At 44.2% G+C, this 64142-nt stretch overlaps 2 protein-coding genes across 3 annotated transcripts; one reads left to right on the forward strand and one right to left on the reverse strand.

The window, feature by feature from the left end:
- Positions 1 to 3592: 3592 nt before the first annotated feature.
- Positions 3593 to 33437, forward strand: casq1b (calsequestrin 1b). 2 transcript variants are annotated; one of them, XM_029666502.2, is made up of 12 exons: positions 3593 to 4065; positions 25574 to 25606; positions 27447 to 27540; positions 28806 to 28906; positions 29279 to 29390; positions 29692 to 29765; positions 30074 to 30204; positions 30475 to 30520; positions 30790 to 30844; positions 31065 to 31165; positions 32198 to 32272; positions 32490 to 33437. In XM_029666502.2, exons 1-12 carry the CDS (start codon positions 3829 to 3831, stop codon positions 32775 to 32777), a joined length of 1347 nt encoding a protein of 448 aa, XP_029522362.1. In that variant the 5' UTR covers positions 3593 to 3828; the 3' UTR covers positions 32778 to 33437. The 2 variants fall into 2 exon arrangements, with proteins under 2 accessions (XP_029522362.1, XP_029522363.1); XM_029666503.2 differs by lacking the exon at positions 25574 to 25606 and having other exon boundaries at positions 3596 to 4065.
- An 11573-nt stretch (positions 33438 to 45010) lies between these two features.
- Positions 45011 to 47281, reverse strand: wu:fd46g04 (endonuclease domain-containing 1 protein). Its single transcript, XM_029666508.2, has 2 exons — positions 46904 to 47281; positions 45011 to 45657 (listed from the first exon to the last, which is right to left on the reverse strand). Exons 1-2 carry the CDS (start codon positions 47204 to 47206, stop codon positions 45145 to 45147), a joined length of 816 nt encoding a protein of 271 aa, XP_029522368.1. The 5' UTR covers positions 47207 to 47281; the 3' UTR covers positions 45011 to 45144.
- Between the last annotated feature and the right edge of the window lie 16861 nt (positions 47282 to 64142).

Raw genomic sequence — 64142 nt, forward strand, 5'->3', positions numbered from 1 at the left:
GGAGAGTAGTATGGCATTGAAGCTCATCTGGAGGTTAGATAACACAGTGTCCAAAGAAGGGTCAGAGGTATACAGAATGGTGTCGTCTGCGTAGAGGTGGATCAGAGAATCACCAGCAGCGAGAGCGACATCATTGATGTATACAGAGAAGAGAGTCAGTCCGAGAATTGAACCCTGTGGCACCCCCATAGAGACTGCCAGAAGTCCGGACAACAGGCCCTCCGATTTCACATACTGAACTCTATCGGAGAAGTAATTGGTGAACCAAGCGAGGCAATCATTTGAGAAACCAAGGCTGTTCAGTCTGCCATTAAGAATGTTGTGATTGACAGAGTCGCAAGCCTTATCCAGGTCCATGATTACAGCTGCACAATAATGTCTCTTATCGATGGCGGTTATGATATCGTTTAGGACCTTGACCTTGGTTGAGGTGCACCCATGACCAGCTCTGAAGCAAATTGCATAGCGGAGAAGGTACGGTGATATTCGAAATGGTCGGTAATCTGTTTGTTAAATTGGCTTTCAAAGAATTTAGGAAGGCAGGGTAGAATAGATATAGGTTTGTAGCAGTTTGGGTCTAGAGTGTCTCCCCCTTTGAAGAGGGGGATGACCGCGGCAGCGTTCTAATATATGGGAATCTCAGACGATACAAAAGAGAGGTTGAACAGGCTAGTAATAGGGGTTGCAACAATTTCGGCAGATAATTTTAGAAAGAGAGGGTCCAGATTGTCTAACCCGGCTGATTTGTAGGGGTCCAGATTTTTCAGCTCTTTCAGAACATCAGCTATCTTGATTTGGGTGAAGGAGAAGTGGGGGAGGTTTGGGTGAGTTGCTGTGGGGAGTGCAGGGCTGTTGACCGGGGTAGGGGTAGCCAGGTGGAAAGCATGGCCAGCCGTAGAAAAAGGCTTATTGAAATTCTCAATTATTGTGGATTTATCGGTAGTGACAGTGTTTACCTCAGCCTCAGTGCAGTGGGCAGCTGGGAGGAGGTGCTTTTATTCTCCATGGACTTTACAGTGTCCCAGAACTTTTTTGAGTTTGAAATACAGGATGCAAATTTGTGTTTGAAAAAGCTTTCCTATCTGCCTGTGTATATTGGTTCGTAACTTCCCTGAAAGTTGCATATCACGTGGGCTATTCGATGTTAATGCAGAACGCCACAGGATGTTTTTGTGCTGGTCAAGGGCAAATAGGTCTGGAGTGAACCGAGGGCTACATCTATTCCTGGTTCTACATTTTTTGAATTTAGCATGCTTATTTAAGATGGTGAGGAAGGCACTTTTAAAGAATAACCAGGCATCCTCTACTGACGGGATGAGGTCAATGTCATTCCAGGATACCCCAGTCAGGTCGATTAGAAAGGCTTGTTCGCTGAAGTGTTTTAGGGAGCATTTGACAGTGATGAGGGGTGGTCGTTTGACCGCAGACCCATTCCCGATGCAGGCAATGAGGCAGTGCTCGCTGAGATCTTGGTTGAAAACAGCAGAGGTGTATTTGGAGGGTGAGTTAGTTAGGATGATATCTATGAGGGTGCCCGTGTTTACGGATTTGTGGTTGTACCTGTTAGGTTCCTTGATCATTTGTGTTAGATTGAGGGCATCAAGCTTAGATTGTAGGAGGGCCGGGGTGTTAAGCATGTCCCAGTTTAGGTCACATAGCAGCACGAGCTCAGAATATAGATGGGGGGAAATCAATTCACATATGTTGTCCAGAGCACAGCTGGGGGCAGAGGGTGGTCTATAGCAAGAGGCAACAGTGAGAGACTTGTCTCTGGAAAGGTGCATTTTTAGAAGTAGAAGCTTGAATTGTTTTGGTACAGGCCCGGATAGTAAGACAGAACTCTGCAGGCTATCTCTGCAGTAGATTGCAATACTGCCCCCTTTGGAAGTTCTATCTTGGCGGAATATGTTATAGTTAGGGATGGAAATCTCAGTGTTTTTTGTGGTTTTCCTAAGCCAGGATTCAGACAGGGCTAAGACATCCGGGTTGGCAGAATGTGCTAAAGCAGTGAATAAAGCAAACTTAGGGAGTAGGCTTCTAATGTTAACATGCATGAAACCAAGGCTTTTACGGTTACAGAAGTCAACAAATGAGAGCACCTGGGGAGTAGGAGTGGAGCTAGGCACTGCAGGTCTTGGATTAACCTCTACATCACCAGAGGAACAGAGGAGAAGTAGGATAAGGGTACGGCTAAAGACTATAAGAACTGGCCGTCTAGCACGTTCGGAACAGAGAGTGAAAGGAGCAGGTTTCTGGGCACGATAGCATAGCATTGGAAGACTATCCATATAGACGGAGGCTTTTGCCTTTCTAGTTTTGTGTTTTACTTGCGTTTCTTAATTTTCTATAGGAAATGTAATAACAGTCACAAAATGCCCAGTAAAGCATTGAAGATTGCTGTTCTTCTTGTCCATCATGGGAACCTACACTCTTAGAAAAAAGGGTTCTGAAAGGGTTCTTCATCTGTCCCCATAGGATAACCCTTTTTGGTTCCAGGTAGAACCCTTTTTGGGGTTCTTTAAGATGTTAAAATGCTCATAGATGACCAGCAGGGTCAAACAATAATCAAAGAGTTATAGAGTCAGCACCCCAGGAGTAAATGTCAGTTGGCTTTTCACAGCCAAGCATTCAAAGGTCGAGAGAGAGAGACGAAACAGCGAGTCCGGGGAAAAGGTAGCACGTCCGGTGAACAAGTCAGGGTTCAATAGGCAGAATTGAAGAAACTGGATCAGCAGCACAACCAGGTGGACTGGGAACAGGGGAAGCCAGGAGTCATCACCATAACTCTGAATGTACAGTATTTCAAGGCCTTTACGCTGTGCCAAAGAATCTGTGCCATCCTGTCTGTTTGTCTGTCTAGGCACTCAGCTATGCACCGCACTGGCAGACTACAGTCGGGCCGACCTAGTTCGACATCTATGTGTCTCATGCCGTTTATACTCTGTGCCACCCTGAATATGCCTTTCTCTGTCTGTTTCTCTCTGTCTGCCACCCAGCTAGGCACTGGTAGACAACTACCAAGTTCAACATAATCACCAATGTGCGTCATGCCCTATACTCTGTGCCTATGACATTATGCCCCATTCTCAATATGCCCCATTCTCTCTCCCTCTGTCTCTCTTTGTCTCTCTCTCTCTTTGAACTTGCAGGCTACAGTACACCTCCATCAAACCAAGCTCATCGACCCACAGGATTCCATGGTGGCCATCTTGCTCACACCGTTTGTGTCAGTATTTTTAGCCGTGGTCAGGGTCCCCTACAAAACTTAATATGGGAATGGAATCCTCTCTCTCTCTCTCTCTCTCTCTCTCTCTCTCTCTCTCTCTCTCTCTCTCTCTCTCCCTCTCTCTCTCCTCGCCCTCCCTTTGTAGCCATGGTATCCAACAGGTGGCCATGCGATCCAAAGATAGTCCCTCCCACGTTTCCATCCATTTGCTATTTACTAACCCCCCTCAAATCCATTGTCACCAAGCCCCCCCCATCCCCCTCTCACTTTCTCTCCCTACTTTTTGGTTGCCCACTCTCCCCGGGTTGCAGCCTGCTTCTCTCTCCCTCCAACTCGCCCTCGTCGTTGGAACCCCACCCCTCACTCACCCCCTTGGACGGTAGTGTCTGAGCCCGCATGTAAAAGGGGGGGTTTAACACTCCGACCTGCTCTTCTCTGGCCGGCGTCGAAACGAAGTGGACCTTGTTCCTAAGTGGCGTTTTTTATTTTTTATTTTAGGAACAACGCAAAAAATATATTCTTCCGCAACATTAAACAATTCAGCAATTGACGTCCAAGTCGTGGGAGACCTGAGTGGGGGGAACCAACAATAACCTGGAACAATGAAGTGGGGTTGGGTGTTTCTGGGGGCCCTGCTCTCTTTGGGGAACATGTCCTGGGGAGAGAAGGGTCTGGAGATCCCTGAGTATGATGGGAAAGACCGCGTCCATGATCTCAATGCTAAGAACTACAAGTCTGTGATGAAGAAGTACGATGTCATGGTGATCTACTACCATGCACATGTGGAGAGCAACAAAAACGCCCAGAAAGCATTCGAGATGGAGGAGCTCGCCCTGGAGGTGGGTCCTATGGAGGGAATGGATGGAGGAATGGAGGGGAAGAGGGAGTAAGGATGAGTGAGATGGAGGAGTTGACCCTGGACGTGGGTGTTGGGACAGCATGACGAAACTGAGGGATAAGGGGAAAAGGGGTTGGAGGGATGAAGGGTTGAGGGAGGACTTATGAGGGAGATGGAGGAGAAGGTACGTGAGGCTAGATAACATGACCTCTGATGTGGGACAAAAGGATGATGAGAAAGGGGGCGAGTGGATAGAAGGAAACTGAGGGATGAGAGAATGGAGGGAGGGGCAACAATGAGGGAGAGAGACATAGCATAATTTGCGCTGCAGCTCCATTCCAGGAAGCCAGCAGCATCATCAACCCAGGGGGAAATGGAGGGAAGAGGGGATGAGGGAGAGAGAGAAAGAGACAATGTGGCCGGGGAGAACACTACACACTGAGAGATGCTAAAAAAAGCACCTTAATAGAAAATATAGTCTGTCTTTCCTAAGAATATTAAGAGCCTGGTTAGTTAGACTGAACCAGGATGTGGAGCACTCCAAATGGTTGGGCCTTGGACACGTCACGTTATTGGTTGTTGGAAAGAGTTGAAGCTGGTCTGGTCTGGTCTGCAAAGCTCAGTCCTAGTCCTTGCTTCGGGGGTTCTCTGGGCTATTTAGTTCTGCTTGAGGGTGTCCAAGCGGCTTGTGGGTGTATGAGACTGTGTGCGTGCGTACAGGTACAGTATGTGGGTGTAGTGGATGAACTATCAAACTGCTGAATTCAAAGAGGATCAAAATTAAACTATGACATCATAGCAACAACCGATATCTACCCCCTGCAGTTCTTCTGCACCCTGCAGTTCTTCTGCACCCTGCACTGCACGCCCACAGCAGATCAGGGTAAGTCCGGCTCTGTATGTATCAAGCGTCTCAAAGAAGGAGTGCTGATCTAGTATCAGTTTTTTGATCATAGTCTAAGATTACATGGACCGGAGGGGCCTGGGGCTATTTGTATCAAGAGTATCGATGTAAGAGTACTGATCTAGGATCAGGTCCCCCCTATCCATGTCATCTTATTCATTGTGATCAAAAAGGGAAAATGTATCCTATATCAGCACTCATACTTTGAGATGCTTGATACATACAGTGTCTTCTTACAGGTCTAGAGTAGCGCAAGCTGTCATAACTGTAAATAGCCCTAGACAGGGATGGCGTAGTTACCAAGAAGGCGAAGAGCCTTCCGGGGAGAGACAGAGAGACATATATCACAGCTCTAACTTCTATCAGTGCTTTCAATGCTCTCCCTGCACCATAATACACAACGTTAGGCCGCAGGTGACCATCTTAACCTTTTACTGCAGTGGGCTAAATCAGGGTCACACAGGGTGTTTCTTGGTAGTCTTAAACAAATCTACTTTGAGACAAAAGTACACAGCTCACACACATGGTTATGGGCTTAAAAAATATATACCTGTACCATGTCAGATATAGAGTTGAATTGTGTTACATTTTTAGTTTGCATCTCAATATTACACTTGATATAAATCACAGAATACTGAAATATAACAAAACCGTTTGACATAGAAACAACGGATTTTCAGCGTTTAAAAAATATATATGTTTATTAATTATGAAATTATGAAAAATATGAATAACATTCCAACCATGAGGCCACTAGGTCATTTGACTGCAGGAACGGGCTACAACATTGTTTATGTACCTACCACACTTTGAATACGATAGATTGACTACAAGCACGTGTGTGCCCATGTGCAGCCATGTAGCTGAGTTGAGTAGTGTGTGTGTGTGTGTGTGTGTGTGTGGGTGTGTGTGTGTGCGCGTGCGTGTGTGTGTGTGAGTATCTAGACTGCTGAGTTGCTGAGTAGCTTGACCCCTCACTGTCTTACTGCTGACTCCTGGTCAATGTGGAGCGTTAGTTAGCCAATCAGAAACAAGCTAAAATACATACTGAAAATAGCATTTCCACCAAACAGGATATATGAATTATTAAATGATGCACCCTGACAAAATCAGATGTAATTGGATTTTTAAGAGTACAAAACTTAATATCCCCCAGTATATAAAAATATGTGAATGGTTTTATTGCAGGAAAGACCCCAATATCTCAAGATACTGATCAGAGGACTGGTCCAGCACGACGGTTTGTGTTGTGCGACTTGCCCTGATGCATTCCACAGATGGAAAATATCGTACGATTTCACTTCAACCCTGTAATGTCCAGCAACGCTATTGGACAGATGAGTAGGACAAGGTGTGTAATCCAATGTCCTCTATCCGTAGTAATGCGGCTCCTGAGCTGCCATCTTCTCATGGATGTGTCAAACCATAGACAGTGTGGATGACAACGATTCAGCCACATACAAATGACAGCAGTCCCACAATTTCTAGATGTATCTTGCTTCTTTAGACTGAGCGTCGTTGAGGTTGTGGTGGTGTCTGCATTCAAAAGCAGCGCTTATGTGAACAACTGGATGAAACGGTAATCTAGAGGTTTTGGGTGACATACAGTAATTGTTACGAGTGTTGAGGGAGAGAGATAGTAAGTTCAAATCCAGATGCACCAGAAACACTGACGGTTAAAGAGATTGAACGGGATCGTAAACGCGTAGAAATTCATAACGTATTATACAAATTGGAATTTGTAACATATCAAACGAATTGCAGAATTAAAAAATGAGTTCCTGATTTAAAAAATAATAATAATAATTAAAAGCTTGTGAGTGCTACTTTCAAAACGAGTGCTACTTTCAAAACTACTGGCTGAAATTATACAAAAACTCTGCTGCGTCACTTTAAGACAGATAGCCTGAGCAAGATCACAAAAAAAAACTCTGGTTACCATCTTCTTGCCTGTGACTTCCCTAGTCCACCTAGCATGGCGAGAAAGTAATCCTCCTCGGCATCTTCTTCTCTGAGAGGTCAAAGGTCAGAACGCTAGCCTGTGTCTCCCCGGCCAGTCACACCTGAAATGTCACCCCTCTAAGAGTCAGATTACTGGAGTCAGATTATCTTTCTCTCGGTCAAAGACAAGATAATGGAGATGAAGATGCTATATCTACATGATTTTGGAGATGTATTCATTTTTGGGTTTGCTTGGGGCGGCAGGTAGCCTAGTGGTTAGAGTGTTAGACTAGTATCCAAAAAGTTGCAAGATTGAATCCCTGAGCTGACAAGGTACAAATCTGTTGTTCTGCCTCTGAATAAGGCAGTTAACCCACTGTTCCTAGGCCATAATTGAAAATAAGAATTGTTCTGAACTGACTTGACTAGTTAAATAAAGGTAAAATACAAAAATGTGTATGAGGTGACTTGGGTGTGAGAGAGTATTCATGCTTGTGTTTCTTCACTCTCTCTTACTATATGGGGTTATGACCTGATATTGGACCTGTGTTGGTTTTTGGGTTTATGTGACGTTAAGGAGTACATGAGGCTACTTGAGGATGATTTGGGTGTGGGAGAGTATCAGTGTGCATGCGGGTGCAGTTTGTGTTTATGAGGTGTAATAATAACAAGTCTGATTGAATGATTTGTGTATATGCAAGGAGGAGATGAGAGATGCAGAGAGAGAGAGAGACAGAGAGACAGACAGAGGAGGCGAGAGGGGGAGAGAGAAATAGAGAGAGTTCTTTGTTCTCAAGGAAAGTCCCATGTCATGTAGCCTACTGTAGTTTGGTCCAAATCGCAGCTGTTTGGTCACTATGGAGATTTGTATTAATCTGAGTCAGTCAGTGACTCATGCTAGCTAAGATAGCATCGCTGCATTAGGCCTAATTTTTTTATTTTTTTTATTTGACCTTTATTTAACTAGGCAAGTCAGATAAGAACAAATTCTTATTTTCAATGACGGCCTAGGAACAGTGGGTTAACTGCCTGTTCAGGGGCAGAACGACAGATTTGTACCTTGTCAGTTCGGGGTTTGAACTTGCAACCTTCAAAATGTATTACATTTAGATTTTGTGTCACTGGGCTACACACAATGACCATAATGTCAAAGTGAAATTATGTTTTTAGAATTTTTTACAAATTAATAAGAAATTAAAAGCTGAAATGTTTTGAGCCAATAAGTATTCAACCGCTATGTGATGGCAAGTAAATATTTGCTTAGCAAGTCACATAACAAGTTGCATGAACTCACTCTGTGTGCAATAATAGTGCTTAACATGATTTCTGAATGACTACCTCATCACTGTACCCCACACATACTGTACAATTTATATGTAAGGTCCCTCAATCAAGCAGTGAATTTATTGGTAGATGGGTAAAAAAAAAAAAGCAGACATTGAATTTCCCTTTGAGCATTGGTGAAGTTATTAATGACACTTTAGATGGTAATTAATAACTGCAGCAGACAGTTAAGCTTTTATGGCTCACTGGCTTTAAACAGAGGAATAGTGAAAAATAGATGCATCTATCAGTAGTGCAAGTCCAAATGATATGTTTTCACAGGTCAAACGTGGGGTGTAGTTTTGTACTCTTCTTTGGGATAGGTATGGAGCTAGCCTGACATGAAATGTGATATGGGGCAGCGGGCTTAAATCATATTTGGACCAACAGGTAAAATACTATGTTAATTGTATAGATAATCCTCCAAGAAAACCAATGGTTCAACCCTCATGTCTCTATTGCAATCTGTTCACAGGTTATTGGTTTTCTACCCTTGTTGGATGGCCAGAGTTAGGGTGACTAAATCAATGGGGGCCAGAGAAAAACAGGGGTACAAAAATCATAAAGCATCGTGTCGTCTAGGCTGGACGCTATGACGGAGAGTAATGGCTACCTGGCAGCCTCACTTTCCCGTTGAACTCATCATCTTTCTTTTCGCAGGTACAGGACATATAAAAACAATATAGAGGTAGGATAGATATTGATTTTGAGTCATGACATATTTTAGTATAAGCTTTTCATAATAATACAAGATTCCTGTTTTGTTTTTTTAGAAGATTTCTCTCAAAAACAAATGTATCTCTGTGAAATGTCACTGGAGCACTGAGTGAGCATACTGCAATCTTTATTTATTTTTTTCAAAGCCTTTCGCATTTATTTCAGTTCAAAAACCGTTACACACTGTGTCCCTCAACGGCTGAGATTGATTGGCCACCCCTGAAGCTACCTGTGGATAATACTACATTAGCCAGTTCCTCTACATCTTTATTGCATGACTAGCTGCATCTTCTACAGTACCATGTGGGATAGACATTCTCTGTAGTATTGAGCTGAACGTTCAGACCATCGTCATGGCAACCGTGTCACTCTTCTGGCACCATGCTGTTGATGCGAAATAACATCATCACTGCTCATTAGGCAGCAACACCAACAACAATACTTGTATTACTGCCAGTTCTCATGAGAGTAGTGATGTAATGCAAGCCCAAAGCTACTAACTAACAAATTAAAAAGGTTTTAGAAGTGGTTGAGTACAACATTTGGGGATGATTACAATGTTACAAAGGATAAAGTATCCTATGGTTAAGTTTGGATAGTGTGAAGGTCAAACTGTGCGTCTTGGGCTTCATAGTTTGCGATTTATTTATTCTATTCAATCCATTACTCTTAATTGTGCTCATTTAATTTTAACACAGTTTCATGGTCCTGCTCTTCCTTATAGCCCTCTACGTCCTGACTGTATGCTCCATACTTTTGAGTAAGATGGCGCCGACAGATATGGCAGCTCTGCTTCTAGCGCCTAAGCAACTTTGCAGTATTTTGTTTTTGTGTGTGTTATTTCTTACATTATTAGCCCAGAATTTTTTTTGTGTTATTACATACAGCCAGATTTTTGGGGGGGATATCAGAGTGGCGGTAACTTACCAGCATTAAACCCAGGAATACGACTTTCCCGAATTGGATCCTTTGTTCGTACCCCCCAGGGCAATTTAACTTATTCCAGAGGCTGCACCAAAATACCGCCGGCGGAGAAGAGGTTTTCGGAGTGGACTTCTAGTCCAACTCAGGAGGCGTGCACACCATCCACCGCTTCCGAGTTTGTTACTCGCTAATATTCAGTCTCTGGATGATGAAGTAGATGAGCTCAGCGCGAGGATCTCCTTCCAGAGAGACATCGGGGATTGTAACATACTCTGTTTCACGGAAACATCGCTCTCTCGGGATATACTGTCCCTGTCCATTCAGCCATCTGAGTTCTCAGTACATCGCACAGTCAGGAATTAAAGAACTCTCCGGGAAGAAGAAAGGCGGGGGTGTATGTTTCATGATTAACCACTCATGATGTGATTGTGATAACATACAGAAACTCAAGTCCTTTTGTTCACCCCTGACCTAGAATACCTCACAATCAAATGCAGACCATATTACCGCCCAAGACAATTCTCTTTGGTTATAGTCACAGCCGTGTATATTCCCCCTCAAGCCGATACCACGACAGCCCTCAAAGAACTACACTGGACTTTATGCAAACTGGAAGCCACATATCCTGAGGCTGTATTTATTGTAGATGGGGATTTTGAGGAAAACACTACCGAAGTTCTACCAAAACATTGACTGTAGTACTTGTGCTGGTAAAACATTGGACCACTGCGACTCAACTTTTCTAAATGCCTACAGGGCCCTCTTCCGCCCTCCCTTCGGCAAATCTGATCACGACTCCATTTTGCTCCTCCCTTCCAATAGGCAGAGAGTAAAGCAGGAAGTACCCGTGCTAAGGTCTATTCAACGCTGGTCTGACCAAACGGAATCCATGCTTCAAGATTGTTTTGATCACGCTGACTGGGATAAGTTTTCCCTCCTTAAGGCAATCAAACAAGCAAAACGTCACTACAGAGACAAAGTGGAGTCACAATTCAACGGCTCAGACACGAGACAATCATGGACTACAAAGGGAAAACCAGCCATGTCGCGGATACTGACGTCTTGCTTCCGGACAAGCTAAACACCTTCTTCGCCTACTTTGAGGATAACACAGTGCCACCGACGTGGCCCGCTACCAAGGACTGTGGGCTCTCCTTCTCCGTGGCCGATGTGAGGAAGACATTAACCCTCGCAAGGCTGCCGGCCCAGACGACATCCCTAACCGCGTCCTCAGAGCATGCGCAGACCAGCTGGCTGGAGTGTTTACGGACATATTCAATCTCTCCCTATCCCAGTCTGCTGTCCCCACTTGCTTCAATATGTCCACCATTGATCCTGTACCCAAGAAAGCAAAGGTAACTGAACTAAATAAATATAGCCCCGTAGCACTCACTTCTGTAATCATGCTTTGAGAGACTCGTTAAGGATCATATCACCTCTACCTTAACTGACACTCTAGACCCACTTCAGTTTGATTACCGCCCAAATAGAACCACAGACGATGCAATCGCCATCGCACTGCACACTACCCTATCCCATCTGGACAAGAAGAATACCTATGTAAGAATGCTGTTCATTGACTATAGCTCAGCATTCAACACAATAGTACCCTCCAAGCTCATCATTTAGTTCTTGCCCTGGGTCTGAACCCCAGCCTGTGCAACTGGGTCCTGGCCTTCCTGACGGGCCGCCCCCAGATGGTGAAGGTATGAAACAACACCTCCACTTCCCTGATCCTCAACACAAGGGTGCATGCTCAGCCCCCTCCTGTACTCCCTTTTCACCCATGACTGCGTGGCCATGCACGCATCCAACTCAATCATCAATTTGCAGATGACACAACAGTTGTAGGCCTGATTACCAACAATGACAAGACAGCCTACAGGGAGGAGGTGAGGGCCCTGGGAGAGTGGTGCCAGGAAAATAACCTCTCACTCAACGTCAACAAAATACAGGAGATGATCGTAGACTTCAGGAAACAGCAGAGGGAGCGCACCCCTATCGACATAGACGGGACCACAGTGGAGAAGGTGGAAATCTTCAAATTCCTCGGCGTACACATCACTGACGATCAGAAATGGTCCATCCACACAGACAGAGTGGTGATTAAGGCGCAATAGCGCCTCTTCAATCTTAGGAGGCTGAAGCCATTTGGCTTGGCCCCTAAAACCCTCACAAACTTTTACAGATGCACAATTGAGAGCATCCTGTCGGGCTGTATCACCGCCTGGTACGGCAACTGCACCGCCAGCAGCCGCAGGGTTCTCCATAGGGTGGTGCGGTCTGCCCAAAGCATCACCTGGGGGCAAACTACCCGATGTCACAGGGAGGCCAAAAAGATTCTCAAGGACATCTACCACCCGAGCCCTGCCTGTTCACACCGCTATCATCCAGAAGGCGAAGTTAGTACAGGTGCATCAAAGCTGAGACCGAGAGACTGAAAAACAGCTTCTATCTTAAAGGCCATCTGACAGTTAAATAGCCATCACTAGCCGGTATCCACCCTGTTACGCAACCCTGCACCTTAGAGGCTGCTGCCCACATACATAGACTTGGAATCACTGGCCACTTTAAAAATGAACACTAGTTACTGTTAATGTTTAACTAATGTTCACATATGGCTTTACTGTATACTGTATTATATTCTACTGTATTTTAGTCAATGCCACTCCGACATTGCTTAATCGAATATTTATATATTTCTTAATTCAATTATTTTACTTTTAGATGTGTGCATTGTTCGGAATCGGGCGCAAGGAGAGGAAGATAGTTTAAGTTATTGAGACACACCCCAAGTAAGGAGGGCACATTCATTCATCACAGCCACAGCGGCAATGGTGGGGCTATGATACCTCGGGGACACACACTCACACAGGTAATTACAGCACATACGAAAAGTATTTAGACCCATTGACATTTTCCATATTTTGTTACGTTACAGCCTTATTCTAAAATTGATACAAAATGATATAATTTTCATCAATCTACACACAAGACCTCATAATGACAAGCGAAAAACAGGATTTTAGAAATTTTAGCAAATGTACAGTACCAGTCAAAAGTTTGGACACACCTACTCATTCAAGGGGTTTTCTTTATTTAGACTATTTTCTACATTGTGAATACTTCAAAACTATGAAATAACACATACGGAATCATGTAGTAACAAAAAAAGTGTTAAACAAATCAAAATATATTTAGTAGTAGCCACCCTTTGCCTTGATGACAGCTTTGCACACTCTTGTCATTCTCTCAACCAGCTTTACCTGGAATGCTTTTCAAACAGTCTTGAAGGAGTTCCCACATATGCTGAGTACTTGTTTGCTGCTTTTCCTTCAATCTGCAGACCAACTCATCCCAAAGTATTTCAATTAGGTTGAGGTCGGGTGATTGGGGAGGCCATGTCATCTGATGCAGCACTCCATCACACTCCTTCTTGGTCAAATAGCCCTTGCACAGCCTGGAGGTGTGTTGGGTCATTGTCTTTTTGAAAAACAAATGATAGTCCCACTAGAGCGTTGGACTAGTAACCGGAAGGTTGCAAGTTCAAACCCCCGAGCTGACAAGGTACAAATCTGTCGTTCTGCCCCTGAACAGGCAGTTAACCCACTGTTCCTAGGCCGTCATTGAAAATAAGAATTTGTTCGTAACTGACTTGCCTGGTTAAATAAAGGTAAAATTAAAAATAAATTAAAAATAAGCGCAAACCAGATGGGATGACGTATAGCTGCAGGATGCTGTGGTAGCAATGCTGGTTAAGTGTGCCTTGAATTCCAAATAGATCACTGACAGTGTCACCAGTAAAACACCATCACACCATCAGACCTCCTACTCCATGCTTCACAGTGGAAACCACACATGCGGAGATCATCCGTTCACCTACTCTCCTTCTAACAAAGACAAGGTGGTTAGAAGCAAAATTCTCAAATTTGGACTCATTTGGACTCAGACCAAAGTACAGATTTCCACCGGTCTAATTTCCATTGCTTGTGTGTCTTAGCCCAAGCATATCTCTTCTTATTTATGTCCTTTAGTAGTGGTTTCTTTGCAGCAATTCGACCATGAAGGCCAGATTCACGCAGTCTCCTCTGAACAGTAAATGCTGAGATATGTCTGTTACTTGAATTCTGTGAAGCTCTGCAATTTCTGAGCCTGGTAACTCTAATGAACTTGTCCTCTGCAGCAAAGGTAACTCTGGGTCTTCCTTTCCTGTGGTGGTGCTCATGAGAGCCAGTTTCATCAGAGCACTCAAAGTTTTTTGCAACTGCACTTGAAGAAACTTTCAAAGTTCTTAACATTTTCCGCATTGACTGACCTACATGTCTTAAAGTAATGATTGGCTGTCATTTCTCTTTGCTTATTTGAGCTGTCTTTGCCATAACATGGACTTGGTCTTTTACCAAATAGGACTATCTTCTGTATACCACACCTACGTTGTCACAATGCAACTCATTGGCTCAAATGCATTAAGAAGGGAAGAAATACCACAAATGAACTTTTAACAAGGCGCACCTGTTAATTGAAATGCATTCCAGGTGACTACCTCATGAAGCTGGTTGAGAGAATGCCAAGAGTGTGCAAAGCTGTCATCAAGGCAAAGCGTGACTACTTTGAAGAATCTAAAATCTAAAATATATTTTGATTTGTTTTTGGGTTACTACATGATTCCATATGTGTTATTTGATAGTTTTGATGTCTTCACTATTATTATACAATGTAGAAAATACTAAACATAAAGAAAAACCCTTGAATGAGTAGGTGTGTCCAAACTTTTGACTGGTAATGTATTAAAAATGTAAAACAGAAATACCTTATTTACATAAGTATTCAGACCCTTTACTATGAGACTCAAAATTGATTTATGGTCAATTCAATTGATTGGATATGATTTGGAAAGGCACACACCTGTATATATAAGGTCCCACAGTTGACAGTGCCTGGCAGAACAAACACCAAGCCATGAGGTTGAAGGAACTGTCGGTAGAGCGCGGAGACAGGATTGTGTTGAGGCACAGATTTGAGGAAGAGTACCAAAAAATGTCTGTAGTATTGAAAGTCCCCAAGAACACAGTGGCCTCCATCATTCTTAAATGAAAGAAGTTTGGAACCACCAAGACACTTCATAGAGCTGGCCGCCTGGCCAAACCGAGCAATCGGGGAGAAGGGCCTTGGTCAGGGAGGTGATCAAGAACCAAATGTTCACTCTGACAGAGCTCCAGCGTTCTTCTGTGGAGATGGGAGAACCTTCCAGAAGGTCAACCATCTCTGCGGCACTCCACCGATCAGGCCTTTATGGTAGAGTGGCCAGACGGAAGCCACTCCTCAGTAAGTGTCACATGACAGCCCGCTTGGAGTTTGCCAAAAGGCACCTAAAGGACTCTCAGACCTTGAGAAACAAGATTCTCTGATCTTATGACACCAAGTTTGAACTGTTTGGCCTGAATGTCAAGCTTTATGTCAGGAGGAATCCTGGCACCACCCTTATGTGAAGCATAGTGGTGGCAGCATCATGCTGTGGGGATGTTTTTCAGTGGCAGGGACTGGGAGACTAGTCAGGATCGAGGGAAAGATGAACGGAGCAAAGTACAGAGGACCTCAGACTTGGGTGAAGGTTCACCTTCCATCAGGACAATGACCCTAAGCACACAGCCAAGACAACGCAGGAGTGGCTTTAGGACAAGTCTCTGAATGTCCTTGAGTGGCCTAGCTAGAACCCGGACTTGAACCCAATTTAGCATCTCTGGAGAGACTTGAAAATAGCTGTACAGCGACGCTCCCCATCCAACCTGACAGAGGTTGAGAGGATCTGCAGAGAAGAGTGCGAGAAACGCCCCAAATACAGGTGTGCCAAGCTTGTAGCATCATTCCCAAGACAACTCGAGGCTGAAGGTCGCTGCCAAAGATTCGTCAACCAAGTACTGAGTAAAGGGTCTGGAAACTTATGTCAATGTGATATTTGCAAACATTTCTATAAACGTGTTTTTGCTTTGTCATTATGGGGTATTGTGTGTAGATTGATGGTAGGGGGAGGACAATTGAATCTATTTTCGAATAAAGCTGTAATGTAACAAAATGTGGAAAAAGTCTAAATACTTTCCGAATGCACTGTATTTATTCATGTGTGTGTATGTATATATATGTGTGGTTGTTTTTGATTCATCCCATGTGACAACATGTGAGCGGACAACAACAACTTTATTAATATCTTGTTATTTAGTTTGATCATTTTAGAACTTCTAGAACTATAGTTCCTCCCTGTGTTTTTGTACGCGAGCAGGTGTAACGTGTACGCTGGGAGTCGTGAAGCAAGTACAGGGAGTGAAAATGTAATAATAAATAAAACATGGAAAGAAACACGAATAGCGTACAGACATGAAACAGAATCAGAATCAATCACGCCTGAGGAAAGTACCAAGGGGAGTGACAGATATAGGGGGAGGTAATCAGGAAGGTGATGGAGTCTAGGTGAGTGTCAGGAGGCGCAGGTGCGTGTAACGATGGTGGCAGGTGTGCGTAATGATAAGACAACTGGCGACATCGTGCGCCGGAGAGGGTGTAAAAGTAACTCTACCGCCTCCCCTGATGGGCGGCTCCAGCCACCGGATGACACCAACCAGAGGTACAGTCCCGAGGAACAGGAGCGGGCCGGTCGCTTCTGCTGAGGCACAGGAACATGTAGAGCCGGCTGAGGCGCGGGAGCCTGACAAGCCGACTGAGCCGCGGGAGCCTGACGAGCCGGCTGAGGCAACCCTGTTTGCTTCGGCAGTGGCATTTGGACCCGACGTCACCAGTAAAATCAAAAAAAGATCCCTGTTACTTCGCCTTGGTGAGGCGTTATTCTGTAATGTGTACGCTGGGACTCGGGAAGCACGTACAGGGAGTGAATTTCATATGTTACTATCAGTCATAGAAAGTGTACTGTGTTTACTCTAACACTAAAACGAACTCTAAATGTAACCCTTCTAAGCGGTTACATATAAACAGATATGCAGTTTGTCTTCATAGTTTGGACATGTAGACCTCATTCCCATGGAGGGCCGAGTGTCTGCAGGTTTTTGGTTTCTCCTTTCAATTAAGCCCTAGACAACAAGGTGTGGGGAGTTCCTTACTAATTATCTAACTTAATTAATTAATCAAGTACAACGGAGGTGCGAAAACCCGCAGACACCCGGCCCTCCGTGGAATAAGTTTGACACCTGTGATCTATAGGGTACTACAAGAACCCTTTGAATAACCCTTTTTTAAAAATCCAGGTAGAACCCTTTTGGTTCCAGGTAGAAACCTTTTGGGTTCCATGTAGAACCCTTTCCACAGAGGGTTCTATATGGAACCCAAAAGGGTTCTACCTGAAACGAAAATGGATTATCCTATGGGGACAGCTGAAGAACCCTTTTAGGAACCCTTTTTTCTGAGAGTGTACTATTAGTCATAGAAAATGTGGGTGTTCATGCAATATCGTCTTTCTTTATTGGGGTCCCCATTACCTGACAACATGATGACAGCAAGTCTACCTGGAGTTACTATCAGTCATAGTCAGTCAGTCATAGTCATCATTACTGTGTTTACGTAATGCCAAGTGACCCTTGAAGAATTTGTGTGTTAACGATGCTTCGCGGGGGACTGTTGTCGATGTGTTCAGAGGGTCCCTGGTCCGAGGCCAGATTTGGGCGAGGAGAGGGGCGGAAGCAATACTGTTAAACTCACACCATCCAATGATCACACAGCACTGTGTAAACATGGTAAAACTGAGTAATCACGTCTTTCTATGTCTGATGGTAACCTATCCCATTTAAGCATGTTGGATGAAAGTGACACTTTCCTGTCAAATGACAGAACACCTCATGGTGATAGAAACAAATACTTGTTTGCAAATGTTGACTTCAACAACATGTGTCTGAACTCTGATCCTGGCTTGATGAAATACTAGGATGGAAGAAAACAAACATACTCTTCCTACCTCTACACAGTTTCTACCCTCTATTGAGCTTTCCCTGCACTAAACCTCAGTCCTAGCGATTTGTACAATGTCTGGTCAATTCTAAAAAAGAAAGAGCAGGATATTGGTCTCAGGCCCTTATGAAGTCTTTATCCGCATCCATCAGTCAGTTTTCCCACTGCACTACAGCACACCCCAGTAAAAAAAGAAGATGTATCCCCTTTTTCTTTATATCCTATTGTGATCTTGTCTCATTGCTGCAACTCCCCAACAAGCGCAGGAGAGGTGAAGGTCGAGTCATGCGTCCTCCAAAAAAGACCCGCCAAACCGTGCTCCTTAATGCCGGCCTGCAAGCCGCACCAATGTTTTTGGAGGAAACACCTTTCAACTGACGACTGAGGTCAGCCTGCAGACGCCCAGCCCGCCACAAGGAGTCGCTAGAGCGTGATGAGCCAAGTGAAGCCCGCCTCGCCAAGCCCTCCCGGCCAAGCCCTCCCCTAACCTGGATGACGCTGGGCCAATTGTGCGCCGCCCTACGGGACTCACGGACATGGCCGGTTTTGACACAGTCCGGGTTTGAACCCTAGCCTGTAGTGATGCATCGAGCTCTGTGAAGCAGTGACTTAGACTGGTGCGCCACTCGGGAAGCCCCCCCCCCACACACACTTTTGTAACCTAGCAGATAATCAGACTCCTATCCCCAGGTTCTGGACACACATACACACAAATTCTGCAGCGTTGGCTGTAGCAGACAGCTATGGGGGTTCTGTACTATACTTGTCAGCAAGTCTCCAAAGCCTTTCCAAGAAAGTCCCTGATGAAGCCAGAGAACCGGTCGTCCGGCTGCTCTCTCTCTGTTTGTGTGGAGCTACATTTAACCTACCTACCATGCCATCTCCACTAACACATGGTGCAGTTGATGGCGGCGACTAGGTTGCTGAGCTTTAGTTGATTTCTACTGTCTTTGTCATTCAGAGCCTACGATGTCTTTAATGTCTCAAAGGGAAGACATTTTCATTGTTGTGCTTCCATGAGGTGAATTTGACCTCAGTGCAGGTTCCTTGAGGTTGTGGTTCCCAGATTTAGTCACAAGTGACAGGCAACGTGACACACTGTTGCGCCATTGTGTTTGTACTGTAAGGACTAGACTCTAGAGGACACACACACACACACATGCACAGACACACACACACACACCACGTTGCTGTTGTGTTATAATAGCCTGTGCTTCATGTTGTGCCTAATGATTAATAGATGACCCTCTGCTCTCTCCGTAGGCCTCCTGAATGTTGGAATGTATTTTCATATCTTATTCATAGGAGAGGTAATGTCAGGGAAAGAGGTGCAAACACGCACGCAGAGAGGGGCAGTATTTCTGATCCCTCAACATAACTGTCATTTTATGCCATTTGCATTTTAGTTTGATACACTAGTCTTTAGAGTGTCTTGTATAACAAGGTACATGTTTATGTATATTTTGCCCATCTCCGCATGCACACACACACATGAAAAGGCACACGAGGTAAAGAAGTGCCTGGTTAAAGTTTAAAACTCACATTTTTGAGTTTTGTCGAGCACACGGTTTACGTTTCCTGTTTTATCCCCTCGGGCTAGAACTAGAGAGAGAGAGCCAAAGTAGGAAAGGCTGTAAGGGTTGTCACTTGTTGGTGTCGTGGTTACTTTGGAGTATAAACATTATAAACACCTGTTCTTTCGCGTATCATGTGGTTACGTCTTGGGATTAATATGTCAACTATCTGGGGCACCAGTGGAGGCTGCTGAGGGGAGGACGGCTCATGATAATGGCTGGAACGAAGTGAATGGAATGACATCCAACACATGGAAACCCTGTGTGTTGATGTATCGGATACTATTCCGCCTACTCCACTCCAGTCATTACCACGAGCCCATCCTCCCCAATTAAGGTGCCACCAACCTCCTGTGTTGAGCACGTTTGGAGTGATACACAATAAACAGTACAAATTGGTAAATAAAGGAGCTGTAGTTCTAAGTAGTATTGTAGGTCCTGGAGTTTTGGCAGTTCAAGTCATGTGGTCTGGAAAAACTCATGGTCCCGGCTATAAGTAGTAAAGTTGAACCGAGTTCTGTGCGTTATTTGACTTCTGACATCCAGGTAAAACAGCCAGAATGATGTACTCCAGGAGAAGGGACCGTTTCTGATCAGTCTTTGCCACAAAGTCTCACTGATCTCTCCGATTGATTTATCCTGCTTGGCTAAACAGCAGCTGATGCCTGCAGAGTGATGTGCGATGCGATGAGAACATTGGCTGGTTCCTTGTGTGACATATTTGCAATGGAGTTCAAACTGTATAGGGAGCATGAGTCACTCACAGTCGGTGACAGACAGACCTGCTTAACTCCTCCACACTCCTCAGTTATCTACCAGGAGATACTGTAGTATGTGCTGGTGTGAAGTCCGATATGACTTGGAATGGACATTCAATATCATGCAAAACTGGTGTGATAGGCTATTAAAGGTGCATTTGTAACTTTCAATTCGTTTGAATTCCACAGTGGAATGAGATAGGACTAATACAAAAATAGCCTAAATTAGGCCAAGACCGCTACAATCATCAAGACCCACTACCTACTACAAAGAACAGGGGCAACACTTTCGACCAGAACTAAAAGTTTCAGAAATCACATATTTCATACCCGGACAGCTTTTTTATTACATATATGTAGGGCATTTGTTTATTTTAGGGCATTTATTTTAGCCACACCTAGAGTATGCGACTGTAGCAATGTGTATACATCTGTTGTTTAACTCTTTAATGCCCACCCTGCTCAGTGTTGTTGTAACATGTCGGTGTAGGCTGTAGGGACGTCCTGGTGTGTTGAAGCTACATCATCACACACAAACACAAACACAAACACAGGCACACACACACACACACACACACACACACACACACACACACACACACACACACACACACACACACACACACACACACACTGGTGTTTTACAGTTACGTCCATTAATTATTGACACTTTAGCTGGAAGAGGATGCAATAGAACGGGAAGGCTACAGGAAATGGGGAGAAGAGCACTCTGAGTTTCTTTGTGTCTCAGGGTACAAAGATTGAATTGTGAAAAGCCTTTGTGATATTTGGGGTGTGACGTTGAACTGAGGCTGAGTAGAGAAGCTCTGACAATACAGCAGGTTGAGATGGAGTGAGAAAACAGACCAAATGGGAGATTCTACATCTTGGTAAAAACATTGGATGTTACTTATAGCTGTGCAGATGGTTCTGCGTTTGAATGATGAGGATGGTTTGTAATTTGAATAAAGCTGCGAAACGTTGCAACAGTAGTCATAGAAACAAGGACGGATGCACATGCAGCCATTCCCACACACAAGCTACAACACACACACACACACACACACACACACACACACACACACACTCCTTTCTCACACTCCTTTCTCACTCTATATACTGGCGCAGTCAATAAATAACAACAACATTGTAACAGCATCATCATACAGACTATCCCCGTGAGTGGCTCACAGGTGAAGCACACACAGATGTGTGGTGACTCATCGAACAACGTGCACTTACAACCACACTGGCAGCGTAAAGATACTATACAGCTCCCAGAACAGTTTTACTGCACTGCCACATAGCAAGGTTGAAGTGACCTGATAGAGCTACAGCTGTACTGTAACCATGAGTTATTTTAGCTTATGGACATGATATGAATGCATGATTTACAGGAAATTACGGCTCTACGATACTAGCTGTGTTTTCCATGCACTTAGTCCGTCCCTCATTCAACCATAGAATATGAATGAGGTTGCCTCTAAACATTGATACAGAGGCTGACACTTCTTCAACCCGCTTAAGGATGATTGAAAGTTGGGTAATCTGATCCAAGATCTGTGATTAGGAGGAACTTCTTCACCTGTGGCTGGACAGTGAGAAGTCACACCTTCTCTTGGCACATACATCAGCAGGGCATGGTGGAGAGAAAAACAGAGAGGTTGTGTGAGAGAGACAGACAGAGAGAAATATTGAGAGAGAAAGAGAGAGTGCTAAAGAGAGAGGTCACAATGAGTTAGATATAAGCTGCAGTCAGAGAGAAACACAAAGTGAGACTAATCTCTCTGTGAGGAGATGATTGATAGTCTGACAGACTAGAGTGAATGTTAGTCATGTATTAGCTATCCTTCTCCCTCCCTCCTGTCCCTCCCCCTCCCATATGTATCAAAGCTTAACATTTTCTCCGGTCTCCTTCCCCTCCCTCCCTCTTTCTCTCCCTTCTCCTCCCTCCATTTTCTCCGGTCTCCCCCCTTCACGTTTTCCCCGGTCTCTCTCTCTGTGCTCCCCAGAAGGCCTTATATAGCTGTAGGACTGTCTTGCCCAGCTCCTCACCGCAACGCCAGTTCAGTTCAGTCTCAGTCTCTCTTATAAATACCCCTGCTCAGACTAATATGGAAGTGCCTTGGCGGTATCGGATGGATAGCCTGTGATGGAGGAGGAGAAGTTGGAGGGGCTGTGTGTGTGTGTGTGTGTGGGGGGGGGCTTTAGGGGGGCAGGTGCCTTAATTTTCTGCAAAAACACAGTCATCACACATTGTAGGCTAAGCAAGCTAGAAAAACAGATTAAAGAGGGCTGAAGAGTGTAGTGCGTAAAAATGGTCTGTTCTCGGTTGCAAACACTCACTTCCCAACTGCCTCTGGACGCAACGTCAGCACAAGAACTGTTTGTCGGGAGCTTTATGAAATGGGTTTCCATGGCTGAGCAGCCGCACACAAGCCTAAGATCACCATGCGCAATGCCAAGCATCGGCTGGAATGGTGTAAAGTTCGCCGCCATTGGAGCAGTGGAAACACATTCTCTGGAGTGATGAATCACCATCTGGCAGTCCGACGGATGAATCTGGCTTTGGCGGATGCCAGGAGAACGCTAACTGCCCGAATGCATAGTGCCAACTATAAAGTTTGGTAGAGGAGGAATAATGATCTGGGGCTGTTTTTCATGGTAGGGCTAGGCCCCTTAGTTCCAGTGAAGGGAAACCTCAACGCTACAGCATACAATGACCTTCTAGATGATTCTGTGCTTCCAACTTTGAGGCAACAGTTTGGGGAAGGCCCTTTCCTGTTTCAGCATGACAATGCCCTGTGCACAAAGCAAGGTCCATACAGAAATGGTTTGTCGAGATTTGTGTGGAAGAACTTGACTGGCCTGCACAGGGCCCTGACCTCAACCCATCAAACACCTTTGGGATAAATTGGAACGCCAACTGCGAGCCAGTCTAATCGCCCAATATGGGTTCCCGACCTCACTAATGGTCTTGTGGCTGAATGGAAGCAAGTCCCCACACCAATGTTCAAACATAGTGGAAAGTCTTCCCAGAAGAGTGGAGGCTGTTACAACAGCAAAGGGGGGACCAACTCAATATTAATGCCCATGATTTTAAAATAAGATTTGCGACGAGCAGGTGTCCACATGCTTTAGGTCATGTAGTGTGTCTTGAACCACTACTGGAGTGGGCTATATCAGCTAACCATCGCTAATGTGGGTTAGATAAATCAGCTAGTTAGCACAGCTATGCTGTCAATACAAGCTAGTCTTCACTTGATTTAAATTTGTCCTGCGAATGACAAGCAGTAGAACTGCAGTTGCCCCTTTCCTTCACTGTGACTCCACACATGCTAGCAACTACAAAGTAACTTACTACTGGCGGTATTTATTTCAAACTCACTGCTGTGAGCCGGTGGGTAGGTCATGCATGCTACCAAGACGCAATGCACTGGCGCGTTCGCAGTGGCAGAAGGGCGGGGGATGAGACTTTTTTCAAGATTCATGAGTTTATAAGAACTGATCTACTTTAAACCTCTACAAGATCGGTGGGTCCCCGGCGGGACAGTTGAACCAACGTAGACTAATGTGATTAGCATGAGGTTGTAAGTAACAAGAACATTTCCCGGACATAGACATATCTGATATTGGCAGAAAGCTTAAATTCTTGTTAATCTAACTGCATTGACCAATTTACAGAAGCTATTATAGTGAAAGAATACCATGCTATTGTTCGAGGAGAGTGCACAAAATGTATTAATAAACCAATTAGGCACATTTGGGCAGTCTTGAGACAACATTTTCAATGGTTCATTGGATCAGTCTAAAACATTGCACATACACTGCTGCCATCTAGTGGCCAAAATCTAAATTGTGCCTGGGCTGGAATAATACATTATGGCCTCTCTCTTGCATTTCAAAGATGATGGTACAAAAAATAAATACAAAAGAATTTATGTTTTTTTCTTTGTATTATCTTTTACTAGATCTAATGTGATATATTCTCCTACATTAATTAAACATTTCCACAAACTTCAAAGTGTTTCCTTTCAAATGGTATCAATAATATGCATATCTTTGCTTCAGGTCCTGAGCTACAGGCAGTTAGATTTGGGTATGTCATTTTAGGTGATTTAAAAAAAAAAGGGGGCCGATCCTTAAGGGGCAAGCAATTTGTCGCATTCAAAGTTACAAGGGATAAGAGACTAAACATTTTATACAAAGTAATTCCTTTTTTTTTTAAACGCCACCAATCAAAAGTGCACTTTGTCCTTAGGAGGGCAAATACTGTGAATATGGGCCCTGAACTATAATCTTTCAGTCTGTTGTTGAAAGAGCAGTTGCCCTCATTCTGAATCTCAGTTGTCTGTTGAAGTTGGATTATTCTGTACTGTGTACTATTGACAGTCCTGTATGGTGGAAGTATTCTGCAATCTATATACTGTCCTGTTATGTCATGACCAAATGTCCTAATATACACCGAGTCTACAAAACATTAGGAACACGTGCTCTTTCCATGACATAGATTGACTAGTTGAATCCAACTAGCTATTATCCCTTATTGATGCCACTTGTTAAGTCCACTTCAATCAGTGTAGATGAAGGGGGAGGTGCAGGTGAAATAATGATTTTTAAGCCTTGAGAGAATTGAGACATGGATTGTGCTTGTGTGCCATTCAGAGGGTGAATGAGCAAAGAGTTAAGTGCCTTTGAACGAGGTATGGTAGTATATGCCAGGCCCTGCGGTTTGAGTGTGTCAAGAACTGCAACGCTGCTGGGTTTTTTATGCTCAACAGTTTCCCGTGTGTATCAAGAATGGTCTCAACACCCAAAGGACATCCAGCCAACTTGACCCAATTGTTGGAAGAAATGAAGTCATCATGGGACAGCATCCCTGTGGATCGCTTTTGACACCTTGTAGAATCCATGCCTTGACGAAGTGAGGCTATTCTGACGGCAAAAGGGGGTGCAACTGCCATACTAACTTCCAAAAATGAATGACGACGTAATTAAATTGACAAGCATAGTAGTGGATTAGTATCCAGATTAGATCACACTATTAAAAGTACTATTGTGACTAGGCACAATATGTTAGTCTGGATATTGGGACACGTGCACTCGGTGTTATGCTTAGTTTAAGTTTTTTTTTTTTTTACAGTCCTGTTGAATGAGGGTCTTGATATAGTCTTGTAATAGTCTGAAGGTGAATGACTATGGCCAGGATTCAGTCCAAAACCCATTGTCGACAATGCACCTTCTAAAGGCAACTTCCAGACGTTCGCGGAGATCGCATTCACGGTAGCTCTGCGGAAGTTGGCTCAAGGGTAAATTACCTTTAAAGTCAAGTGCAGTGTGCTTGTCAAGGATGCACCTTTGATTGAATCGCAGCCTATATGTGAATGTCCTGTGCTAAAGCAAGACTTCTCTCTACAGTTACTCACCAGTCCAGCCGCCCTGACGTACCAGGTATGTTCAGGCCCTCAAAACACCCCTCTAGAAAGCTGCTGCCCTACAGCAACCACTCAGCAGCTTTCTTTCAATGCTCTGTGAGTGTGTGTGTCCCAAATGGCACCTTATTCTCTAATTATTGCTCTACATTTTACCAGAGCCGTAGGGCCCAGGTCAAAAGTAGTGCACGATATAGGGAATAGGTTGCCATTTGGGAGGCAGACTAAGATTGTGCACAAATGGACTGCAGTAATGAATGTAATGTTGCAAGTAAAGATGTCCTATACTCACCACAGCTGAGAAAGAAATAAGCAAAACAAATGAAATAGGTTATAGCTGGTCTAACCCCTTCATCCCTTCATTCATTTGTTCTTTCATTTGTTTGTTCGTCCATCCATCCATCCATCCATCCACCCATCCATCCATCCATCCACCCATCCATCCATCCATCCACCCACCCACCCACCCACCCACCCACCCACCCACCCACCCACCCACCCACCCACCCACCCACCCACCCACCCAACCCTTTAACAAATGTTTGCAAAACAGAGATGCTGGCCTCAAGGTATTGCTTGACAAGAGAGCAGAACATGTACCATTGGCTTTACTGTTAACCAAAGCCACATGATAGCAGCCATCTAGGTTTAGCGGCCATCTTGCTGCCAAATTCAGGGTTGCTGTGGGAGGCTGGTTTGGCTGAGGTGGAGTAGAGGCTTGTGCCGAACCATGACATGGCTCGAAATGGTGTAAATATTGCCGTTTGGTGTAAATATTACCGTTTCACTGAGTTGGTGTTATCTGAGCTGGACATATTAACAAAACGTTTTTTTATGGATATTGGCTGCTTTTAAATGATACATATTCTGCAATTAAAGAGTACAATGTTTTTTCTGCTGATGAAATGTGTTTCACATATTGCCATAGATTGGTGGCGTCTAGTGGATAAGAAGAGAACAAAATGTGTGCGTCTCTGTGGGTGTGTGTGCGTGCGTGCATGCGTGTGTGTGCAAGTGTGTGTGTGTGTTAGTGAGTTTGCATATGTAGGCAATAACCCCACAGTATGTGAGTTTACTTTCCCATAGCCTGAGCCCTTCTCCTTTCCACTGCCCACTGCACCTGTCGTGACCACGTCTTTACCCGTCGACACACTCACACTATGTCCCATACCACTGCCCCCCGCCCCCCCACCCCCTTTTCATTACTCTGCCCTCTCGTTGGCCGGGCTAGCTGTCCGTCAATGGGTCCAGTTTCACACAGATTTAGAAAGTGCAAGGCAGCGCTCTAAAGCTGTTGCTTTTAAGGCCTTGAAAGTAGGAAGAAATACCATGGGATGGGGGGTGGGAGTGGGGGGTCCTTACACAGAGTATGTGGGAAATATATTTTTCATCCAGGCAAGCGGAGTGCAGTGCGGTCATATGTGTCTGGGGCTGGACTGGAGTGCTGAGCACCCCATTCTTAAGTGAGGGACGGCACAGCTTTAAACATAGACTACAGGTATAAGTTTAGCAAATAGGAACCTCTTTCAAGCTGAACAGGCGGGTTGGGGGGGGGGGGGATTGTGGTGGCTCACACACAAAACTACTCATTTCTAAATCAACCCCATGCCCCTATAGGCGCTTGTGTAGATCTGAAATGATATGATAGGCATAAGCAATATGGCGAAGATTCCACTTAGCCTATCAGAGGGCAAGGTTGAGCTACTAAGATATTGCTAATAACTATCTATTCAGGATTGTTCAGTGTGCAAACAGGGCTAGTGATCTATTTGAAATGGAGCGGAAAACAGACGTTAGGAGGCGGGCTCTGATACTGCTCAGACTCTTACACTCTCTTTCTTTCTCTCTCTTCTCTGCAGCTTGCAGCCCAGGTTCTGGATGATCTCGACGATGAAGACATTGGATTCGGCCTTGTGGATGAGAAGAAGGACATCTCTGTCGCCAAGAAGCTGGGTAAGACCGCACTCATCTCTTGACCCCATTTCCTCATTAAAACGCCAGCTCTTCGGTCTGACTTCGCATTGGAATCCTGATCTTTCCTGCCCTCTTCTGCCTGAGGAGTGGTATCACTCCTGTTGGAATAGACTGAAGTAAAGACAGGCATGGCATTTACAGTATCTTGGGGCCCAAAATACAGGCAATGTTTTAACGTATATTTGCAGCTTAAACTTTAATACGGAACATATTATATGAGTTTTTCCTGACAAGGAATGTTCTTGGCCCTAGTTGAGGGCCATAGCTATAGTCATGAAAAATGGTGTTCATGATACGTGGTTAGGAAATACTCAGGGCCCTAGAAACCAGACACATACAGTAAACACCTCGCTATCACCCACAGGGCATCATTCAGCCACCAGAGAGCTGTAGTGGTCTAAAAACATGCCTAGCAGAGATCTAAGGCTCGAGCAGAGATCATCCCTAGCAGAGATCTAACTGGCTGCTACACAACCTATGTCTCTTTATCATATACATCTTATCCTTTTCTCATACTGCCACGCCCCTGGGCGAATATAAAAGTCAAAGAGGGTCAGTCACCGCTCTGCAAAGAAACAATAAAATCATTCTACTTCAAGAGGGAGGCACTCACATGATGGTTATACTGTGTATAAAAAAAGAATACATTGTTTCACAAGCGAGGTCAAGTCATGCAACTGTAAATGGTAAAGCCTACTGGGGTAGAACTTGGTTCAGGCAATAAACAACATTGTCTGGATGGAATTCATTCAATCACAGATAACGTCGTTAACCACATTGCAGGTTTACTCTGAATTTTTTGCACTCTATTTTAGTAAGGCCATGTGTGGTTTCAAGCCCATATTCAAAATCCAATTAACAAATCCTCTGCGAGAAGAATGGCTTGCAGTTACCAACTAACTTGCCCCATCGCTTCCCTAGCCCCAATTTCTGACCTCCTAGCTAGAAATCCTTACCTGTCCCCCCCTAAACTTCAGCCCCTAACCAGAGTTCCTAACCTGTCCGCTAAACCCTAGCCCCTAAGTAGAGTTTCCTAACCTGTCCACTAACACCTAGCCCCTACTCAGAGTTCCTAACCTGTCCACTAAACCCTAGCCCCTAAGTAGAGTTTCCTAACCTGTCCACTAACACCTAGCCCCTACCCAGATTTTCTAAACTGCCCCATTTCTCCCCGAGCCCCCATCAGTTTCTTAGTCCCTAGCCCCTAAAGAATGTCCCTAACCTGTCCTTCTCTTATATCCCAGGTCTGGATGAGGTGGAGAGCATCTATATCTTTGTCGATAATGAGATAATTGAGTACGATGGCGAGCTGGCCGCTGACACCCTGGTGGAGTTTCTCTATGATGTGAGTAACTATAACAACATTATATAGTTATTTGGTTGTCGTCACTTTACTTTATCGTGGTTGCAGTCACTTGGTTGTAACTTTACTATCGTGCTCTTACTCTGTGTAAACCCCAAATTGTAATTACAATGCTGAACATGAGGCATTATTACAATCTATTTACTAATGTAATTTCATAATAATATCAATACTTGGAAATATTGTTTGAAAAATAGTTTAATTTGTCAAAGAAGGCTAAAAATGATTGCCTAATACTATATACATTGTCAATGTCAAATCTCTTCTAATCCGCTCCTCACGTAAATCTTCTCTCTTCTCTCCCTCTTCCTTCACCTCTCTTCTCTCTCTCCCCATGTCACTTCCACTCTACAGGTGATCGAGGACCCTGTGGAGATCATTGATAATGAGCGTGAGCTCAAGGGCTTCCACAACATCGATGAGGACATCAAGCTGGTCGGCTACTTCAAGAGTGAGAAATCCCCCCGTAAGTACAGCCAATCAACTCTGCAGGAAAGACCCGAGAACTCATGACTAAAAGTTGCTTGGATATGGAAAGCTAGCCTGGTAACAGAACTGTTTGTGCTGTCTTGCTAACTCCTGTGGTCATTGTCACACAATTGGCACAAACAGATCTGGGATCAGTCTAATGGGATGCTAGGCACAACACATACAGTGTATTTGTGAACCACATACAGGTACTCGATGCTGTATTCTGACAATTTCCTCTTATCAAGTATGTCAAGGGGATTCTCACATTAGGTTAATGTTGTTTTTCTCTTTTACAGACTTCATTGAGTATGACGATGCTGCCGAGGAGTTCCACCCCTTCATCAAGTTCTTCGCCACCTTTGACGCCAAGGTATGGAACCACAGAGGGCTGAATTAGATTCTTATATATTCTAAACTCCATTCTGGAAAATTGTCATTGATCCCATTGCAAACGGACCCTTCTTACGCTGTATCATTTTTTGTTTTTTCAAATTGAAGACATAAGTTACCAAAATGCCTTCACATTTTAAGTTAAGTCAACTCAATAAATTAAGTGGAGTTACATTACAATTGAAGTTACATCACAAGAAACAACTTTCGTCCGTGAGGTAACTCAGCTTTTAAAAATTCAAACGCAAATGATTTACAGCCTAACTGATGGTCTTTGTCCCCATCCAGATTGCCAAGAAGCTAAAGATGAAACTGAACGAGGTTGACTTCTATGAACCCTTCATGGAGGAGCCAGTGACCATCCCAGGACAGCCCTACTCTGAGGCTGAGCTTGTAGACTACATCGAGGAGCACGACAGGTGAGTTTGGCCCTACAGTACAGCTGACGTACAATGCAAAGCTGGAAGTCCCATGGTAGGTTATGAGGTGATTTACTTCACACATATAGACAAAATGCGGCTCAAACTACATTACTTGTTTCCTGGCCACTGGGCTCTTGCTTCTGCCTTTGCTTGCTTGCTCTTTAGGGTCTAGGCCCGGGTTACGGTAAAAGTACTTTGTGAAAACTGATGTAAAAAAGGGCTTTATAAATGAATGTGATTGATTGACTGATGTCATTCTCCTTCCAGGCCCACTCTGAGGAAGCTTGAGCCCCACAGCATGTACGAGACCTGGGTAAGATTTCTTCACTCACTATTGAACTGAAACTATACCTTGAGCCTACTTTTCATGGAGATGTACAGTAGGCCAGAGTCTCATCCCTTTCTTTCTTTCTTTCTTTCTTTCTTTCTTTCTTTCTTTCTTTCTTTCTTTCTTTCTTTCTTTCTTTCTTTCTTTCTTTCTTTCTTTCTTTCTTTCTTTCTTTCTGTCTGTCTGTCTGTCTGTCTGTCTGTCTGTCTGTCTGTCTGTCTGTCTGTCTTTCTTTCTTTCTTTCTTTCTTTCAGGAGGATGACATAGATGGAGAGCACATTGTTGCCTTTGCTGAGGAGGATGACCCTGGTAATGTACATTGCACTAGTTGAAAGTAAAGCTGAAAAAAGAACGGAAGTGGGAACTTCTGTTTTTCAGGAGTCATTCTACGGCTGCTGCATGTGCGTTATTTTAGGTCATAAAAGGATTGCTAGAAAATAGTTTGAAAGGTTGAGAATTTAATTGTCTTTCAATGAAGAAAGGTAGCAGGGGGGGGGACAGCAGTACCTGACCTTTGACCTTTCCCCAGATGGTTATGAGTTCCTGGAGATCCTAAAGGAGGTGGCCCGTGAAAACACTGACAACGCTGACCTCAGCATCATCTGGATTGACCCCGACGATTTCCCCCTGGTAAGACCTGAAGAAATCGGATGCATATGTGCCTGGGCAATGGAGTAAACGGAGCAGCTGCAGACCCACTTTAAAAATAGGGGTGCAAAAGTATGTTTTTGCACACCTACTTTTTTAGCAAAAAATTATCATGATCTATTGGGTAATTTGACATTTAAAACGCAATCTTCGAAAATTTATGCGACAGTATAATGATTTGTGGTTCTAAGAACCAAAACGCAATTAGATTATGTATGCCGTGCCGTTCTTTGTTTCTATCACAGGAGGTTGGTGGCACCTAAATTGGAGAAGACGGGCTCGTGGTGATGGCTGGAGCGGTATAAGTGGAATGGTATCAAATACACAAAACATGGTTTCCATGTGTTTGATGCCATTCCATTCGGCTCCGTTCCAGCCATTATTATGAGCCGTCCTCCCCTCAGCAGCCTCCACTGGTTTGTATTCATATTCATTCAAATTAGGCCTAAACAATTATGAAAAATGCAGGCTGAATATGAGTAGCTCTCAAAAAATATATTGGGTATGAAATAACTGTTATGAAAGAAAATATTGGAGATCCCTGCTCCAGCCTAAACCAAAATATTCGTTATTCTATTGTGGATTCTGGGCAAATAAATTAATAATACGTTTGCAATATTATTTTTATGTGAACATAATCTATGTTTTTGTTCAATGCCCTACCAGATAACTGTACAAAATGAAGTGCAAAGTTCTAATTCAAGTCCTTATTGGATAAAACAATATTATTCCTTCCATCTTGATTTCCTTTGCACATTGTCATGTGTTATCCTGGCCACATTCTTAATAGTTTGGCCTGTCAATCAATCACTGTGGGTGGGATTGCCAAGGGAGGAACTGGATATTGAGAGTCACAGGATTGGTAGGGTTTCAAACCTGTCAATACATTATTGGGGGTGGAATTTTTAGGGAAGGGGGTAGATTAGAATATAATTTATTGTGGCAAGACCTACGAAACATAGCAAAATTCTGCATTTCCTTTGATTTTTCTCTTTATTTCCTTCTCTCCTTTAGCTTGTGCCCTACTGGGAGAAGACATTCGGCATTGACCTTGGTTCTCCTCAGATCGGTGTCGTGGATGTAGAAGATGTAAGTCTAATTTTCTCATCCTTCCTGGTTGCTCTGCTGTCTTTAGTACAGTAATTTCATTATGCTGTTTCATCAAACTCAACTGTACCTTTTCCTCCTTGCTCCCTGGGGATTGTTGCTGGTCTATTTTCAGTCTCTCGTTAGCTTCAATGCCTATTTGCCTTTAGCCTATTTAGTGTCCATCTTGTGTGTGTTCTCACTGTGTATTCCCTCTCAGGCTGATAGTGTGTGGATGGAGATGGATGATGATGAGGACATGCCCACTGCTGATGAGCTTGAGGACTGGATCGAGGACGTGCTGTCTGGAAAGATCGACCCAGACGATGATGATGACGATGATGACGACGATGACGACGATGACAACGATGACGATGATGATGACGATGATGATGACGACGATGATGATGATGATGACGATGATGACGACGATGATGACGACGATGATGATGACGACGATGATGATGACGATGATGATGATGACGATGATGACGACGACGACGAATAAATGATCGCTTGCCATCCTTGGGTTTACTCGGCTTTAACCAACAGTGGCCAAAAGCCGGCACCAATATTCAGTTTCCTAACATCTCGTCGTAAACACATGCTGTGTCTCTTCCTGTTTGCTTTCTGTATCTCTTTCTCAAATCCCTGGTCAGATAGTCAAGTGACACACCCAAAGGGCAACACCTAAATCAATTTCACTGGGTAAGAAAAGACACGAAAGCAGGGGGAAGTTTTTGTCTGTGAAAAAAAGAATGGGTTGTGGTTGAATTGTAAGTTCTGTGTTCTTTGTTGTATGAAATGTTTGTCTCTCGGGGTTATAACTGTCTGTGTGTATGTGAGAACTAAGCTGAGGAAAACTAGCATGTTTGACCTGGTTTTGTTTATCTCGTTTAGCACTAGTCAGGGATGCCCCCTTTCCCCTTCCTCCTTTATCCCATTTTTCTGTATTCTGGAACCACTACATGTTTTCTACTGGTAAAGAGAAGCAACAACCAACTTATTGTACCATTTTTTAAAGAAAAGGAAACTTAACCTCTCTGAAACGTCTTAAGAATAACATAGTTTGAGAAAGTGATAAAGATCTTGGAATTCACAAAAAATGCTAAATCATTTGACTGTTTCTGGTCCGATATTGGGAAAAAATAAAATATTTAAAAATCCATTCTTGTTGTTTGTCATAATTTCTTAATGAATGTGAATGTGTGTGTGTGTGACCATCTATCAAACAAATACATTTCCATTTCATAACAATTTCTAAACTACATAACTGTGAACCCATAAAAAAACGAATTCATATTGATGATGATTACAAATCAAAAACAATCCAATTCAAACATTTGAGAATGTCAGAGAGACAAGACTATGTTAGCATCATATTTCTGGGCAAAAATAAAAGGTGCAAAATTCCCACAACAACAAATATTTCATAAATCTGTCTCAGAGAGTATGTTACTGCCGTGATGACAGGTGGCATAAAACACATGGTATACAGGTACGTGTTATGATATAGCACACATGGAGTATGCATTATGCTTGCAGTAACTTAACTGGCCATGGTGAGGCAGCTTTCCTATAAAGTACTCTACTGAGTAAGATTATAAAATACATTCCGTTGTCTTGATAAAACCTGAACTCTCCCAGGTTCGCTACATGGTTCTTGTTGGAAGGTTCAACTGACTGATTGCACATTAACCAGAGGAGCTACAGTATTGTATGTTGACTCTTTTAAAATCTTAGATGGCCATTCACAAAAGAATGCAATTAGTATTTTGGTAAATGGGTACTTGGTATGAATCCTTTTTGACAGTAAAAGGGGTAAACTGTATATACAGCAAAATGATCTCTCTCTCTCCCTCTCTCTCGCTCGCTCTCTCTCTCTCTCTCAATTCAATTCAATTAAAGGGCTTTATTGGCATGGGAAACATATGTTAAGTAAAGTAGATAATAAACAAAAGTGAAATAAAAAATACGAACTAAGAGTAAACATTATACTCACAAAAGTTCCAAAATAATAAAGACATTTGAAATGTCATATTATGTGCAAATAATTAAAGTACAAAGGGGAAAATAAATAAATATAAATATGGGTTGTGTTTACAATGGTGTTTGTTCTTCACTAGTTGCCATTTTCTTGTGGCAACAGGTCACAAATCTTACTACTGTGATGGCACACTGTGGTATTTCACCCAATATATATGGGAGTTTATCAAAATTGGATTTGTTTTCAAATTCGTTGTGGGTCTGTGTAATCTGAGGGAAATATGTGTCTCTAATATGGTCATACATTTGGCGGGAGGTTAGGAAGTGCAGCTCAGTTTCCACATTTTCCTCATTTTGTGGGCCGTGTGCACATAGCCTGTCATTTCTTGAAAGCCAGGTCTACCTACAGTGGCCTATCTCAATAGCAAGGCTATGCACACTGAGTCTGTAAAACGCTTTCCTTAAATTTGGGTCAGTCACAGTGGTCAGGTATTCTGCCTCTGTGTACTCTCTGTTTAAGGCTAAACAGCCTTCTAGTTTGCTCTGTTTTTGTTAATTCTTTCCAATGTGTCAAGTAATTTGTTTGAGCCTAATTATGTTGCTGTCCTGGGGCTCTATGGGGTGTGTTTGTGAACAGAGCCCCAGGACCAGTTTGCTTCGGGGACACTTCTCCAGGTTCATCTCTCTGTAGGTGATGGCTTCGTTATGGAAGGTTTGGGATTCACTTCCTTTTAGGTGGTTGTAGAACTTTTCTGGATTTTGATAATAATTAGCGGGTATTGGCCTAATTCTGCTCTTCATGCATTATTTGGTGTTTTACGTTGTACACCGGGGATATTTTTGCATAATTCAGCATGCATTGTTTCTATTTGGTGTTGGTCCCATTTTGTGAATTATTGGTTAGTGAGTGCACCCCAGACCTCACAACCATAAAGGGCAATGGTTTCTTTAACTTATTCAAGTATTTTTAGCCAAATCCTAATTGGTATGTCGAATTTTATGTTCCTTTTGATGGCATAGAAGGCCCTTCTTGCCTTGTCTCAGATCGTTCACAGCTTTGTGGAAGTTACCTGTAGCGCTGATGTTTAGGCCAAGGTATGTCTAGAGGGAATTTGTATTTTTGGTCTTGGCAACAGGACCTTTTTTGGAACACCGTTATTTTTGTCTTACTGAGATTTACTGACAGGGCCCAGGTCTGACTTAATCTGTAAAAGATCTAGGTGCTGCTGTATGCTCTCTTTGGTTGGGGACAGAGGCACCAGATCATCAGAAAACAGTAGACATTTGACTTCAGATTCTAGTAGAGTGAGGCCGGGTGCTGTACACTGTTCTAGTGCCCTTGCCAATTTGTTGATATATATGTTGAAGAGGGTGGGGCTTAAGCTGCATCCCTGTCTCACCCCACGGCCCTGTGGAATGAAATGTGTGTTTTTTGCCGATTTTAACCGCACACTTGTTGTTTGTGTACAATGGTTCTTCCTTTAAAAGTTTTGAGCTTATGCCGCCACCATTAGTGGTAGATGGTGGCATTCTGTAATTGCACCACACTATCACAAGGGGGAGTTAGAACACTGATCTATCGGTAGTCTAAACTGTGGCACAAATTAACTATCTATTCGTAAATTAATTGCGCTGTTTTCAATCAGAGAGCCTCTCTTCTCTGGCACTAGAGTCCTGCATCAGGCAACAACAACAAACAACTGTTGATGATCCTGGAGTTAAGAGAGAACTTGGGAAAATATAATGGGGGAATTACACTTGACATGTGGACTGACGATTTTCAAAAAATAGGCACTGTGGGCTTTCGTTTCTCTCCCTCTAAAAACAGAAATAAATAATTCTATATAACAAACTGGCTTTATTTACCACAGTGTGAAAGACTGATAGCCCCTCTATATGAAGTGAGTTTCTGAAACACAGAGTCCTTCTTTGCTGATGTGAAGAAGAAACGGAATGAAAGTGTCCATCGAGGGGTTGTCAGGATAAAGCTGAGTGATTCACTCATTCATGGCTTTGGATCAAAATAAATAAGTACCAACATTCTTTCTGATTGTCTTTAATAAAGAAATGTTTTGACTGTTTGACCAAGTTAATCTGCTCATGTTGTGTGTGTTCAATTATTTTTGACATTGTGGTTACTATGAAGAATGTAAACAAAATGTATCAGAATTGATGGATGCCTAAGGGGAACGCAGGAGTGAGAGGAGGTCTGAAGACTGTTTTTCAGAGAGGATCCGAAGCCACTAGAGCTCGCTCGAGAATCATCGACGATGGGTGAGTCGGATACATGCGACTGGGAGGTGCTAGATTATCGCCTAGGGAACATTCAAATAGGCTAAGCTCCAAGAGTTGTCTGTATTGCGGTGCTGCAGAGCATTTCATTGCTTCCTGTCCAGTGAGGAGACCTAAATCATTAGTAGGTACAAGTAGACTGGTGAGTCAGACTGGGAATTCTCTCATTCCTATTACCCGTACCCCTTTTGCTGTTATTCTGCTCTGGGGAGATCATTCAAAATCTTTTCGGGTGCTCATTGACTCTGGGGCTGATGAGAGTTTCATGGCTGCTACCCTGGTATCAGAACTAGGTATTCCCACTCAACTCCTCTCCGTTCCCATGGATGCCAGAGCACTGGACGGCCATTCCATTGGCAGAGTCACGCACAGCAGAGTTCCCATGACTCTGCGGATATCTGGCAATCAAAGTGAGTCAATACAGCTTCTTCTCATTGAGTCCTCTCACATCCCTGTTGTTTTGGGATTTTCTATGTTCCAGAAGTAAAATCCCGATATTGAGTGGACCACAGGTTAAATCCTGGGTTGAAGCACGTTCTGCCATTCACACTGCCTAAAGAAGGTGCAGCCTTCCCCTGAACGTCTGCTTCCTGGGTTAAGTATGGCCTCGGATCTCTCTGCCGTTCCCACAGAGTATCATGACCTCTGGGAGACATCAAAACTATGAAATAACACATATGGAATCATGTAGTGACCAAAAAAGTGTTAAACAGATAAAAATGTATTTTGTATTTTAGAATCTTCAAAGTAGCTACCCTTTGCCTTGATGACAGCTTTGCACACTCTTGGCATTCTCTCAACCAGCTTCACCTAGAATGCTTTACCTACAATCTTGAAGGAGTTCCCACATATGCTGAGCACTTGTTTGCTGCTTTTCCTTCACTCTGTGGTCCAACTCATCCCAAACCATCTCAAATGGGTTACGGTCGGGTGATTGTGGAGGCCAGGTAATCTGACGCAGCACTCCATCACATTCCTTCTCTCTCAAATAGCCCTTACATTGCCTGGAGGTGTGTTGGGTAATTGTCCTGTTGAAAACCAAATGATAGTCCCACTAAGTGCAAACCAGATGGGATGGCGTATCACTGCAGAATGATTTGGTAGCAATGATGGTTTAGTGTGCCTTGAATTCTAAATAGATCACAGACAGTGTCACCAGCAAAGCACCCCCACACCATCATACCTCCTCTTCCATCATCAACAGACGCTGTTCCTGTTCTGTTTCATGTCTGTGTTTCATTAAATGTTCACTCTCTGTACCTGCTTCTCGTCTCCAGCGTTGACCCTTAAAGACCAGGCCATTCCAAAACTCAAAATGTGGTGCTTTTTAGCCATTTTCATGTAGACTTGTGTGTTTTGGATCATTGTCTTGCTGCATGACCCAGCTATGCTTCTTCACATACGGATAGTCTGACATTCTCCTATAGAATTCAGTGATACAGAGCAGAATTCATGGTTCCTTCTATTAAGGCAAGTTGTCCAGGTCCTGATGAAGCAAAGCATCCCCAAACCATCACTCTAATACCACAATGCTTGACCGTTGGTATGAGGTTCTTATTGTAGAATGCAGTGTTTGGTTTTCGCCAGGCATAATGGTACCCATGTCATCGAAAAAGTTTACTCAAGTTTGACACAAAGCACCCGGAAGCACCTGGAGGATCATCAAGACTTGGAAGAATGTTCTATGGACAGGTGATTCAAAAGTATAACTTTTGGGATGACACACATTCAGTCTACACACACATCACAACTGCTGCTACCAGACTCTTATTATTATTGCTAAATAGTGCACCATTTAAACACTTGCCCCCAATCCCCCCCTTCCCCAAAACACGTGTATATATTGGACTAAAAATAGTGCCTTCCTGTATTATACTTATGCTAACCTATTTATTATATTCTCCTGAGCCATTTACTTTTGTAACAATACAGAGGCGGATGCAAGATGCAAGCAACGATGGTTTAATGAAAACAGTTTACAGCAGCAACAGGACAGACAGACTGTACTCAGACGGAATCCGACCCAGGGACTAGGGCGCATCCTCCTATGTGAGCGTGCTGAGAAACCCAGGGGAGAGTGTCCGGATGGGTAGGAAAGAGCACAGCAGATAATCCACACAAGGGCGGCGAGAGATGAGTACGGACACACGACACAACCTCAGGGAAGTAACAACGATCTGACAACAAGAAACACTGGTTACAGAACATATAAAGGGAAGATAAGTGATTCCAGCTGGCGCAGACAATCAGGCCGAGATTGGGAACCACGCCCACACAAACACGAGAGAGAGAGAGAGAGAGAGAGAGAAAAGGAAAAGGAGGCAGTGGATTCATGAACCGTGACAATACCCCCCACCCTAGGAACGCCTCTTGGCGTTCCCAGGCGAATTTACCTGTCGATTGAAATCATCGATAAGGGAGTGATCCAGAATGTCCCTAGCAGGTACCCAACTTCTCTCCTCAGGGCCGTAACCCTCCCAGTCCACCAGGTACTGGAATCCGCGTCCCCTCCTTCTAGAGTCCAAAATACGATTGACAGAAAAGGTGGGTTCCCCATCAACAAGTCGTGGCGGCGGGGGAACCGGGACCGGTGGGTTAATGCGTGCCTGAAACACAGGTTTTATTTTAGACACATGAAAGGTAGGATGAATTCTCCTATACGCCGGAGGAAGCTGGAGCCGGACAGTCACCGGACTAATGATCCTGGTGACTTTGAACGGGCCGATAAATTTGGGGGCAAGCTTGTTCGAAACGGATCGGAGTGGAATGTTCTTAGTAGAAAGCCACACTCTTTGGCCAACGACGTATACCGGAGGCTTCGACCGGTGGCGATCGGCCTTAGTCTTGGTGCGCGCCCCCACCCGGAGAAGAGTCTCACGGGCTCTGCTCCATGCGTGACGGCACCTCTGGATGAAAGCGTGAGCGGAGGGAACAGACACCTCGGACTCCGTACTGGGAAAGATAGGTGGCTGGTAACCTAAACTACACTCAAACGGAGAGAGACCCGTGGCTGCCACTGGCAACGAATTGTGAGCGTACTCAACCATAGAGAGTTGTTGACTCCAGGAAGAGGGATTCTTAGAAACCAAACATCGCAACACTCTCTCCAAATCTTGGTTGGCCCTCTCCGCTTGACCGTTGCTCTGGGGATGAAACCCTGAAGACAGGCTGACACTCGCTCCCAGTAACCTACAAAACTCTTGCCAAAACTTGGACACAAATTGGGGCCCCCTGTCAGAAACTACGTCCATCGGCAGACCATGTAAGCGAAAGACGTGATCCACGACAGTTACCGCTGTCTCCTTGGCAGATGGTAATTTAGGCAAGGGAATAAAATGAGCCGCCTTCGAGAACCGGTCCACCACGGTCAAAACAACCGTCTTGCCCTGGGAGGGCGGGAGGCGGTAACAAAATCTAGCGCGATGTGGGACCAGGGTCTCGAAGGGACCGACAGCGGTTGGAGTAACCCATCTGGGGTCGATTAGAAGTCTTCCCAGTGGCACAAACCGAGCAAGCCAAGACAAAACTGTGAATGTCACGAGCCATCAGTGGCCACCAAAAAAGCGTTGCTTAACCAAAAAGCTAGTGCGACTGACTCCTGGATGACACGCTACGTTGGAGCAATGCCCCCACCGAATAACATCGGACCGACACCCCTCCGGCACAAACAACCGATTAGGCGGGCAACCGGGCGGAGGCGTTACCCCTTCTAAGGCCGTTTTGACCCTCGATTCAACCTCCCATGTGAGTGTGGAGACCACTAGGGTCCCGGGTAGGATGCACTCGGGAGTGGATGGGCGTTCGGAATGGTCAAAAATGCGAGAAAGGGAATCGGGTTTGACATTCTTGGAACCCGGGCGATACGAGAGAGAGAAGTCAAAACGTCCGAAAAAGAGTGCCCACCGCGCCTGCCTGGAGTTGAGTCGCTTGGCGGTTCTGATATATTCCAAATTTTTGTGATCGGTCCAAACTATAAAGGTACCCCGAACCCTCTAACCAATGGCGCCACTCCTCCAGTGCTAACTTCACTGCCAACAACTCTCTGTTGCCAATGTCGTAGTTGCGTTCCGCAGGTGATAACCGATGGGAAAGGAACGCGCAAGGGTGCATCTTGTCGTCAGAAGAGGAACGTTGGGAAAGTACCGCACCTACCCCCACCTCTGAAGCGTCCACCTCCACCACGAACTGACGCGAGGGATCGGGAGCTATGAGGATGGGAGCCGAAACAAAGCGGCTCTTGAGTTTGACGAATGCAGCCTCGGCTGTATCGGACCACCTGAACGTCACTCTGGGGGAGGTTAAGGCGGTAAGAGGAGCGACTATCTGGCTAAAGTTGCGAACGAAACGCCGGTAGAAATTGGCGAATCCCAGAAACCTCTGTAGGGCCTTACGGGAATCTGGGCTTGGCCAATCCACCACAGCCTTAACCTTGTCAGGATCCATGCGAATACCTTCAGTCGAGACGATGTAACCTAGGAATGGAACGGATTGTGCATGAAAAATGCATTTCTCCGCCTTGACAAAAAGTCCATTCTCCAACAACCTCTGAAGCACTCGTCTGACGTGCTGAACGTGTTCCTGGAGAGAAGAAGAAAAAATCAGTATGTCATCCAGGTAAACATATATGAACTGATCAATCATATCTCTCAGCACGTCATTTACGAGTGCCTGGAAAACCGCTGGGGAGTTGGATAGCCCAAAAGGCATGACCAAATATTCGAAGTGCCCTCTGGGGGTGTTAAACACGGTCTTCCATTCGTCCCCCCCCCTTATGCGAACCAAATGATAAGCATTACGTAAATCCAACTTATAGTGAACACGGATGCTCCCTGTAACCTTTCAAAGGCTGAGGACATCAACGGTAAGGGATAGGTATTCTTCACTGTGATGTTATTCAACCCACGGTAATCAATGCAAGGACGCAGAGATCCGTCCTTCTTCTCCACAAAGAAGAACCCCGCCCCCGCTGGAGAAGAGGAAGGACGAATGAATCCAGATGCCAGAGAACCAGAGATGTATCTCTCCATAGCCTCCCTCTCAGGAACAGAGAGTGAATATAACTTGCCTTTAGGCGGAGACTCACCTGGCAATAATTCTATTGCACAGTCATAGGGACGATGCGGAGGAAGAGAAGCAGCACGGGACTTACTGAACACCTCCTTCAGGTCGAGGTATTCAACGGGCACGTTAGACAAATCCACTGCCTCCTCTAGAAACACAGAATCAGACACAGACGAACAAGCAGACACTAAACAGGACTCAAGACATTTGTTACTCCACATGGATATAGAGTTATGACCCCAGTCAACTCTGGGGTTGTGTTGGGTGAGCCAAGGGTGGCCGAGAACTAATGGTGCAAGGGGTGAGTCCATGAGTAGAAATGATAGTGTCTCAGTGTGATTGCCAGAAGTGATGAGTGTGATAGGTTCAGTGGTGTGAGAAATGTTGGGTAGTTCTTGACCATTGAGAGCGTTGACGGATATCTTGTGCGTGAGTGAGGTGATAGGAATCTGGAGTTTGTGAGCGAACTTGAAGTCCATGAAATTACCCTCTGCTCCTGAGTCCAGTAAGGCTTGGGTGTCGTGCGTGTGGTTGGCCCATCTTAGTCTTACCGGGAGGAGAGTAGATGATGAGGTCTTCTCTGTGGTGACACCACCCGATAGTAGCCTCATGCTTACTACCGGGCCTAATCTTTTACCGGGCAGGAGTGGATAAAGTGGCCCGCTCTACCACAGTAGAGACAGAGTCCTTGGGATCTCCGCCTCTCCCTCTCTTCCCGGGAGAGGCGAGCTCTCCCCAGCTGCATGGGTACGTGAGCGGAGGCTGAACTGGCCGTGTTCCCGCCGCTGGCATGCCAGCCCTCCGAGTCGTTATACGGTCTGTTAGGGCATGCTCGGCGGCCAACACGACTCAGACGAGCGTCGACCCTCAAGGCTAGTTCCACTAGTCCATTTAAACTCCTGGGAAGGTCCAGAACATAAATCTCCTTCTGGATCCGGTCCTCCAGCCCATGCAGGAACATGTCCCACTGCGCCTCCTCGTTCCACTGACACTCTGCGGCCAGAGTGCGGAATTGGATGGAGTATTCCGATACTGAACGGTCTCCTTGGCGAAGGTCAGCGAGTAGTCTGGCCGCCTCCCTACCCGCCACGGCCCGATCGAAGACCCTTCTCATCTCCTCGGAGAGTGTCTGGAAAGAGGAGCAGCATGGGTCCTGGTTCGCCCACACCGCCGTTCCCCAAAGAGCCGCTTTGCCTGATAGCAGTGTGAGTACGAATGCTACCTTAGACTGTTCACGGTTGAAGGTCCGTGGCTGCAACGAGAAATGCATGGAACATCTCGTAAGAAAAGCTCTGCAATAGTCAGGATCACCTGAATAACCCTCTGGTGTCGGTAGCCGTGGCTCTAGCTGGGAATCCGGCTCTGGCGGGGCGGGTTGAACTGCCGGTGTAGGTGGCGCAGCGAGACCCCTCAGATGTTGTAATTGTTGGGTCAGCTGGGATACCTGCGTCGCAATGGCTTGTACTTCCCGACCTGTGCTGGAGATGTTCTCCTCTTGTTGATCCATTCTCGTGATACTACGGGAAATGAATTCGGTCAGACTCGTTGAACTCGCTGCATCCATGGTCTGGTCAGATCGTTCTGTAACAATACAGAGGCGGATGCAAGATGCAAGCAACGATGGTTTAATGAAAACAGTTTACAGCAGCAACAGGACAGACAGACTGTACTCAGACGGAATCCGACCCAGGGACTAGGGCGCATCCTCCTATGTGAGCGTGCTGAGAAACCCAGGGGAGAGTGTCCGGATGGGTAGGAAAGAGCACAGCAGATAATCCACACAAGGGCGGCGAGAGATGAGTACGGACACACGACACAACCTCAGGGAAGTAACAACGATCTGACAACAAGAAACACTGGTTACAGAACATATAAAGGGAAGATAAGTGATTCCAGCTGGCGCAGACAATCAGGCCGAGATTGGGAACCACGCCCACACAAACACGAGAGAGAGAGAGAGAGAGAGAGAGAGAGAGAAAAGGAAAAGGAGGCAGTGGATTCATGAACCGTGACAACTTTATGTTCATATTCTAATCTTTCATTATTTGTTATAGTTGTTGCATTGTCGAGAAGGAACCTGCAAGTAAGCATTTCATTGGACGGTGTATACAGTACCACGTGTATCCTGTCCACATGACTAATACAACTTGAAACTTGATAGTATGTCAATTGACATATGAAGGAATTTAATCTACTGAACGGTACACATGATGTCATAGATAATAAAATGTTAATGATCATTTATTGATATTTACAGAATATTTCTCAAGTATTTATGTTAACCTCTTCAACCTATGGGGGCGCTATGTCATTATTGGATAAAAAGACGTGCCCGTATTAAGCGCAATATTTTGTCACGAAAAGATGCTCGACTATGCATGGAATTGACAGCCTTGGAAAGACAAAACTCTGACGTTTCCAAAACTGCAAAGATATTATCTGTGAGTGCCCCAGAACTAATGCTACAGGCGAAACCAAGATGAAGTTTCATACAGGAAATGCCCCAGATTCTGAAGGCACTGTGTTCCAATGTCTCCTAATATGGCTGTGAATGCGCCAGGAATGAGCCTGCCCTTTCTGTCGTTTCCCCAAGGTGTCTGCAGCATTGTGACGTGTTTGTAGGCATATCATTGGAAGATTGACCATAAAGAGACTACATTTACCTGGTGTCCCGCCCGGTGTCCTGTGTCGAAATTATTGCGTAATCTGTAGGTCCATGCGCGTTCCATTTCTTCAGAAGAGAAAGTCAACTGCCACGAAGGATTTTATCGTCGATAGATATGTGAAAAACACCTTGAGGATTGATTCTAAACATTGGTTTGCCATGTTTCTGTCGATAATATGGAGTTAATTTGGAAAAAAGTTCGCGTTTTAATGACTTAATATATATATATTTTTTTCCTTACCCAAACGTGATGAACAAAACGGAGCGATTAGTCGACACAAATAATATTTTTGGGAAAAACGGAACATTTGCTATCTAACTGAGAGTCTCCTCATTGAAAACATCGGAAGTTCTTCAAAGGTAAATTATTTTATTTGAATTCTTTTCTGGTTTTTGTGAAAATGTTGCATGCTGAAAGAGAGGCATAATCCTATGCTAGGCTATCAATACTGTTACACAAATGCTTGTTTAGCTATGGTTCAAAAGCATATTTTGAAAATCTGAGATGACAGTGTTGTTAACAAAAGGCTAAGCTTGAGAGCAAATAGATTCATTTCATTTCATTTGCGATTTTCATGAATAGTTAACGTTGCGTTATGGTAATGAGCTTGAGGCTGTAGTCACGATACCGGATCCGGGATGGCTCGACGCAAGAAGTTAAATATGAATTTACATCAAATAGCATCCTTGTCATTATCTAAGTCAACTAATTCACACATATTGGAGGTACAGCTGTCTTATTATGATGAACATTTGGTATTTTATTTAACAAAAATACAATTTTCATGTGTTAAAAACAGTAAAAATGTACCATTGTTACAGTTATTGTGTTGTTCAAGATTATATTTAGCATTAGCTAGCTGATATAGCATTAGCATCTACCTTGGAACACATAGAAAGGTGAACCATAATATCCAGGACCACTGAGTCTAGTCTCCAGATCTTTCACAGTCAGCGTTTGCACTCTGCCATTGTTATCAGGACCAACATACCCTGCAGACTCTGTAGTGTGACTCTTACTAATACAACAGTATGCGCTCCAGTAGTACTTAGCCACTTTTACACCATCACCTATCTGGGTGTCACCAGGCACTACACCTGTGACCACATAAGCTTTGGAGCAGGCGTTATTCAGTAATTCAGCGAGGTCCTCTTCATGTACCCTCCACTGGCCCCGGTTGAAGCCTGGGTCTTGGGGTGCGGCGTTGGTCAGGGTGGAGGTGGCTAACATGGAGGAATGGGTGGAGGTGTGATGGACGGGGTAGAGGTGGCCCTTGTCGTAGTCAGATCCTTTGTAGTCTCGGTTCAAGGCCTGGTGATCACCCCTATTGTTGGACGGGATTTGGTTCAGTCCACTCATGCAGAGGTGACTACCACCATCGAGCTGTGAGAGTCAAGAAAAGTAATTGATTACAGGCAACACATTTTCTTATCAGTCTGTAGATACCTTTGGCAAAGGGAAATTCATGAAGTTTGAATTGTACAGCGATTTGCCTGACGTGCACGTAAAACTTAAAATACAAAATATATACCATTGTTCTGTCTCTGTACCTTGTTGGTGAATGTACAACATACAGTATGTTTCCTAACAAATATATAGACATTAATATATAGACATTTAGGTTACACTTTACTTGAAGGGGGTACATTCAAGACAGTAACACCTTCATGGGTTTTGCAATATCATCCATAACAAACTTCCTAACACATTTATTCAACGTCATTCATAAGGAGTTTTCAAAAAAGAATAGTCCCTTCAAGTAGATCTTTATGTATGTATTTAATTTTTATAACCACAGTACCCAACCCCCCAATATACCATAAAAACATGTTTTTGGCATATCTTGGCAGAGAACATGCTGTATACCTAGTGCTTCAGAACTCGCTCTAGGCCAGGTACTCTGTTTACTTCACATCCGCCTTCTCCCGGATATCACAGAATTGAATACAATAATTCATGATGATTCTAAGGAATGTTTACCCAGTGGCATTCTGCCAAATTGAAAGGTTATCAGAGAGGATGTACAATAGTCACTAATCGCTAACCCTGTGCTGCTCCCAACCTGTTAAGTATGTTGACATTTATTGTCATGAATATTGCCCTGGAGGCAGAATTGAGCGATTTTCGCTAGATGGGTCAGCTGCAAACTCAGAATTGGCTATATTGTAAAATTCATGAAAACATAAATGTGCTTATTGGTCTTAATTTAAGGTTAGGGTTAGCATTGTGGTTAAGGTTAGGGTTAAGGTTGGGGTATGGTTTAAAATCAGATTTTATGACTTTTATGCCAGCTAGTGACAATTCTGCAGAGCTGCCTCCAGTGCATGAGTCATCCCAATAAATGCCAACCTGTGCCTGTTACATTATTATGTGTCAGAGGGTTGGGTAAAAAAATAAAAATGATAAAAATGAACATTGTAAAATGGATAAATAAAAATCTAATTTGAAAACTCCTTTTTTGAATAATATTGACTAAATGTGTACTGAAGGTTGTTATGGAAAATACTGAAACACTGATAAAGGTATACTGCCTTATGTACAGTATACCCACTTCAAGTAAACTGTTACAAGCATGTTAAGGTGTGAAAACAAATGTTATACATGTCAGTAAATACAATTCTGTGCCTACCTGAGGTTCGACATACCAATAGTCCTTTCGTTCAATGTCTGCATGTTGAAGCTCATAGGCAGAATACACAGGAATCTTATTGTTGGTGTCGTAGAGTGTGGCATAGTAATATTGCTGTTTATTATTATTGTCCAGGAGACACTGGCATATTTGCTGGTAGCGATTATTGTTTGTAGGATCACTGAGAACCGTAGGAGGAACATGGTTCAGAAAGAACTGACTGCATTTGACGAACGAGGTCACTTCCCCCTGGGAGAACAGAGGAAACAACAGCAAAACAAAAACTTCACACCGGAGCCCCATGGTGACAGACGTTTGGTCAGCACTAGTGGAGATAAAATGGTGACTGGGCTGGGGTTCTCTGGTGAGAAGTACCACAGGCTTTCCACTTACACTATATAAACAAAAGTATGTGGACACCCCTTCAAATTAGTGGATTCATTTCAGCCACACCCATTGCTGACAGACGAAAATCGATCACACAGCCATACAATCTCCATAGACAAATATTGGCAGTAGAATGGCCTTACTGAAGAGCTCAGTGGCCTTCAACTTGGCAACTTCATAGGATGCCACCTTTCCAACAAATCAGTTCGTCAAATTTCTGCCCTGCTAGAGTAGCCCCGCTCAACTATAAGTACTGTTATTATGAATTGGAAATGTCTAGGAGCAACAACGGCTCGGACGCGGATTGGTAGGCCACACAAGCTCACAGAATGGGGCCGCCGAGTGCTGAAGCGCGTAAAAATCATCTGTCACACACACCCGAGATCCATACTGCCTCTGGGAGCAACATCAGCACAATAACTGTTCATCTGGAGCTGCATGAAATGGGTTTCCAAGGCCAAGCAGCCTGGAGCAGTGGAAACACGTTCTCTGGAATGATGAATCACGCTTCAACGTTCTAGCAGTCCGACGGCCGAATCTAGGTTTGGCGGATACCAGGAGAACGCTACCTGTCTGAATGTCTAGTGCCAACATTAAAGTTTGGTAGAGGAGGAATAATAATGGTCTGGGGCTGTTTTTCATGGTTCGGGCTAGGCCCCTTAGTTCCAGTGAATGGAAATCTTAACACTACAACATACAATGACATTCTAGATGATTCTGTGATTCCAATTTTGTGGCAAAAGTTTGGCCAATTCATCCCAAATTCATCCCAAAGGTGTCGATTGGTTTGAGGTCAGGATTCTGTGCAGGGCAATCAAGTTCGTCCACACCGATCTCGACAAACCATTGCTGTATGGACCTCGCTTTCTTAGCCCTTTCCTGTTTCAGCATAACTATGCCCCCGTGCACAAAGCGAGGTCCATACAGCACTGGTTTGTCGAGATCGGTGTGGACGAACTTGATTGGCCTGCACAGAATCCTGACCTCAAACCAATCGAACACCTTTGGGATGAATTTGGGATGAATTGGCCGACTGGGAGCCAGGCCTAATTGCCCAACATCAGTGCCCGACCTCACTAATGCTCTTGTCGCTGAATGGGAGCAAGGCCTTGCAGCAATGTTCCAACATCTAGTGGAAAGCCTTCCCAGAAGAGTGGAGGCTGTTATAGCAGCAAAGGGGGGACCAACTCCATATTAATGCCATGATTTTGGAATGAGATGTTCGACGAGCAGGTGTCCACATTACATTTGGTCATGTAGTGCATGTTTTCCTGCACGTCCTCATACTATCAAGCCTGGAAGTTCACCAGGGTCAACATTATGGCTAAATTCCAGGCTGACTACCAGTGGTGTAGTGTTGCCTTGGATATACTCTAATTTTCCAAATGCGCCCTGTGTGAAAGAGTCTATGAGAAACAGTGACATACACTCCGAATGACCTAAAATGATAAATCCTATATTGGTCTTTCACAGTCAGCCAACTAAAGCGGTACTGTGCAAATAGTCTAATAGTAGGCTTACCAGTGAAACAGATAAATGAGGCTGTCAACTAAGTCAGACATTTTTTCACATGATTCAGATTTTTCCACATTTTTTCAGGTTTCCACAAAAATGGTTAAACCACATTCGGAGACCACTTTTGAGCTCTGGTTAAAATAAAATACATTTAGATTTTTTGTGTGTAGTTAACCTCTAATTCAAGTGCGCAGGCACCTAGCACTGTTGTTTGGTTAGCGGTGTTTGAGTTGGAGTAAAGCAAAACAATTGGCCACTGGTAGGCATAGGTGTAACGGCTCTCGTTTGTAGAATGAAGAGTGGACCAAGGCACAGCGTGGTAGGCGTACATCGTCTTTTTATTGATGACACCAAAACAAAATAACAACGACACCAAAACAAAATAACAAAGACACCAAAAACAAAATAACAAAGACACCAAAACAAAAGCACACAGTTCTGAAACACTAAGAAAACAAAACATAAAACATGATCCCACAAAACCCAAAAGGAAAATGACAACTTATATATGCTCCCCAAACAGAGACAACGATAAACAGCTGCCTCTGATTAGGAACCACACGCGGCCAAAAACAAAGAAATAGAAAACATAGACTTTCCCACCCGAGTCACACCCTGACCTAACCAAACATAGAGAATTAATAAGGATCTCTAAGGTCAGTGCGTGAAAATAGGATACTTTGTACAGTTGCTAGTTAACATTTACAGTAATTCAGAAGGTTTTTTAGAAAGCCTTCCATCTACCATAAGATGGTTAGACCTATCATCAGCGTCGTATATTGTTCCTGTTGTTTAATTGTTTGCAACCTGGACATTATACTTCATATTATGAGGTGTCTTACCTTGTTTGAAAGTGGCCTATAGCCAAACTCCCACCATAGAAACATGACAGCAATTATTTTATAAAAACTTCATATGCGTTCTCCTGTTCCAGCCTATTAGTTTTCTTTCAACTTTCTTTCATTGTCTAGCAGCCAAAGGCATTATCCTAGTCATATCAGCAACATATGATAGTTGTTGCATCTTTAGATCTCCCCTCTAAATTACTAACGGATATTTTCATCTTTGTCCATGAAACCACTCGCATGTGTGATGCGCATTTTAGAATGGTGTTTCCTCCTGCAAATGGCATTTTAGAACATTCTCACACAGCCTACCGCTATGTGCACATTGCTGAGCTGAAATTGTGAAGAAATACTCATTTATCAACATTTTAAACAAAACATTTTGATCTGTTCCATCAGCCTTATTAATTGATATGGCGTATACCTCCACTGCACTACTTTCATACGCATTGTGGGGATTATTAAGAAGTGAGTATGCGCAATGCCCACTGAAAATATGTGATATGGGTACACCCTCCACTACACCACTGCCGACTACATTGCAAGAAGCATGCCAGATCTCACAACGCCTGGATAGGTGCTCAACAAATCAATTAACCACATCATTATGGTATAGCTATCTGATGCCTGTCTGCTCAGTCAATGACGTGGCCCAAAAACATTGTTTGATAGAATGCAACATACTCAACCTGGAACAAGACCTATGTGTTCCCATCTGTACGAACCAGTACATGATGTGTATTTGCCCAGATGCTAGCACTGTATGTGGCACTGAGGACTAACTGTGGAAAAGTATTCTTGCATCCAAAAGATACCTTTTATCTCAGAAGGTTAATGATTAGCAGGGTTGCACACCAGTGTGAATGTGAACATATTGTGCCCATGTTCTATCCTAAGAGGGTAAACCACATCTAGATCATTCATTTACCTCATTGAAACTAGTTCTGAACATAAGGAAGCACACTTTTTGTATATTTATATAGGCACATGTTTCATATCTACATGGCTAGAATGAAACCTGAATAATATATTTAATTTTTAAACAAAAAAACATCCACAATCTGTCCAGAATAAATGTTGTAAATTGGCTTGGGTTTCTGATGTGATTGTTGTGTTGATGTTATGTATGCTTGCTTGAGACCAAGACAAGTGACTATCACCTTTATTCAAAAGCACAAAAAAAAAAACATTTTTATTCTGATATTTTCTTGCTTCATGGATTTCATTATTTATTCACCAGAAATGTGGTCAAAAAGTACCTTCTAAGCTAAGGAGAAGATACACAATCTTTAAGCATAATCTATATTTAATAATTGAATAGGTCTGAATGGTTTGATTTTCTTGTATGTCATTCCCCCCCCCCCCAAAAAAAAATATGATTATACAATATTAATCCAGCTGCTATATTATTGTGAAGAAAAACAAACAGAAAGACAAAAACCAAGGTACCAATCATTATAGCACATTACAACACAGCCTGTATATTTGTTGAGATTTCACAAAGCTTGCCATTAGGAACAATAAAAGGTTGAATGTACAATAAGAGTAATAAGTCTGCAATATCAAATCAATAGCGAAATGCTTGTGTTCCTAGCTCCAATAGTGTAGTAATATCTAACAATTCACAGCAATACACACACATATCAAGGAAGAAGAATGAAATTAAGAATATATAAATATTAGGACGAGCAATGTCAGAGTGGCACTGACTAGAAAACAGTAGATACAATATATACAGGTCATTCGGAAATTATTCAGACCCCTCGACTTTTTCCACATTTTGTTACATTACAGCCTTATTCTAAAAAGGATTCAATCTTTTTCCCCTCTCATCAATCTACACACACTACCCCATAATGACAAAGCAAAACAGGTTTTTAGACATATTTGCAAAATAAATTAAATTAAACATCACATTTAAATAAGTATTCAGACTCTTTACTCAGTACTTTGTTGAAGCACTTTTGGCAGCGATTACAGCCTTGAGTCTTTTTGGGTTTGACGCTACAAGCTTGGCACAACTGTAGTTGGGGAGTTTCTCCCATTCTTCTCTGCAGATCCTCTCAAGCTCTGTCCGGTTGGATGGGGAGCTTCGAGATGTTCGATCGGGTTCAAGTCCGGGCTCTGGCTGGGCCTCAAGGACATTTAGAGAATTGTCTCAAAGCCACTCCTGCGTTATCTTGGCTGTGTGCTTAGGGTTGTCGTCCTGTTGAAAGGAGAACCTTCGACCTAGTCGGAGGTCCTGAGGGCTCTGGATAATATTTTTTCTCAGTGTCTGAGAGTCTTTAGGTGCCTTTTGGCAAACTCCAACCGGGCTGTCATGTGCCTTTTACTGTGGAGTGGCTTCCCTTGGGCAACTCTACCATAAAGGCCTGATTGGTGGAGTGGTGCAGAGATGGTTGTCCTTTTAGAAGATTCTCCCATCTCCACAGAGGAACTCTGGAGCTCTGCCAGAGTGACCATTGGGTTCCTGGTCACCTCCATGACCAAGGTCCTTCTCCCCCGATTGCTCAGTTTGGCCGGGCGGCCAGCTCTAGAAAGAGTCTTGGTGGTTCCAGAACCTTTAAGAATGATGGAGGCCACTGTGTTCTTGGGGACCTTCAATGCTGGAGAATTTTTGGTAACCTTCCCCAGATCTGTGCCTTGATTCAATCCTGTCTCGGAGCTCTACGGACAATTCCTTCGACCTCATGGCTTGGTTTTTGCTCTGACATGCACTGTCAACTGTGGGCCTTATATAGACAGGTGTGTTCCTTCCGCAAATATGTTCAATCAAGTTGTAGAAACATCTCAAGGATGATCAATGGAAACAGGATCCACCCAAGCTCAATTTCGAGTCTCAAAGCAAATGGTCTGAATACTTATGTCAATAAGGTATCTGTTTTTTTTAAATGATACATTTGTTACAATTTCTAAAAACCTGTTTTCGCTTTGTTATTATGGGATATTATGTGTAGATTGATGATAACATGCTTTAATTCAGTCTATTTTAGAATAAGGCTGTAACCCAGTGCTTCTCAATTATTTACTGTTACGCTCCTCCTAGGAAGAAGTAAACATTTCGCGCCCCCCAACTCTCCGCCGCGACTATAAATAGTATAATTTGTCTATAAAATTGTTATAAGTACACTTCTGCATAACATTGTATCCTTATTAACATTAAAGAAAAGAAAAAAAAGAAAAAAGAAAGAAATATAGATCAACTTACAACAAAGAATAACTTTATTAACATTGTTTTTTAATCTGTAACAGAAAAGTGCATCAATTTGCCTGAAATGTATTTTAACAAATCTAGCAAATTCAATCAATTTAAACTGTTTTTTTTTTACCATTTGATACTGAAAAATAAAATAAAATATAATCAATAAATAATAATAAATTCAAATTTATCAGCAACATTAACTCAGGAGCACAATATATGAAACACTTTGACCTATAAAACAAAAATGAATAAAACAATTTGTGCTGATTTTTTAAAATCAAAATGAGGAAGTCAGGATTAATGGCTACAATGAGCACGTTTTGCAGAGCACAGCTTTCGAAGCGGGGTTTGAAGCATGATACTGCAACTCTCAGCTCCTGCTCAATGTTTAGCTGGGACCTGTACTTGGTCTTCAGTGCAGCAACAGCAGAGAAGTCAGTCTCACAAAGATAAGATGTTGCAAAAGGAAGAAGAATGCCCATGGCCCTCTGCCCTAAGAGTGGATACTGCCTCTCTACACTCAGCCAGAATTCACTCAGTGTCTGTGATGTGAACCTCAGTCTCAATGTGGAGTTACCCCACCTCTTTAAGGAATACCTAGGATAGGATAAAGTAATCCTTCTCCCCCTCCCCCCCCCCCTTAAAAGACCTAGATGCACTTTTGTAAAGTGGCTGTTCCACTGGATGTCATAAGGTGAAAGCACCAATTTGTAAGTCGCTCTGGATAAGAGCGTCTGCTAAATGACTTAAATGTAAAATGTAAATGAGTTAGACATCATATCAATGAACTGGTCCTCCTCTGCAGAGCTGAAACCAGTTGAAGCTGGTGCATGGCCAGTTTTGCCAGGAAGTTCTCATCACTAAATTTTTCTGCGAGGTCATACTTGTGCTCCTGCTCCGAAAACATTCTTATCTGCTCTCTGAGCTCAAAAACTCGGGACAAGACATTTCCTCGTGACAGCCACCTTGCTTCACTGTGAAACAGCACAGCTTGATGTTCAGCTCCCAGCTCCCACAGATAGCAGAGAAGACTCTTGTTTTTAGTGGTCTGGTCTTTATAAAATTGACTACACCTACAATGTCAGGAAAGGTGCCTTGATGCCAGTGCTTCTCTGTGTATAACACAGTGTGTCCACTCAGCATTAGGTGAGAGCCCAAAGTCCATTTCTCATCCCATTCACATGCCATGGTCTGTGCATCATCACTGCAAACACCAATGCAGTTCTCGCACTTTAGCCCATTCTCAGTCAGGAAGCAGTCCAGCATTTTGAATAGCTCTTCAGCTGTGGCTCTGTCTCTGACATATTTACAAAAAAGTAGATCCACACACAGGGAGTTTGTCATGTCAAAACGTACATAAAGAGATAAACAAACAGTCTTTGTTGCTGTCAGTTGCTTCATCGAACTGTAAGGCAAAGCGTTTGTCTTTGAGTTTATGTACCAGCTGTTCTTTAAGATCGTTAGCAATGTCATTTATACGTCTGGCGATAGTGTCATTGGACAGAGGGATAGTTGTTATTTTTGCAGCACTTGCGTCATCCAGCAGGACAGAGACCAGGTCTAATGCTGCAGGCAGTATCAGCTCCTCTGCTATGGAGTGGGGTTGTTGCACTGAGCAATTTGGTACGCCACCTTATAGGATGCTAACAGTGCTCGCTGGTTTACTGAAGTAGCATTCACAAAGCGGGACGATTGTTGGCAATATTCGGCACGTTTTCGCTGAAAAAACTCAAGCAGCTAATCAGCGTGATTGGGGTGTAATGTCTTTAAGTGACGCCTTCATTTATTTGGCTTCATGCTGTCCGCTGCCAACATTTTTGTCTCCCACCGTTGTCACAGTGAAGACAAGCGCTACATACGCTTCGTCATATTTCCTCGTCTTAGCTTTCGGGAGACTTACGTTTGTCTCATTATCTCCGTCTCTCTCCGCCTTTCTTTTCAGCCCTGTTAAATATTTTTCCATGGTGTCTGTTAAGGGTTTGTTATCTGCACTTCATATCTCCTGCTCTGTGCTGTGTGCTCTTGTTCGGTGCAAAAAAAACTATTCCCTGTGGCAAAAAAAAGCATGTTCCCCGGGGTCACACGCGCCCCCCCTGGCATCGCTCCGAGCCACCCCAGGGAGGCGCACCCCACTATTTGAGAAGGACTGCTGTAACCTAACAAGATGTTGAAAAGTCAAGGGGTCTGAATACTTTCCGAATGCACTATACCTAACAGTGGAGGTTGGTACTGTTCAAGATTAGGGAGGACGGCCTTATTTCTGTCATATAACATTGGATGACTTTTATTCAAATTCCACTCACCCAGCTCAATGTAATATCAAAAGGTTTAGGCTACTACATGATACAATATTTTCCCCTACACCCATCATGAAGTTGCTACAACCTAGCCTACGAATGAAAGTTTATAATGTAGGTGCACATGTCGAGAGACAAATTGGAGTAATTAAATTGACACACAGTTACACATTCAATGCGCCAAGCACACTCATGCCTGCATCTAGCTGATCTAGGTGTAATCATTAGTCCAACAGTTGCAAACAAGAGTTTCTATTGGACAAATTCTGGTAGGTTTATTTACATTTTGGCCTGTTTGCTTCTGTTTAAGATTTTTTTTCTCCAGCAGAATGAATACACTCCTGATCACTCTCACACACAGTACACTTTCATAGCAGCCACATACAAACAGCATAATCTCTTTGCTCTTTGTATTATTCCTTCTTGCATCTACGTGCTCTCCTCCTCTCACCTTTTCCCTTCACTTGTGGACTTCAGTGCACAACAAAACAGCTGTCTGTGACCAGGTGAAAAAACCTTTCCAAGCCAAACTTTCATACCATAACCGCTAACCGCTACAAACAGCCTAAATCGTTGTCACCATATTAGTTAACAGCATAGCTACTAGAACATAGCTACTAGAAGTAACACGTTAGTAAACCCGCTACATCCATGCAGTAGTGTACAGCAAACAATGAAATCTCTCTCTCTCTTTCTCTCTCTCTCTCTGCTGCTTCTCCTTAATTTTTAAAGAAATTATTTTGTTCAAAACTGTTCAACTTTTGTCTTTTTTTTTAAGTCAACTACTCATCACATTTTATGCACTGCAGTTCTAGTTAGCTGTAGCTTATGCTTTCAGTGCTACATTCATTCTCTGATCCTTTGATTGGGTGGACAACATGTCAGTTCATGCTGCAAGAGGTTGATAGGTTGGAGGAAGTCCTGGAAGGGGGTGAGAACCATGAGCCTCCTAGGTTTTGTATTGAACTCAATGTACCCAGAGAAGTACAGCAAATAGCTGTCCTCTGGCTACACCATGGTGCTTCCCCAGAGAGTGCTGTTGAGGCTACCTTAGACCTTCAGGCTTTTAGACATTTTTTTAAAATACAGAAATACCTGGTTATTTAAATAGGTATTCAGACACTTTCCTAGGAGACTCAAAATTGAGCTCAGGTGCATCCTCTTTCCATTGATCATCATTGATATGTTTCTAGAACTTGGACTCCACCTGTGGTAAATTCAATTGATTGAACATGATTTGGAAAGGCACACACCTGTCTATTTAACATCCCACAGTTGACAGTGCATGTCAGAGAAAAAAAAAACATGAGATCGATGGAGTTGTCCGTAGGCACAGATCTGGGTAAGGACACCAAAACATCTCTGCAGCATTGAAGGTCCCCAAGAACACGTTGGCCTCCATCATTCTAAATGGAAAAAGTTTGGACCCACCAAGACTCTGAGCGGGCCGTCTGGCAAACCTGAGGAATCGGGGAAGAAGTGCTTTGGTCAGGGAGGTGACCAGGAACCCTATGGTCACTCTGAAAGAGCTGCAGAGGTCCTCTGTGGAAACGGGAGAACCTTCTAGAAGGACAACAATCTCTGTTGCACTCCACCAATCTGGCCTTTATGGTAGATTGGCCAGACGGAACCACTTCTCAGTAAAAGGCACATGACAGCCCGCATGGAGTTAGCCAAAAGGCACCTAAAGGACTCTCAGACCATCAGATTATCTGGTCTGATGAAACCAAGAGTCAACTATTTAACCTGAATGCCAAATCAAATCAAATGTTACTGGTCACATACACATGGTAAGCAGATGTTAATGCGAGTGTAGCGAAATGCTTGTGCTTCTAGTTCCAACAGTGCAGTAATATCTAACAAACAATCTAACAATTCCCAACAACTACCTAATACACACAAATCTAAAGGTGTGAATGAGAATATGAACATGTAAGTATATGGATGAGCGATGGCCGAGCAGCATAGGCAAGGTGCAGTAAATGGTATAAAATACAGTATATACATGTAATATGAGTAACGTAAGATATGTAAACATTATTTAAGTGCCATTATTTAAAGTGGCATTATTTAAAGTGACTAGTGAACCATTTATTAAAGTATCCAGTGATTGGGTCTCAGTGTGGGCAGCAGCTTCTCTGAGTTAATGTTTGCTGTTTAGCAGTCTGATGGCCTTGTGACAGAAGCTGTTTCTCAATCTCTCGGTCCCAGCTTTGATGCACCTGTACTGACCTCGCCTTCTGGATGATAGCGGTGTGAACAGGCAGTGGCTCAGGTGGTTGTTATCCTTGATGATATTTTTAGACTTCCTGTGACATTGGGTGCTGTGGGTGTCATGGAGGGCAGGTAGTTTGCCCCCAGTGATGCATTGTGCAGACCGCACACCCTCTGGAGAGCCTTGAGGTTGAGGGCTGTGCAGTTGCCGTGCCAAGGTGTGATACAGCCCGACAGGATGCTCTCGATTGTGCATCTGCAAAGGTTTGTCAAGGTGTTAGGTGACTAGCCAAATTTCCTCAGCCTCCTGAGGTTGAAGAGGCGCTGTTGCGCCTTCTTCACCACACTGTCTGTGTGGGTGGACAATTTCAGTTTGTCTGTGATGTGTACTCCCACTGTGATCTTCTCCACTGCTGACCCTTCGATGTGGATAGGGGAGTGCTCACTCTGCTGTCCACGATCATCTCCTTTGTTTTGTTGACGTTGAGTGAGAGGTTGTTTTCCTGACACCACACACCGAGTGCCCTCACCTTGTCGTTGTTGGTGATCAAGCCCACTACTGTTGTGTCGTCTGCAAATTTGATGATTGAGTTGGAGGCATGCATGGCCACGCAGTTGTGGGTGAACAGGGAGTACAGGAGAGGACTGAGCACATACCCTTGTGGGGCCTTAGTGTTGAGGGTCAGTGAAGTGGAGATGTTGTTTCCTACCTTCACCACCTGGGGGCGGACCGTCAGGAAGTCCAGGTCCCAGTTGCACAGGGAGGGGTTGAGACTCAGGGCCTCCAGCTTGATGATGAGCTTGGAGGGTACTATGGTGTTAAATGCTGTGCTGTAGTCAATTAACAGCATTCTTACATAGGTATTCATTTTGTCCAGATGGAATAGGGCAGTGTGCAGTGCGATGGTGATTGAGTTATCTGTGGACCTGTTGGAGCAGTTTGCAAACTGAAGTGGGTCTAGGGTCGCCGGTAAGGTGGCAGTGATATGATCCTTGACAAGCCTCTCAAAGCACTTCATGTTGACAGAAGTGAGTGCTGTGGGGTTGTAGTCATTAGTTATCTTTGCCTTCTTGGGTACAGGAACAATGGTAACCATCTTGAAGCATATGGAGACAACAGACTGGGATAGGGAGCGATTAAATATGTCTGTAAACACACCAGTCAGCAGGTCTGCACATGTTCTGAGGATGTGGCTAGGGATGCCGTCTGGGCCAGCAGCCTTGCGAGCCTTTAGTCACGTCAGCCACTGACAAGGAGGGGGGGCAGCAGTCTTTGTTAGCGAGCCGCGAGGGTGGCACTGTATTATCCTCAAAACGGGCAAAGAAGGTGTTACTTATTTTCTAACATAATTTGCAAATAAATTCATAAAAAATCCTACAACGTGATTGTCTGGATTTTTTTTCTCATTTTGTCTGTCATAGTTGAAGTGTACCTATGATGAAAATTACAGGCCTCTCTCATCTTTTAAGTGGGAGAACTTGCACAATTGGTGACTGACTAAATACTTTTTTGCCCCACTGTAGGTGTGCCAAGCTTGTAACGTCATACCCAAGAAGACTGAAGGCTGTAATCGCTGCCAATGGTGCTTCAACAAAGTACTAAGTAAAAGGTCTTAATATTTATGTAAGAGAGTTAAATCAAGTAAATGAAAGCATGTTAAACGGTGATAGACCTTCATCAGGGTTGTGGTCAATTTGAATTGAAGGCACTTAATTCAGGAAGTGATGATTTTTTTTGTTTTTCTTGTAATTTATTTTTCTTAAATTATTTACCCCTTTTTTATGGTATCCAATTGGTAGTTATAGTCTTGTCTCATCAATGCAACTCCCCCACGGACTCGGGAGAGGCGAAGGTCGAGAGCAGTGCGTACTCGAAAACACAAACCAACCCAACCAAGGCCCACTACGTCTTGACACATTGCCCACTTAACCTGGAAGCCAGCCACACCAATGTGTCAGAGGAAACACCGTACACTTGGTGACCATTTCAGCGTGCACTGCGCCCGCCACAGGAGTCGCTAGTGCGCGATGGGACAAGGACATCCCTGCCGGCCAAACCCTCCCCTAACCCGGAAGACGCTGGGCCAATCATCTGCTGCCCCATGGGTCTCCCGGTCGCGGCCGGCTGTGATAGAGCCTGGACTTCAACCCAGAATCTCCAGTGGCACAGCTAGCACTGCGATGCAGTGCCTTAGACCACTGCGACACTCGGGAGGCCCATGTTAATTTAAAATGGAAAACTTTTGAAATAAATTGTTTCTACTTACACTGAACAAAAATATAAACACCAAGTGTAAAGTGTCGGCCCCATGTTTCATGAGCTGAAATAAAAGATCCCAGAAATTGTCCATACACACAAAAACTTATTTAGCTCAAATGTTGTACACAAATTTGTTTACATCCCTGTTAGTGAGTATTTCTCCTTTGCCAAGATAATCCATCCACCTGACAGGTGTGTCATATCAAGAAGCTGATTAAACAGCATGATCATTACACAGGTGCACCTTGTGCTGGGACAATAAAAGGCCACTCTAAAATGTGCAGTCACACAACATAATGCCACAGATGTTTCAAGCTTTGAGAGAGCGTGCAATTGGCATGCTGACTGCAGTAATGTCGACCAGAGCTGTTGCCAGAGTTTAATGTTCACTTTAAACCGCCTCCAACATCGTTTTAGGGAACTTGGCAGTACGTCCAACCTGCCTCACAACCGCATACCACGTGTATGGCGTTGTGAGGGCGAGCGGTTTGTTGCTGTGCCCCATGGGGGCGGTAGGGTTATGGTATGGGCAGTTATTAGCTATGGACAATGAACACAATTGCACTTTATCAATGGCAATTTGAATGCACTGAAATACTGTGATGAGATCTTGAGGCCCATTGTGAGGCCCATTTTTTTTATGTATCTGTGACCAACAGATACAGTGCCTTGCGAAAGTATTCGGCCCCCTTGAACTTTGCGACCTTTTGCCACATTTCAGGCTTCAAACATAAAGATATAAAACTGTATTTTTTTGTGAAGAATCAACAACAAGTGGGACACAATCATGAAGTGGAACGACATTTATTGGATATTTCAAACTTTTTTAACAAATCATTACATTTACATTTAAGTCATTTAGCAGACGCTCTTATCCAGAGCGACTTACAAATTGGTGCGTTCACCTTAAGACATCCAGTGGAACAGCCACTTTACAATAGTGCATCTAAATCTTTTAAGGGGGTGAGAAGGATTACTTTATCCTATCCTAGGTATTCCTGAAAGAGGTGGGGTTTCAGGTGTCTCCGGAAGGTGGTGATTGACTCCGCTGTCCTGGCGTCGTGAGGGAGTTTGTTCCACCATTGGGGGGCCAGAGCAGCGAACAGTTTTGACTGGGCTGCGCGGGAACTGTACTTCCTCAGTGGTAGGGAGGCGAGCAGGCCAGAGGTGGATGAACGCAGTGCCCTTGTTTGGGTGTAGGGCCTGATCAGAGCCTGGAGGTACTGAGGTGCCATTCCCCTCACAGCTCCGTAGGCAAGCACCATGGTCTTGTAGCGGATGCGAGCTTCAACTGGAAGCCAGTGGAGAGAGCGGAGGAGCGGGGTGACGTGAGAGAACTTGGGAAGGTTGAACACCAGACGGGCAGCGGCGTTCTGGATGAGTTGTAGGGGTTTAATGGCACAGGCAGGGAGCCCAGCCAACAGCGAGTTGCAGTAATCCAGACGGGAGATGACAAGTGCCTGGATTAGGACCTGCGCTGCTTCCTGTGTGAGGCAGGGTCGTACTCTGCGGATGTTGTAGCGCATGAACTTACAAGAACGGGCCACCGCCTTGATGTTAGTTGAGAACGACAGGGTGTTGTCCAGGATCACGCCAAGGTTCTTAGCGCTCTGGGAGGAGGACACAATGGAGTTGTCAAACGTGATGGCGAGATCATGGAATGGGCAGTCCTTCCCCGGGAGGAAGAGCAGCTCCGTCTTGCCGAGGTTCAGCTTGAGGTGGTGATCCGTCATCCACACTGATATGTCTGCCAGACATGCAGAGATGCGATTCGCCACCTGGTCATCAGAAGGGGGAAAGGAGAAGATTAATTGTGTGTCGTCTGCATAGCAATGATAGGAGAGACCATGTGAGGTTATGACAGAGCCAAGTGACTTGGTGTATAGCGAGAATAGGAGAGGGCCTAGAACAGAGCCCTGGGGACGCCAGTGGTGAGAGCGCGTGGTGAGGAGACAGATTCTCGCCACGCCACCTGGTAGGAGCGACCTGTCAGGTAGGACGCAATCCAAGCGTGGGCCGCGCCGGAGATGCCCAACTCGGAGAGGGTGGAGAGGAGGATCTGATGGTTCACAGTATCGAAGGCAGCCGATAGGTCTAGAAGGATGAGAGCAGAGGAGAGAGAGTTAGCTTTAGCAGTGCGGAGGGCCTCCGTGATACAGAGAAGAGCAGTCTCAGTTGAATGACTAGTCTTGAAACCTGACTGATTTGGATCAAGAAGGTCATTCTGAGAGAGATAGCGGGAGAGCTGGCCAAGGACGACACGTTCAAGAGTTTTGGAGAGAAAAGAAAGAAGGGATACTGGTCTGTAGTTGTTGACATCGGAGGGATCGAGTGTAGGTTTTTTCAGAAGGGGTGCAACTCTCGCTCTCTTGAAGACAGAAGGGACGTAGCCAGCGGTCAGGGATGAGTTGATGAGCGAGGTGAGGTAAGGGAGAAGGTCTCCGGAAATGGTCTGGAGAAGAGAGGAGGGAATAGGGTCAAGCGGGCAGGTTGTTGGGCGGCCGGCCGTCACAAGACGCAAGATTTCATCTGGAGAGAGAGGGGAGAAAGAGGTCAGAGCACAGGGTAGGGCAGTGTGAGCAGAACCAGCGGTGTCGTTTGACTTAGCAAACGAGGATCGGATGTCGTCGACCTTCTTTTCAAAATGGTTGACGAAGTCATCTGCAGAGAGGGAGGAGGGGGAGGGGGAGGAGGATTCAGGAGGGAGGAGAAGGTGGCAAAGAGCTTCCTAGGGTTAGAGGCAGATGCTTGGAATTTAGAGTGGTAGAAAGTGGCTTTAGCAGCAGAGACAGAAGAGGAAAATGTAGAGAGGAGGGAGTGAAAGGATGCCAGGTCCGCAGGGAGGCGAGTTTTCCTCCATTTCCGCTCGGCTGCCCGGAGCCCTGTTCTGTGAGCTCGCAATGAGTCGTCGAGCCACGGAGCAGGAGGGGAGGACCGAGCCGGCCTGGAGGATAGGGGACATAGAGAATCAAGGGATGCAGAAAGGGAGGAGAGGAGGGTTGAGGAGGCAGAATCAGTAGATAGGTTGGAGAAGGTTTGAGCAGAGGGAAGAGATGATAGGATGGAAGAGGAGAGAGTAGCGGGGGGAGAGAGAGCGAAGATTGGGACGGCGCGATACCATCCGAGTAGGGGCAGTGTGGGAAGTGTTGGATGAGAGCAAGAGGGAAAAGGATACAAGGTAGTGGTCGGAGACTTGGAGGGGAGTTGCAGTGAGGTTAGTGGAAGAACAGCATCTAGTAAAGATGAGGTCGAGCGTATTGCCTGCCTTGTGAGTAGAGGGGGAAGGTGAGAGGGTGAGGTCAAAAGAGGAGAGGAGTGGAAAGAAGGAGGCAGAGAGGAATGAGTCAAAGGTAGACGTGGGGAGGTTAAAGTCGCCCAGAACTGTGAGAGGTGAGCCGTCCTCAGGAAAGGAGCTTATCAAGGCATCAAGCTCATTGATGAACTCTCCGAGGGAACCTGGAGGGCGATAAATGATAAGGATGTTAAGCTTGAAAGGGCTGGTAACTGTGACAGCATGGAATTCAAAGGAGGCGATAGACAGATGGGTAAGGGGAGAAAGAGAGAATGACCACTTGGGAGAGATGAGGATCCCGGTGCCACCACCCCGCTGACCAGAAGCTCTCGGGGTGTGCGAGAACACGTGGGCGGACGAAGAGAGAGCAGTAGGAGTAGCAGTGTTATCTGTGGTGATCCATGTTTCCGTCAGTGCCAAGAAATCAAAAACTGAAAATTTGGGCGTGCAAAATTATTCAGCCCCCTTAAGTTAATACTTTGTAGCGCCACCTTTTGCTGCGATTACAGCTGTAAGTCGCTTGGGGTATGTCTCTATCAGTTTTGCACATCGAGAGACTGACATTTTTTCCCATTCCTCCTTGCAAAACAGCTCGAGCTCAGTGAAGTTGGATGGAGAGCATTTGTGAACAGCATTTTTCAGTTCTTTCCACAGATTCTCGATTGGATTCAGGTCTGGACTTTGACTTGGCCATTCTAACACCTGGATATGTTTATTTTTGAACCATTCCATTGTAGATTTTGCTTTATATTTTGGATCATTGTCTTGTTGGAAGACAAATCTCCGTCCCAGTCTCAGGTCTTTTGCAGACTCCATCAGGTTTTCTTCCAGAATGGTCCTGTATTTGGCTCCATCCATCTTCCCATCAATTTTAACCATCTTCCCTGTCCCTGCTGAAGAAAAGCATGCCCAAACCATGATGCTGCCACCACCATGTTTGACAGTGGGGATGGTGTGTTCAGGGTGATGAGCTGTGTTGCTTTTACGCCAAACATAACGTTTTGCATTGTTGCCAAAAAGTTCAATTTTGGTTTCATCTGACCAGAGCACCTTCTTCCACATGTTTGGTGTGTCTCCCAGGTGGCTTGTGGCAAACTTTAAACAACACTTTTTATGGATATCTTTAAGAAATGGCTTTCTTCTTGCCACTCTTCCATAAAGGCCAGATTTGTGCAATATACGACTGATTGTTGTCCTATGGACAGAGTCTCCCACCTCAGCTGTAGA

Source organism: Oncorhynchus nerka, linkage group LG8 (assembly GCF_034236695.1).
Source record: "Oncorhynchus nerka isolate Pitt River linkage group LG8, Oner_Uvic_2.0, whole genome shotgun sequence".
Taxonomy (NCBI): Eukaryota; Metazoa; Chordata; class Actinopteri; order Salmoniformes; family Salmonidae; genus Oncorhynchus; species Oncorhynchus nerka.

Excerpts from the sequence above, each read along its gene's own strand:
- casq1b (XM_029666502.2), top strand. The coding sequence starts at position 3,829 with ATGAAGTGGGGTTGGGTGTTTCTGGGGGCCCTGCTCTCTTTGGGGAAC. Across the intron at positions 29,391-29,691 it reads CAAGAGTGAGAAATCCCCCC|ACTTCATTGAGTATGACGAT; the intron begins GTAAGTACAGCC and ends TCTCTTTTACAG. Across the intron at positions 30,845-31,064 it reads TGCTGAGGAGGATGACCCTG|ATGGTTATGAGTTCCTGGAG; the intron begins GTAATGTACATT and ends ACCTTTCCCCAG.
- wu:fd46g04 (XM_029666508.2), bottom strand. The coding sequence starts at position 47,206 with ATGGGGCTCCGGTGTGAAGTTTTTGTTTTGCTGTTGTTTCCTCTGTTC. Across the intron at positions 45,658-46,903 it reads ATTGGTATGTCGAACCTCAG|CTCGATGGTGGTAGTCACCT; the intron begins GTAGGCACAGAA and ends TGACTCTCACAG.